The sequence below is a fragment of the Anser brachyrhynchus genome (assembly GCF_964034855.1).
Source record: "Anser brachyrhynchus genome assembly, chromosome: 5".
In the NCBI taxonomy this organism is placed as follows: Eukaryota; Metazoa; Chordata; class Aves; order Anseriformes; family Anatidae; genus Anser; species Anser brachyrhynchus.
The window spans coordinates 194,938-267,026 of record NC_137699.1 but is presented as its reverse complement, the minus strand read 5'-3'; the positions used below and the strand labels follow the sequence as shown (position 1 = coordinate 267,026).

The 72,089-nt window shown below is 58.7% G+C and overlaps 1 protein-coding gene across 1 annotated transcript; it reads left to right on the top strand.

Annotated features, from left to right (window-relative positions):
* Positions 1 to 13,907: 13,907 nt before the first annotated feature.
* Positions 13,908 to 70,739, top strand: LOC308196556 (uncharacterized protein; the record flags this gene model as incomplete). Its single annotated transcript, XM_080595692.1, has 3 exons — positions 13,908 to 13,926; positions 52,046 to 52,536; positions 70,707 to 70,739. Coding segments are annotated over exons 1-3 (525 nt in total). The 5' UTR covers positions 13,908 to 13,925.
* Positions 70,740 to 72,089: the final 1,350 nt, after the last annotated feature.

Below are 72,089 nucleotides of genomic sequence, written 5' to 3'. Positions count from 1 at the left end.
CTGCATCCCCAGTTGTGCCAGTGCACTCTCTGGACTCACTGAACTGCATCCCCAAGGTGCCAGTGCACTCTCTGGACTCACTGCACTGCATCCCCAGTGGTGCCAGTGCACTCTCTGGACTCACTGCACTGCATCCCCAGTGGTGCCAGTGCACTCTCTGGACTCACTGCACTGCATCCCCCGTGCTGCCAGTGCACTCTCTGGACTCACCGCACTGCATCAACAGTGGTGCCACTGCACTCTCTGAAAACACCGGGGTGCAACCGCAGCGGTGCCAGTGCACTCTCTGCACTCACGGCACTGCATCCCCAGTGGTGCCAGTGCACTCTCTAGACTCACTGCAGTGTATCCCCTGTGGTGCCAGTGCACTCTGTGGACTCAGTGCACTGCATCCCAGTGGTGCCAGTGCACTCTCTGGACTCACTGCAGTGCATCCCCAGTGGTGCCAGTGCACTCTCTGGACTCACTGCACTGCATCCCAGTGGTGCCAGTACACTCTCTGGACTCACTGCAGTGCATCCCCAGTGGTGCCAGTGCACTCTCTGGACTCACTGCAGTGCATCCCCAGTGGTGCCAGTGCACTCTCTGGACTCACTGCACTGCATCCCCAGTGGTGCCAGTGCACTCTCTGGACTCACTGCAGTCCATCCCCAGTGGTGCCAGTGCACTCTCTGGACTCACTGCACTGCATCCCCAGTGGTGCCAGTGCACTCTCTGGACTCACTGCAGTGCATCCCCTTTTGTGCCAGTGCACTCTCTGCACTCACTGCACTGCATCCCCAGTGGTGCCAGTGCACTCTCTGGACTCACTGCACTGCATCCCCAGTGGTGCCTGTGAAGTCTCTGTTCTCACTGCACTGCATCCCCAGTGGTGCCAGTGCACTCTCTGGACTCACTGCACTGCATCCCCATTGCTGACAGTGCCCTCTCTGGACTCAGTGCACTGCATCCCCAGTGGTGCCAGTTCACTCTCTGGACTAAATGCACTGCATCCCCAGTGGTGCCAGTGGCTCTCAGGACTCATTGCACTGCATCCCCAGTGGTGCCAGTGCACTCTCTGGACTCACTGCAGTGCATCCACAGTGGCGCCAGTGTACTATCTTAACTCACTGCACTGCATCACCAGTGGTGCCAGTGCACTCTCTGGACTCACTGCACTGCATCCCCAATGGTGCCACTGCACTCTCTGGACTCACTGCACTGCATCCCCAGTGGTGCCAGTGCACTCTCTGGACTCACTGCACTGCATCCCCAGTGGTGCCAGTGTAGTCTCTGGACTCACTGCACTGCATCCCCAGTGGTGCCAGTGCACTCTCTGGACTCACTGCACTGCATCCCCAGTGGTGACAGTGCACTCTCTGGACTCACTGCACTGCATCCCCCGTGGTGCCAGTGCACTCTCTGGACTCACTGCACTGCATCCCCAGTGGTGCCACTGCACTCTCTGAAAACACCGGGGTGCAACCGCAGCGGTGCCAGTGCACTCTCTGCACTCACTGCAGTGTATCCCCTGTGGTGCCAGTGCACTCTGTGGACTCAGTGCACTGCATCCCAGTGGTGCCAGTGCACTCTCTGGACTCACTGCAGTGTATCTCCAGTGGTGCCAGTGCACTCTCTGGATTCACTGCACTGCATCCCAGTGGTGCCAGTGCACTCTCTGGACTCACTGCTTGCAACCCCAGTGGTGCCAGTGCACTCTCTGGACTCACTGCAGTGCATCCCCAGTGGTGCCAGTGCACTCTCTGGACTCACTGCACTGCATCCCCAGTGGTGCCAGTGCACTCTCTGGACTCACTGCACTGCATCCCCAGTGGTGCCAGTGCACTCTCTGGACTAACTGTACTGCACCCCAATGGTGCCAGTGCACTCTCTGGACTCACTGCACTGCATCCCCAGTGGTGCCAGTGCACTCTCTGGACTCACTGCACTGCATCCCCAGTGGTGCCAGTGCACTCTCTGGACTCACTGCACTGCATCCCAATGGTGCCAGTGCACTCTCTGGACTCACTGCAGTGCATCCCCAGTGGTGCCAGTGCACTCTCTGGACTCACTGCACTGCATCCCCATTGCTGACAGTGCCCTCTCTGGACTCAGTGCACTGCATGCCCAGTGGTGCCAGTGCACTCTCTGGACTCACTGCAGTGCATCCCCAGTGGTGCCAGTGCACTGTCTGGACTCACTGCATTCCCATAGGTGCCAGGACACTCTCTGGACTCACTGCACTGCATCCCCAGTGGTGCCTGTGAAGTCTCTGGACTCACTGCAGTGCATCCCCAATGGTGCCAGTGCACTCTTTGGACTCACTGCACTGCATCCCCAGTGGTGCCACTGTACTCTCTGGACTCACTACACTGCATCCCCAGTGGTGCCAGTGCCCTCTGTGGACTCAGTGCACTACATCCCCAGTGGTGCCAGTGCACTCTCTGGACTCACTGCAGTGCATCCCCTTTTGTGCCAGTGCACTCTCTGCACTCACTGCACTGCATCCCCAGTGGTGCCAGTGCACTCTCTGGACTCACTGCACTGCATCCCCAGTGGTGCCTGTGCACTCTCTGGACTCACTGCACTGCATCCCCAGTGGTGCCAGTGCACTCTCTGGACTCAGTGCACTGCATCCCCATTGCTGACAGTGCCCTCTCTGGACTCAGTGCACTGCATCCCCAGTGGTGCCAGTTCACTCTCTGGACTAAATGCACTGCATCCCCAGTGGTGCCAGTGGCTCTCAGGACTCATTGCACTGCATCACCAGTGGTGCCAGTGCACTCTCTGGACTCACTGCAGTGCATCCACAGTGGCGCCAGTGTACTCTCTTAACTCACTGCACTGCATCACCAGTGGTGCCAGTGCACTCTCTGGACTCACTGCACTGCATCCCCAATGGTGCCACTGCACTCTCTGGACTCACTGCACTGCATCCCCAGTGGTGCCAGTGCACTCTCTGGACTCACTGCAGTGCATTTCCAGTGGTGCCAGTGTAGTCACTGGACTCACTGCACTGCATCCCCAGTTGTGCCAGTGCACTCTCTGGACTCACTGAACTGCATCCCCAAGGTGCCAGTGCACTCTCTGGACTCACTGCACTGCATCCCCAGTGGTGCCAGTGCACTCTCTGGACTCACTGCACTGCATCCCCAGTGGTGACAGTGCACTCTCTGGACTCACTGCACTGCATCCCCCGTGGTGCCAGTGCACTCTCTGGACTCACCGCACTGCATCCCCAGTGGTGCCACTGCACTCTCTGAAAACACCAGGGTGCAACCGCAGCGGTGCCAGTGCACTCTCTGCACTCACGGCACTGCATCCCCAGTGGTGCCAGTGCACTCTCTGGACTCACTGCAGTGTATCCCCTGTGGTGCCAGTGCACTCTGTGGACTCAGTGCACTGCATCCCAGTGGTGCCAGTGCACTCTCTGGACTCACTGCAGTGCATCCCCAGTGGTGCCAGTGCACTCTCTGGACTCACTGCACTGCATCCCAGTGGTGCCAGTACACTCTCTGGACTCACTGCAGTGCATCCCCAGTGGTGCCAGTGCACTCTCTGGACTCACTGCAGTGCATCCCCAGTGGTGCCAGTGCACTCTCTGGACTCACTGCATTGCATCCCCAGTGGTGCCAGTGCACTCTCTGGACTCACTGCAGTGCATCCCCAGTGGTGCCAGTGCACTCTCTGGACTCACTGCAGTGAATCCCCAGTGGTGCCAGTGCACTCTCTGGACTCACTGCAGTGCATCCCCTTTTGTGCCAGTGCACTCTCTGGACTCACTGCACTGCATCCCCAGTGGTGCCAGTGCACTCTCTGGACTCACTGCACTGCATCCCCAGTGGTGCCTGTGAAGTCTCTGGTCTCACTGCACTGCATCCCCAGTGGTGCCAGTGCACTCTCTGGACTCACTGCACTGCATCCCCATTGCTGACCGTGCCCTCTCTGGACTCAGTGCACTGCACCCCAGTGGTGCCAGTTCACTCTCTGGACTAAATGCACTGCATCCCCAGTGGTGCCAGTGGCTCTCAGGACTCATTGCACTGCATCCCCAGTGGTGCCAGTGCACTCTCTGGACTCACTGCAGTGCATCCACAGTGGCGCCAGTGTACTATCTTAACTCACTGCACTGCATCACCAGTGGTGCCAGTGCACTCTCTGGACTCACTGCACTGCATCCCCAATGGTGCCACTGCACTCTCTGGACTCACTGCACTGCATCCCCAGTGGTGTCAGTGCACTCTCTGGACTCACCGCAGTGCATTTCCAGTGGTGCCAGTGTAGTCTCTGGACTCACTGCACTGCATCCCCAGTTGTGCCAGTGCACTCTCTGGACTCACTGAACTGCATCCCCAAGGTGCCAGTGCACTCTCTGAAAACACCGGGGTGCAACCGCAGCGGTGCCAGTGCACTCTCTGCACTCACGGCACTGCATACCCTTTGGTGCCAGTGCACTCTCTGGACTCACTGCAGTGTATCCCCTGTGGTGCCAGTGCACTCTGTGGACTCAGTGCACTGCATCCCAGTGGTGCCAGTGCACTCTCTGGACTCACTGCAGTGTATCCCCAGTGGTGCCAGTGCACTCTCTGGACTCACTGCACTGCATCCCAGTGGTGCCAGTGCACTCTCTGGACTCAGTGCACTGCATCCCCAGTGGTGCCAGTGCACTCTCTGGACTCACTGCAGTGCATCCCCAGTGGTGCCAGTGCACTCTCTGGACTCACTGCACTGCATCCCCAGTGGTGCCAGTGCACTCTCTGGACTCACTGCAGTCCATCCCCAGTGGTGCCAGTGCACTCTCTGGACTCACTGTACTGCACCCCAATGGTGCCAGTGCACTCTCTGGACTCACTGCACTGCATCCCCAGTGGTGCCAGTGCACTCTCTGGACTCACTGCACTGCATCCCCAGTGGTGCCAGTGCACTCTCTGGACTCACTGCACTGCATCCCCAGTGGTGCCAGGGCACTCTCCGGACTCACTGCAGTGCATCCCCAGTGGTGCCAGTGCACTCTCTGGACTCACTGCACTGCATCCCCAGTGGTGCCAGTGCACTCTCTGGACTTGCCGGGGTGCATCCCCAGTGGTGCCAGTGTACTCTCTGGACTCACTGCAGTGCATCCCCAGTGGTGCCAGTGCACTCTCTGGACTCACTGCATTCCCAGTGGTGCCAGGGCACTCTCTGGACTCACTGCACTGCATCCCCAGTGGTGCCTGTGAAGTTTCTGGACTCACTGCACTGCATCCCCAGTGGTGCCAGTGCACTCTCTGGACTCACTGCAGTGTATCCCCTGTGGTGCCAGTGCACTCTGTGGACTCAGTGCACTGCATCCCAGTGGTGCCAGTGCACTCTCTGGACTCACTGCAGTGCATCCCCAGTGGTGCCAGTGCACTCTCTGGACTCACTGCAGTGCATCCCCTTTTGTGCCAGTGCACTCTCTGGACTCACTGCACTGCATCCCCAGTGGTGCCAGTGCACTCTCTGGACTCACTGCACTGCATCCCCAGTGGTGCCTGTGAAGTCTCTGGTCTCACTGCACTGCATCCCCAGTGGTGCCAGTGCACTCTCTGGACTCACTGCACTGCATCCCCATTGCTGACAGTGCCCTCTCTGGACTCAGTGCACTGCATCCCCAGTGGTGCCAGTTCACTCTCTGGACTAAATGCACTGCATCCCCAGTGGTGCCAGTGGCTCTCAGGACTCATTGCACTGCATCCCCAGTGGTGCCAGTGCACTCTCTGGACTCACTGCAGTGCATCCACAGTGGCGCCAGTGTACTATCTTAACTCACTGCACTGCATCACCAGTGGTGCCAGTGCACTCTCTGGACTCACTGCACTGCATCCCCAATGGTGCCACTGCACTCTCTGGACTCACTGCACTGCATCCCCAGTGGTGTCAGTGCACTCTCTGGACTCACCGCAGTGCATTTCCAGTGGTGCCAGTGTAGTCTCTGGACTCACTGCACTGCATCCCCAGTTGTGCCAGTGCACTCTCTGGACTCACTGAACTGCATCCCCAAGGTGCCAGTGCACTCTCTGGACTCACTGCACTGCATCCACAGTGTTGCCAGTGCACTCTCTGGACTCACTGCAGTGCAGCTCCAGTTGGTGCCAGTGCAGTCTCTGGACTCACTGCACTGCATCCCCCGTGGTGCCAGTGCACTCTCTGGACTCACTGAAGTGCATCCCCAGTGGTGCCACTGCACTCTCTGAAAACACCGGGGTGCAACCGCAGCGGTGCCAGTGCACTCTCTGCACTCACGGCACTGCATACCCTTTGGTGCCAGTGCACTCTCTGGACTCACTGCAGTGTATCCCCTGTGGTGCCAGTGCACTCTGTGGACTCAGTGCACTGCATCCCAGTGGTGCCAGTGCACTCTCTGGACTCACTGCAGTGTATCCCCAGTGGTGCCAGTGCACTCTCTGGACTCACTGCACTGCATCCCAGTGGTGCCAGTGCACTCTCTGGACTCAGTGCACTGCATCCCCAGTGGTGCCAGTGCACTCTCTGGACTCACTGCAGTGCATCCCCAGTGGTGCCAGTGCACTCTCTGGACTCACTGCACTGCATCCCCTGTGGTGCCAGTGCACTCTCTGGACTCACTGCAGTCCATCCCCAGTGGTGCCAGTGCACTCTCTGGACTCACTGTACTGCACCCCAATGGTGCCAGTGCACTCTCTGGACTCACTGCACTGCATCCCCAGTGGTGCCAGTGCACTCTCTGGACTCACTGCACTGCATCCCCAGTGGTGCCAGTGCACTCTCTGGACTCACTGCACTGCATCCCCAGTGGTGCCAGGGCACTCTCCGGACTCACTGCAGTGCATCCCCAGTGGTGCCAGTGCACTCTCTGGACTCACTGCACTGCATCCCCAGTGGTGCCAGTGCACTCTCTGGACTTGCCGGGGTGCATCCCCAGTGGTGCCAGTGTACTCTCTGGACTCACTGCACTGCATCCCCAGTGGTGCCAGTGCACTCTCTGGACTCACTGCATTCCCAGTGGTGCCAGGGCACTCTCTGGACTCACTGCACTGCATCCCCAGTGGTGCCTGTGAAGTTTCTGGACTCACTGCACTGCATCCCCAGTGGTGCCAGTGCACTCTCTGGACTCACTGCACTGCATCCCCAGTGGTGCCAGTGCACTCTCTGGACTCACTACACTGCATCCCCTGTGGTGCAGGTGCCCTCTGTGGACTCACTGCATTACATCCCCATTGGTGCCAGTGCACTCTCTGGACTCACTGCACTGCATCCCCAGTGGTGCCAGTGCACTCTCTGGACTCACTGCACTGCATCCCCAGTGGTGCCAGTGCACACTCTGGACTCACTGCAGTGCATCCCCAGGGGTGCTAGTGCACTCTCTGGACTCACTGCACTGCATCCCCTGTGGTGCGAGTGCACTCTCTCGACTCACTGCTCTGCGTTACCATTGGTGCCAGTGCAGTCTCTGGACTCATTGCAGTGCATCCCCAGTGGTGCCAATGCACTCTCTGGACTCACGGCACTGCATCCCCAGTGGTGCCAGTGCACTCTCTGGACTCACTGCACTGCATCCCCAGTGGTGCCTGTGAAGTCTCTGGACTCACTGCAGTGCATCCCCAGTGGTGCCAGTGCAATCTCAGGAATCAGTGCACTGCATCCCCAGTGGTGCCAGTTCACTCTCTGGACTAAATGCACTGCATCCCCAGTGGTGCCAGTGCACTCTCTGGACTCACTGCACTGCATCCCCAGTGGTGCCAGTGTACTCTCTGGACTCAGTGGACTGCATCCCCAGTGGTGCCACTGCACTCTCTGGACTCACTGCACTGCATCACCAGTGGTGCCAGTGCACTCTCTGGACTCACTGCACTGCATTCCCAGTGGTGCCAGTGCACTCTCTGGACTCACTGCAGTGCATTCCCTTTTGTGCCAGTGCACTCTCTGGACTCACTGCACTGCATCCCCAGTGGTGCCAGTGCACTCTCTGGACTCACTGCACTGCATCCCCAGTGGTGCCTGTGAAGTCTCTGGTCTCACTGCACTGCATCCCCAGTGGTGCCAGTGCACTCTCTGGACTCACTGCACTGCATCCCCATTGCTGACAGTGCCCTCTCTGGACTCAGTGCACTGCATCCCCAGTGGTGCCAGTTCACTCTCTGGACTAAATGCACTGCATCCCCAGTGGTGCCAGTGGCTCTCTGGACTCATTGCACTGCATCACCAGTGGTGCCAGTGCACTCTCTGGACTCACTGCAGTGCATCCACAGTGGCACCAGTGTACTCTCTTAACTCACTGCACTGCATCACCAGTGGTGCCAGTGCACTCTCTGGACTCACTGCACTGCATCCCCAATGGTGCCACTGCACTCTCTGGACTCACTGCACTGCATCCCCCGTGGTGCCAGTGCACTCTGTGGACTCACTGCACTGCATCCCCAGTGGTGCCAGTGCACTCTCTGGACTCACTGAACTGCATCCCCAAGGTGCCAGTGCACTCTCTGGACTCACTGCAGTGTATCCCCTGTGGTGCCAGTGCACTCTGTGGACTCAGTGCACTGCATCCCAGTGGTGCCAGTGCACTCTCTGGACTCACTGCAGTGCATCCCCAGTGGTGCCAGTGCACTCTCTGGACTCACTGCACTGCATCCCAGTGGTGCCAGTGCACTCTTTCGAGTCACTGCACTGCATCCCCATTAAAGCCAGTGCATTCTCTGGACTCACTGCAGTGCATCCCCAGTGGTGCCAGTGCACTCTCTGGACTCACTGCAGTGCATCCCCAGTGGTGCCAGTGGACTCTCTGGACTCACTGCACTGCATCCCCAGTGGTGCCAGTGCACTCTCTGGACTCACTGCAGTCCATCCCCAGTGGTGCCAGTGCACTCTCTGGACTCACTGTACTGCACCCCAATGGTGCCAGTGCACTCTCTGGACTCACTGTACTGCATCCCCAGTGGTGCCAGTGCACTCTCTGGACTCACTGCACTGCATCCCCAGTGGTGACAGTGCACTCTCTGGACTCACTGCACTGCATCCCCAGTGGTGCCAGGGCACTCTCCGGACTCACTGCAGTGCATCCCCAGTGGTGCCAGTGCACTCTCTGGACTCACTGCAGTGCATCCCCAGTGGTGCCAGTGCACTCTCTGGACTTGCCGGGGTGCATCCCCAGTGGTGCCAGTGTACTCTCTGGACTCACTGCAGTGCATCCCCAGTGGTGCCAGTGCACTCTCTGGACTCACTGCATTCCCAGTGGTGCCAGGGCACTCTCTGGACTCACTGCACTGCATCCCCAGTGGTGCCTGTGAAGTTTCTGGACTCACTGCACTGCATCCCCAGTGGTGCCAGTGCACTCTCTGGACTCACTACACTGCATCCCCTGTGGTGCAGGTGCCCTCTGTGGACTCACTGCATTACATCCCCATTGGTGCCAGTGCACTCTCTGGACTCACTGCACTGCATCCCCAGTGGTGCCAGTGCACTCTCTGGACTCACTGCACTGCATCCCCAGTGGTGCCAGTGCACACTCTGGACTCACTGCAGTGCATCCCCAGGGGTGCTAGTGCACTCTCTGGACTCACTGCAGTGCATCCCCTGTGGTGCGAGTGCACTCTCTCGACTCACTGCTCTGCGTTACCATTGGTGACAGTGCACTCTCTGGACTCATTGCAGTGCATCCCCAGTGGTGCCAATGCACTCTCTGGACTCACGGCACTGCATCCCCAGTGGTGCCAGTGCACTCTCTGGACTCACTGCACTGCATCCCCAGTGGTGCCTGTGAAGTCTCTGGACTCACTGCAGTGCATCCCCAGTGGTGCCAGTGCAATCTCAGGAATCACAGCAGTGCAGCTCCAGTTGGTGCCAGTGCACTTTCTGGACTCACTGCAGTGCATCCCCAGTGGTGCCAGTGCACTCTCTGGACTCACTGCACTGCATCCCCAGTGGTGCCAGTGTACTCTCTGGACTCAGTGGACTACATCCCCAGTGGTGCCACTGCACTCTCTGGACTCACTGCACTGCATCACCAGTGGTGCCAGTGCACTCTCTGGACTCACTGCACTGCATTCCCAGTGGTGCCAGTGCACTCTCTGGACTCACTGCAGTGCATTCCCTTTTGTGCCAGTGCACTCTCTGGAGTCACTGCACTGCATCCCCAGTGGTGCCAGTGCACTCTCTGGACTCACTGCACTGCATCCCCAGTGGTGCCTGTGAAGTCTCTGGTCTCACTGCACTGCATCCCCAGTGGTGCCAGTGCACTCTCTGGACTCACTGCACTGCATCCCCATTGCTGACAGTGCCCTCTCTGGACTCAGTGCACTGCATCCCCAGTGGTGCCAGTTCACTCTCTGGACTAAATGCACTGCATCCCCAGTGGTGCCAGTGGCTCTCTGGACTCATTGCACTGCATCACCAGTGGTGCCAGTGCACTCTCTGGACTCACTGCAGTGCATCCACAGTGGCGCCAGTGTACTCTCTTAACTCACTGCACTGCATCACCAGTGGTGCCAGTGCACTCTCTGGACTCACTGCACTGCATCCCCAATGGTGCCACTGCACTCTCTGGACTCACTGCACTGCATCCCCCGTGGTGCCAGTGCACTCTGTGGACTCACTGCACTGCATCCCCAGTGGTGCCAGTGCACTCTCTGGACTCACTGAACTGCATCCCCAAGGTGCCAGTGCACTCTCTGGACTCACTGCAGTGTATCCCCTGTGGTGCCAGTGCACTCTGTGGACTCAGTGCACTGCATCCCAGTGGTGCCAGTGCACTCTCTGGACTCACTGCAGTGCATCCCCAGTGGTGCCAGTGCACTCTCTGGACTCACTGCACTGCATCCCAGTGGTGCCAGTGCACTCTTTCGAGTCACTGCACTGCATCCCCATTAAAGCCAGTGCATTCTCTGGACTCATTGCAGTGCATCCCCAGTGGTGCCAGTGCACTCTCTGGACTCACTGCACTGCATCCCCAGTGGTGCCAGTGCACTCTCTGGACTCACTGCAGTCCATCCCTTTGGTGCCAGTGCACTCTCTGGACTCACTGCACTGCATCCACAGTGGTGCCAGTGCACTCTCTTTACTCACTGCACTGCATCCCCAGTGGTGCCAGTGCACTCTCTGGACTCACTGTACTGCATCCCCAGTGGTGCCAGTGCACTCTCTGGACTCACTGCACTGCATCCCCAGTGGTGCCAGTGCACTCTCTGGACTCACTGCACTGCATCCCCAGTGGTGCCAGTGCACTCTCTGCACTCACTGCAGTGCATCCCCAGTGGTGCCAGTGCACTCTCTGGACTCACTGCACTGCATCCCCAGTGGTGCCAGTGCACTCTCTGGACTTGCCGGGGTGCATCCCCAGTGGTGCCAGTGCACTCTCTGGACTCACTGCAGTGCATCCCCAGTGGTGCCAGTGAACTCTCTGGACTCACTGCATTCCCAGTGGTGCCAGGGCACTCTCTGGACTCACTGCAGTGCATCCCCAGTGGTGCCACTGTACTCTCTTTACTCACTGTACTGCATCCCCAGTGGTGCCAGTGCACTCTCTGGACTCACTGCACTGCATCCCCAGTGGTGCCAGTGCACTCTCTGGACTCACTGCACTGCATCCCCAGTGGTGCCAGAGCACTCTCTGGACTCACTGCACTGCATCCCCAGTGGTGCCAGTGCACTCTCTGCACTCACTGCAGTGCATCCCCAGTGGTGCCAGTGCACTCTCTGGACTCACTGCACTGCATCCCCAGTGGTGCCAGTGCACTCTCTGGACTTGCCGGGGTGCATCCCCAGTTGTGCCAGTGCACTCTCTGGACTCACTGCAGTGCATCCCCAGTGGTGCCAGTGCACTGTCTGGACTCACTGCATTCCCAGTGGTGCCAGGGCACTCTCTGGACTCACTGCACTGCATCCCCAGTGATGCCTGTGAAGTCTCTGGTCTCACTGCAGTGCATCCCCAATGGTGCCAGTGCAGTCTTTGGACTCACTGCACTGCATCCCCAGTGGTGACAGTGCACTCTCTGGACTCACTACACTGCATCCCCTGTGGTGGCAGTGCCCTCTGTGGACTCACTGCACTACATCCCCATTGGTGCCAGTGCACTCTCTGGACTCACTGCACTGCATCCCCAGTGGTGCCAGTGCACTCTCTGGACTCACTGCACTGCATCCCCAGTGGTGCCAGTGCACACTCTGGACTCACTGCAGTGCATCCCCAGTGGTGCTAGTGCACTCTCTGGACTCACTGCACTGCATCCCCAGTGGTGCCAGTGCACTCACTCGACTCACTGCTCTGCGTTGCCATTGGTGCCAGTGCACTCTCTGAACTCATTGCAGTGCATCCCCAGTGGTGCCAATGCACTCTCTGGACTCACGGCACTGCATCCCCAGTGGTGCCTGTGCACTCTCTGGACTCACTGCACTGCATCCCCAGTGGTGCCAGTGCACTCTCAGGAGTCACTGCGCTGCATCGCCAGTGGTTCCAGTGCACTCTCTGGACTCACTGCACTGCATCCCCAGTGGTGCCAGTGCACTCTCTGGAGTCACTGCACTGCATCACCAGTGGTGCCAGTGCACTCTTTGGACTCACTGCACTGCATCCCAGGTGGTGCCAGTGCACTCTCTGGACTCACTGCAGTGCATCGCCAGTGGTGCCAGTGCACTCTCTGGACTCACTGCACTGCATCCCCAGTGGTGCCAGTGCCCTCTCTGGACTCACTGCACTGCATCCCCAGTGGTGCCTGTGCAGTCTCTGTGTTAGTGTTGGGGAGAATCGAATGGATGTAATGTCTCTTACGTAATGGGACCTACAGTATAATTAAGCATTGCCAAATGTACTTACATTATCAATTAATCTATGTATACTGGATACTTAGGGAGTACATTGAACAATCAAAAGAATCATTGAAGGGGAACCTTGGGAGGGAACAGGTACAACCTGACCTTGGATAAGGGCCTGGAAATGATGAAATGAGTTGAAGCAGAACCAAGAAGCGGAGGGAGCATGCGTCGAGTAAGAAAGGTGAAAAGTTTAGCGGAGAGGAAGACTCCTTACTTCATCTGGACGACCACCTGGACGACCACCAGAGTGCGCCACGCATGTGCAAAGGGGAGGGGAGCTAATTAGAATGAAAAGCGAGGCTGCTGTTGCAACCTGTAAAGAATATGTATACCTGACGCAATATTGTATGTATAAATAACGGCTGGGAAGTAACGGGACTTGAAGCCAGATTTGGGCACCTGCCCCGGCTTCCAGCGCTGAATAAAGCACCTTCATATAATCACTTGGTGATTATGTGGTTGCTAGGCTAACATCTGGACTCACTGCAGTGCATCCCCAGTGGTGCCAGTGCACTCTCTGGAGTCACTGCAGTGCATCCCCAGTGGTGCCAATGCACTCTCTGGACTCACTGCAGTGCATCCCCAGTGGTGCCGGGGCACTCTCTGGACTCACTGCACTTCATCCCCAGTGGTGCCAGTGCCCTCTGTGGACTCACTGCACTGTGTCCCCAGTGGTGCCAGTGCACTCTCTGGACTCACTGCACTGCATCCCCAGTGGTGACAGTGCACTCTCTGGACTCACTGCGCTGCATCCCCAGTGGTGCCAGTGCACTCTCTGGACTCACCGGGGTGCATCCCCAGTGGTGCCAGTGCACTCTCTGGACTCACTGCAGTGCATCCCCAGTGGTGCCAGTGCCCTCTGTGGACTCACTGCACTGCATCCCCAGTGGTGCCAGTGCACTCTCTGGACACACCGCACTGCATCCCCAGTGGTGCCAGTGCACTCTCTGAGCTCACTGCACTGCATCCCCAGTGGTGCCAGTGCACTCTCTGGACTCACTGCACTGCATCCCCAGTGGTGCCAGTGCACTCTCTTTACTCACTGCACTGCATCCCCATTGGTGCCAGTGCACACTCTGGACTCACTGTACTGCATCCCCAGTGGTGCCAGTGCACTCTCTGACTCACTGCACTGCATCCCCAGTGGTGCCAGTGCACTCTCTGGATTCACGGCAGTGCATCCCCAGTGGTGCCAGTGCACTCTCTGGACTCACGGCAGTGCATCCCCAGAGGTGCCAGTGCACTCTCTGGACTCACTGCACTGCATCCCCAGTGGTGCCAGTGCACTCTCTGGACTTGCCGGGGTGCATCCCCAGTGGTGCCAGTGCAGTCTCTGTGTTAGTGTTGGGGAGAATCGAATGGATATTTTACTAATGTCTCTTAGGTAATGGGACCTACAGTATAATTAAGCATTGCCAAATGTACTTACATTATCAATTAATCTATGTATACTGGATACTTAGGGAGTTCATTGAACAATCAAAAGAATCATTGAAGGGGAACCTTGGGAGGGAACAGGTACAACCTGACCTTGGATAAGGGCCTGGAAATGATGAAATGAGTTGAAGCAGAACCAAGAAGCGGAGGGAGCATGCGTCGAGTAAGAAAGGTGAAAAGTTTAGCGGAGAGGAAGACTCCTTACTTCATCTGGACGACCACCTGGACGACCACCAGAGTGCGCCACGCATGTGCAAAGGGGAGGGGAGCTAATTAGAATGAAAAGCGAGGCTGCTGTTGCAACCTGTAAAGAATATGTATACCTGACGCAATATTGTATGTATAAATAACGGCTGGGAAGTAACGGGACTTGAAGCCAGATTTGGGCACCTGCCCCGGCTTCCAGCGCTGAATAAAGCACCTTCATATAATCACTTGGTGATTATGTGGTTGCTAGGCTAACATCTGGACTCACTGCAGTGCATCCCCAGTGGTGCCAGTGCACTCTCTGGAGTCACTGCAGTGCATCCCCAGTGGTGCCAATGCACTCTCTGGACTCACTGCAGTGCATCCCCAGTGGTGCCGGGGCACTCTCTGGACTCACTGCACTTCATCCCCAGTGGTGCCAGTGCCCTCTGTGGACTCACTGCACTGCGTCCCCAGTGGTGCCAGTGCACTCTCTGGACTCACTGCACTGCATCCCCAGTGGTGACAGTGCACTCTCTGGACTCACTGCGCTGCATCCCCAGTGGTGCCAGTGCACTCTCTGGACTCACCGGGGTGCATCCCCAGTGGTGCCAGTGCACTCTCTGGACTCACTGCAGTGCATCCCCAGTGGTGCCAGTGCCCTCTGTGGACTCACTGCACTGCATCCCCAGTGGTGCCAGTGCACTCTCTGGACACACCGCACTGCATCCCCAGTGGTGCCAGTGCACTCTCTGACTCACGGCAGTGCATCCCCAGAGGTGCCAGTGCACTCTCTGGACTCACTGCACTGCATCCCCAGTGGTGCCAGTGCACTCTCTGGACTTGCCGGGGTGCATCCCCAGTGGTGCCAGTGCAGTCTCTGTGTTAGTGTTGGGGAGAATCGAATGGATATTTTACTAATGTCTCTTAGGTAATGGGACCTACAGTATAATTAAGCATTGCCAAATGTACTTACATTATCAATTAATCTATGTATACTGGATACTTAGGGAGTTCATTGAACAATCAAAAGAATCATTGAAGGGGAACCTTGGGAGGGAACAGGTACAACCTGACCTTGGATAAGGGCCTGGAAATGATGAAATGAGTTGAAGCAGAACCAAGAAGCGGAGGGAGCATGCGTCGAGTAAGAAAGGTGAAAAGTTTAGCGGAGAGGAAGACTCCTTACTTCATCTGGACGACCACCAGAGTGCGCCACGCATGTGCAAAGGGGAGGGGAGCTAATTAGAATGTAAAGCGAGGCTGCTGTTGCAACCTGTAATGAATATGTATACCTGACGCAATATTGTATGTATAAATAACGGCTGGGAAGTAACGGGACTTGAAGCCAGATTTGGGCACCTGCCCCGGCTTCCAGCGCTGAATAAAGCACCTTCATATAATCACTTGGTGATTATGTGGTTGCTAGGCTAACATCTGGACTCACTGCAGTGCATCCCCAGTGGTGCCAGTGCACTCTCTGGACTCACTGCAGTGCATCCACAGTGGTGCCAGTGTACTCTCTTAACTCACTTCACTGCATCCCCAGTGGTGCCAGTGCACTCTCTGGACTCACTGCACTGCAACCCCAGTGGTGCCAGTGCACTCTCTGGACTCACTGCACTGCATCCCCAGTGGTGCCAGTGCACTCTCTGGACTCACTGCAGTGCATCCCCAGTGGTGCCAGTGCACTCTGTGGACTCACTGCACTGCATCCCCAGTGGTGCCAGTGCACTCTGTGGACTCACTGCACTGCATCCCCAAGGTGCCAGTGCACTCTCTGGACTCACTGCACTGCATCCCCAGTGGTGCCAGTGCACTGTCTGGACTCACTGCACTGCATCCCCAGTGCTGACAGTGCACTCTCTGGACTCAATGCACTGCATCCCCGGTGGTGCCACTGCACTCTCTGAAAACACCGGGGTGCAAACGCAGCGGTGCCAGTGCACTCTCTGCACTCACGGCAGTGCATCCCCAGTGGTGCCAGTGCACTCTCTGGACTCACTGCAGTGTAACCCCTGTGGTGCCAGTGCACTCTGTGGACTCAGTGCACTGCATCCCAGTGGTGCCAGGGCACTCTCTGGACTCACTGCAGTGCATCCCCAGTGGTGCCAGGGCACTCTCTGGACTCACTGCAGTGCATCCCCTGTGGTGCCAGTGCACTCTCTGGACTCTGCACTGCATCCCCAGTGGTGCCAGTGCACTCTGAGGACTCACTGCACTGCATCCCCAGTGGTGCCAGTGCACTCTCTGGACTCACTGCAGTGCAACCCCAATGGTGCCAGTGCATTCTCTTTACTCACCGCAGTGCATCCCCACTTGTGCCAGTGCACTCTCTGGACTCACTGCAGTGCATACCCAGTGGTGCCAGTGCACTCTCTGGACTCACTGCACTGCATCACCTGTGGTGCCAGTGCACTCTCTGGACTCACTGCACTTCATCCCCAGTGGTGCCAGGGCACTCTCTGCAGACAATGCAGTGCATCCCCAAAGGTGACAGTGCACTCTCTGGACTCACTGTATTGCTCGAGCCGCGGCATCCGCTCCAGCCGCGGTAGCCCCTCCAGCCTCGGCAGCCGCTCCAGCCGCGGCAGCCGCGGCAGCCGGTCCAGCCGCGGCAGCCGCTCCATCCGCTGCAGGCGCTCCAGCCGCGGCAGCCGCTCCAGTCGCTCCAGCCGCGGCAGCCGCTCCAACCGCGGCAGCCGCTCCAGCCGTGGCAGCCGCTCCACTCGGTAGCGGCTTTAGCGGCTGACGCGGCTGGAGCGGCTGCGGCGGCTGGAGCATCTAGAGCGTCTGCCGCGGCTGGAGGGGCTACCGCGGCTGGAGCGGCTGAGGTGGCTGGAGTGGATGCCGCGGCTGGAGCAGTGCAGTGAGCCCAGAGAGTCAACTGGCACCACTGGGGATGCAGTACAGTGAGTCCAGAGAGTGCACTGGCACCACTGGGGATGCACTGCAGTGAGTCCAGAGAGTGCACTGGCTCCACTAGGGATGCACTGCAGGGAGTAAAGAGACTGCACTGGCACCACTGGGGTTGCACTACAGTGAGTCCAGAGAGTGCACTGGCACCACTGGGGATGCACTGCAGTGAGTCCACAGAGAGCACTGCCACACTGGGATGCAGTGCAGTGAGTCCACAGAGTGCACTGGCACCACAGGGGATACACTGCAGTGAGTACAGATTGTGCACTGTCACCACTGGGGATGCAGCACAGTGACTACAGAGAGTGCACTGGCACCACTGGGTATGCACTGCTGTGAGTCCAGAGAGTGCACTGGCACTACTGGGGATCTCACTGCCGTGAGAATGTATCTGAATCCCCGGTAGTGCCAGTGCACTCTCTGGACTCACTGAACTGCATCCCCAGTGGTTCCAGTGCACTCTCTGGAGTAACTGCAGTGCATCTCCTGTGGTGCCAGTGCACTCTCTGGACTCACTGTACTGCATCCCCAGTGGTGCCAGTTGACTCTCTGGACTCACTGCACTGCCCCAGCCGCGGCATCCGCTCCAGCCGCCGCAGTCGCTCCAGGCGCGGCAGCCGCTCCAGCCTCGGAAGCCGCGACAGGCGCTCCAGCCGCGGCAGCCGCTAAAGCCGCTACCGAGTGGAGCGGCTGCCACGGCTGGAGCGGCTGCCGCGTCTGCCGCGGCTGGAGCGGCTGCCGCGGAAGGAGCGGCTGCCGCGGTTGGAGCGGCTGCCGCGGCTGGAGCGGCTGGAGCGTATGCCGCGTACGCCGCGGATGGAGCAGCTGCCGCGGCTGGACCGGCTGCCGCGGCTGCCGCGGCTGGAGCGGCTGGAGCGGCTGCCGAGGCTGGAGCGGCTGCCGCGGCTCGAGCAGTACAGTGAGTCCAGAGAGTGCACTGTCACCTTTGGGGATGCACTGCATTGTCTGCAGAGAGTGCCCTGGCACCACTGGGGTGCAGTGCAGTGAGTCCAGAGAATGCACTGGCACCACTGGGGATGCAGTGCAGTGACTCCAGAGAGTGCACTGGCACCACTGGGGATGCAGTGCAGTGAGTCCAGAGAGTGGACTGGCACCAGTGGGGATGGAGTGCTCTGAGTCCAGAGAGTGCACTGGCACCAGTGGGGATGCACTGCAGTGGGTCCAGAGAGTGCACTGGCACCACTGGGGATGCAGTGCAGTGAGTCCAGAGAGTGCACTGGCACCACTGGGGATGCAGTGCAGTGAGACCAGAGAGTGTACTGGCACCACTGGGGATGCAGTGCAGTGACTCAAGAGAGTGCACTGGCACCAACTGGAGCTGCACTGCTGTGAGTCCTGAAATTGCACTGGCACCACTGGGGATGCACTACAGTGAGTCCAGAGAGTTCTCTGGCACCACTGGGTATGCACTGCACTGAGTCCAGAGACTTCACAGGCACCACTGGGGATTCAGTTCAGTGAGTCCAGAGAGTGAACTGGCACCACCGGGGATTCAGTTCAGTGAGTCCACAGAGAGCACTGGCACACTGGGATGCAGTGCAGTGAGTCCACAGAGTGCAATGGCACCACAGGGGATACACTGCAGTGAGTCCAGAGTGTGCACTGTCACCACCGGAGATGCAGCACATTGACTACAGAGAGTGCACTGGCACCACTGGGGATGCACTGCAGTGAGTCCAGAGAGTGCACTGGCACCACTGGGCATGCAGTGCACTGAGTCCAGAGACTGCACTGGCACCACTGGGGTTTTAGTGCAGTGAGTCCAGAGAGTGCACTGGCACCAATGGGGATGCAGTGCTGTGAGTCCAGAGAGAGCCCTGGCACCACTGGGGATGCAGTGAGTCCAGACAGTGCAATAGCACCACTGGGGATGCACTGCAGTGAGACCAGAGTGTGCACTGGCACCACTGGGGATGCAGTTTAATGAGTCTAGAGAGTGCACTGGCACCACTGGGAATGCAGTGCAGTGAGTCCAGAGAGTGCACTGGCACCACTGGGAATGCACTGCAGTGAGTCCAGAGAGTGCTCTGGCACCACTGAGCTACACTGCAGTGAGTCCAGTAGTTGCACTGGCTCCAATGGGGATGCACTGCTGTGAGTCCAGAGACTACACTGGCACCACTGGGGATCCAATGCAGTGAGTCCAGAGAGTGCACTGGCACCACTGGGGATGCAGTACAGTGAGTCAAGAGAGTGCACTGTCAGCACTGGGGATGCACTGCAGTGAGTCCAGAGAGTGTACTGGCAGCACTGGGGATGCACTGCAGTGACTCGAGAGAGTGCACTGGCACCACTGGGGATGCACTGCAGTGAGTCCAGAGGGTGCACTGGCACCACTGGGGATGCAGTGCAGTGAGTCCGGAGAGTGCACTGGCACCACTGGGGATGTAATGCAGTGAGTCCAGAGAGTGCACTGGCACCACTGGGGATGCACCCCGGTGAGTCCAGAGAGTGCACTGGCACCATAGGGGATGCAGTGCAGTGAGTCCAGAGAGTGCACTGGCACCACTGAGTGATGCAGTGCAGTGAGTACAGAGAGTGCACTGGCACCACTGGGGATGCACTGCAGTGAGTCCAGAGAGTGCACTGGCACCACTGGGGATGCAGTGCAGTGAGTCCAGAGAGTGCACTGGCACCACTGGGGATGCACTGCAGTGAGTCCAGAGAGTGCACTGGCACCACTGGGGATGCACCCCGGTGAGTGCAGAGAGTGCACTGGCACCCCTGGGGATGCACCGCAGTGAGTCCAGAGAGTGCACTGGCACCATTGGGAATGCACTGCAGTTTGTCCAGAGAGTGCACTGGCACCACTGGGGATGCAGTGCAGTGAGTCCAGAGAGTGCACTGGCACCACTGGGGATGCAGTGCAGTGAGTCCAGAGAGTGCACTGGCACCACTGGGGATGCACCCCGTTGAGTCCAGAGAGTGCACTGGCACCACTGGGGATGCAGCGCAGTGAGTCCAGAGAGTGCACTGGCACCACTGTGGATGCACTGCAGTGAGTCCAGAGAGTGCACTGGCACCACTGGGGATGCACTGCAGTGAGTCCAGAGAGTGCACTGGCAGCACTGGGGATGCACTGCAGTGAGTCCAGAGAGTGCACTAGCACCACTGGGGATGCAATGCAGTGAGTCCAGAGAGTGCACTGTCACCACTGGGGATGCACTGCCGTGTGTCCAGAGAGTGCACTGGCACCCCTGGGTATGCAGTGCAATGAGTCGAGAGAGTGCACTGGCACTGCTGGAGATGCAGTGCAGTGAGTCCAGAGAGTGCCCTGGCACCACTGCGGATGCACTGCAGTGAGTCCAGAGAGTGCCCTGGCACCACGGGGATGCACCCCGGTGAGTCCGGAGAGTGCACTGGCACCACTGGGGATGCAGTGCAGTGAGTGCAGAGAGTGCACTAGCACCACTGGGGATGCAATGCAGTCAGTCCAGAGAGTGCACTGGCACCACTGGGGATGCACTGCCGTGAGTCCAGAGAGTGCACTGGCACCCCTGGGTATGCAGTGCAATGAGTCGAGAGAGTGCACTGGCACTGCTGGAGATGCAGTGCAGTGAGTCCAGAGAGTGCACTGGCAGCACTGGTGATGCAGTGCAGTGAGTCCAGAGAGTGCACTGGCACCACTGGGTATGTACTGCAGTGAGTCCAGAGAGTGTAATGGCACCAATGGGGTGCAGTGCAGTGAGTCCAGAGAGTGCTCTGGCACCACTAGGGATGCATCCCGGTGAGTCCGGGGAGTGCACTGGCACCACTGGGGATGCATCCCGGTGTGTCCGGAGAGTGCACTGGCACCACTGGGGATGCACTGCAGTGAGTCCAGAGAGTGCACTGGCACCACTGGGGATGCACTGCAGTGAGTCCAGAGATTGCACTGGCACCAATGGGGATGCAGTGCAGTGAGTCCAGAGAGTGTACAGGCAGCACTGGGGATGCACTGCAGTGACTCGAGAGAGTGCACTGGCACCACTGGGGATGCACTGCAGTGAGTCCAGAGGGTGCACTGGCACCACTGGGGATGCACTCCAGTGAGTCCGGAGAGTGCACTGGCACCACTGGGGATGTAATGCAGTGAGTCCAGAGAGTGCACTGGCACCACTGGGGATGCACTGCAGTGAGTCCATAGAGTGCACTGGCACCACTGGGGATGCACTGCAGTGAGTGCAGAGAGTGAACTGGCACCACTGGGGATGCACTGCAGTGAGGGCAGAGAGTGCACTGGGACCACAGGGGATGCAGTGCAGTGAGTCCAGAGAGTGCCCTGGCACCACTGGGGGATGCACTGCAGTGAGTCCAGAGAGTGCACTGGCACCACTGGGGATGCAGTGCAGTGAGTCCAGAGAATGCACTGGCACCAATGGGGATGCACTGCAGTGAGTCCAGAGAATGGAGTGGCACCACTGGGGATGCAGTGCAGTGACTCGAAAGAGTGCACTGGCACCACTGGGGATGCACTGCAGTGAGTCTGGAGAGTGCCCTGGCACCACTGGGGATGCACTGCAGTGACTCCAGAGACTGCACTGGCACCAATGGGGATGCACTGCAGTGAGTCCAGAGAATGCACTGGCACCACTGGGGATGCAGTGCAGTGACTCGAAAGAGTGCACTGGCACCACAGGGGATGCACTGCAGTGAGTCCGGAGAGTGCCCTGGCACCAATGGTGATGCAGTGCAGTGATCCAGAGAGTGCACTGTCACCACTGGGGATGCAGTGCAGTGAGTCCAGAGAGTGCACTGGCACCACTGGGGATGCACCCCGGTGAGCCCAGAGATTGCACTGGCACCACTGGGGATGCAATGCGGTGAGTCCAGAGAGTGCACTGGCACCACTGGGGATGCAGTGCAGTGAGTCCAGAGAGTGCACTGACACCACTGGGGATGCAGTGCGGTGAGTTCAGAGAGTGCACTGGCACCACTGGGGATGCAGTGCAGTGAGTCCAGAGAGTGCACTGGCTCCACATGTGATGCAGTGCTGTGAGTAAAGAGAGTGCACTGGCACCACAGGGGATGCACTGCAGTTATTCCAGGGAGTGCACTGGCACCACTGGGAATGCAGTGCAGTGAGTCCAGAGAGTGCACTGGCACCACTGGGGATGCACTGCAATGAGTCCAGAGAATGCACTGGCTTTAATGGGGATGCAGTGCAGTGACTCGAAAGAGTGCACTGGCACCACTGCGGATGCACTGCAGTGAGTCCGGAGAGTGCACTGGCACCAATGGTGATGCAGTGCAGTGAGTCCAGAGAGTGCAGTGGCACCACTGGGGATGCAGTGCAGTGAGTCCAGAGAGTGCACTGGCACCACTGGGGATGCACTGCAGTGAGTCCAGAGAGTGCACTGGCACCACTGGGGATGCAGTGCAGTGAGTCCAGAGAGTGCACTGGCACCACTGGGGATGCAGTGCAGTGAGTCCAGAGAGTGCACTGGCACCACTGGGGATGCACTGCAGTGATTCCAGAGAGTGCACTGGCACCACTGGGGATGCAGTGCAGTGAGTCCGGAGAGTGTCCTGGCACCAATGGTGATGCAGTGCAGTGAGTCCAGAGAGTGCACTGGCACCACTGGGGATGCACTGCAGTGACTCGAAAGAGTGCACTGGCACCAATGCGGATGCACTGCAGTGAGTCCAGAGAGTGCACTGGCACCACTGGGGATGAAGTGCAGTGAGTCCAGAGAGTGCATTGGCACCACTGGGGATGCAGTGCAGTGAGTCCAGAGAGTGCACTGGCACCACTGGGGATGCACTGCAGTGAGTCCAGAGAGTGCACTGGCACCAGTGGGGATGCACTGCAGTGAGTCCAGAGAGTGCACTGGCACCACTGGGGATGCAGTGCAGTGAGTCCAGAGAGTGCACTGGCACCACTGGGGATGCAATGCAGTGAGTCCAGAGAGTGCACTGTCACCACTGGGGATGCAGTGCAGTGAGTCCAGAGAGTGCACTGACACCACTGGGGATGCACTGCAGTGATTCCGGAGAATGCACTGGCACCACTGGGGATGCAGTGCAGTGAGTCCAGAGAGTGCACTGGCACCACTGGGGATGCACTGCAGTGAGTCCAGAGAGTGCACTGGCACCACTGGGGATGCACTGCAGTGAGTCCAGAGAGTGCACTGGCACCACTGGGGATGCACTGCAGTGAGTCCAGAGAGTGCACTGGCACCACTGGGGATGCAGTGCAGTGACTCCAGAGAGTGCAGAGGCACCACTGTTGATGCAGTGCTGTGACTCCAGAGAGTGCACTGGCACCACTGGGGATGCACTGCAGTGAGTCCAGAGAGTGCACTGGCACCACTGGGGATGCACTGCAGTGACTAGAAAGAGTGCACTGGCACCACTGCGGATGCAATGCAGTGAGTCCGGAGAGTGCCCTGGCACCAATGGTGATGCAGTGAAGTGAGTCCAGAGAGTGCAGTGGCACCACTGGGGATGCAGTGCAGTGAGTCCAGAGAGTGCACTGGCACCACTGGGGATGCAATGCAGTGAGTCCAGAGAGTGCACTGGCACCACTGGGGATGCAGTGCACTGAGTACAGAGAGTGCACTGGCACCACTGGTGATGCAGTGCAGTGAGTCCAGAGAGTGCACTGGCACCACTGGGGATGCAGTGCAGTGAGTCCAGAGAGTGCACTGGCACCCCTGGGGATGCACTGCAGTGAGTCCAGAGAGTGCACTGGCACCCCTGGGGATGCACTGCAGTGAGTCCAGAGAGTGCACTGGCACCACTGGGGATGCAGTGCAGTGAGTCCAGAGACTGCACTGGCACCAACTGGAGCTGCACTGCAGTGAGTCCTGAGATTGCACTGGCACCACTGGGGATGCACTACAGTGAGTCCAGAGACTACACTGGCACCACTGGGGATGCAGTGCAGTGAGTCCAGAGAGTGCACTGGCACCACTGTTCATGCAGTGCAGTGAGTCCAAAGAGTGCACTGGCACCACTGGGGATGCAGTGCATGAGTGCAGAGAGTCCACTGGCACCACTGGGGATGCAGTGCAGTGAGTCCAGAGAGTGGACTGGCACCAGTGGGGATGGAGTGCACTGAGTCCAGAGAGTGCACTGGCACCACTGGGGATGCACTGCAGTGAGTCCAGAGAGTGCACTGGCTCCACTGGGGATGAACTGTAGTGAGTCCAGAGACTGCACAGGCACCACTGGGGATGCAGTGCAGTGAGTCCAGAGAGTGCCCTGGCACCACTGGGGATGCAGTGCAGTGAGTCCAGAGAGTGCACTGGCACCACTGGGGATGCAATGCAGTGAGTCCAGAGAGTGCTCTGGCACCTTGGGGATGCACTGCAGTGAGTCCAGAGAGTGCACTGACACCACTGGGGATGCAGTGCAGTGATTCCGGAGAGTGCACTGGCACCACTGGGGATGCAGTGCAGTGAGTCCAGAGAGTGCACTGGCTCCACATGTGATGCAGTGCAGTGAGTACAGAGAGTGCACTGGCACCACAGGGGATGCACTGCAGTGATTCCAGAGAGTGCACTGGCACCACTGGGGATGCAGTGCAGTGAGTCCAGAGAGTGCACTGGCACCACTGGGGATGCACTGCAATGAGTCCAGAGAATGCACTGGCTTTAATGGGGATGCAGTGCAGTGACTCGAAAGAGTGCACTGGCACCACTGCGGATGCACTGCAGTGAGTCCGGAGAGTGCACTGGCACCAATGGTGATGCAGTGCAGTGAGTCCAGAGAGTGCAGTGGCACCACTGGGGATGCAGTGCAGTGAGTCCAGAGAGTGCACTGGCACCACTGGGGATGCACTGCAGTGAGTCCATAGAGTGCACTGGCACCACTGGGGATGCAGTGCAGTGAGTCCAGAGAGTGCACTGGCACCACTGGGGATGCAGTGCAGTGAGTCCAGAGAGTGCACTGGCACCACTGGGGATGCACTGCAGTGATTCCAGAGAGTGCACTGGCACCACTGGGGATGCAGTGCAGTGAGTCCGGAGAGTGCACTGGCACCAATGGTGATGCAGTGCAGTGAGTCCAGAGAGTGCAGTGGCACCACTGGGGATGCAATGCAGTGAGTCCAGAGAGTGCACTGGCACCACTGGGGATGCACTGCAGTGATTCCAGAGAGTGCACTGGCACCACTGGGGATGCAGTGCAGTGAGTCCAGAGAGTGCACTGGCACCACTGGGGATGCACTGCAGTGACTCGAAAGAGTGCACTGGCACCACTGCGGATGCACTGCAGTGAGTCCGGAGAGTGCCCTGGCACCAACGGTGATGCAGTGCAGTGAGTCCAGGGAGTGCAGTGGCACCACTGGGGATGCAGTGCAGTGAGTCCCCAGAGTGCACTGGCACCACTGGGGATGCAATGCAGTGAGTCCAGAGAGTGCACTGGCACCACTGGGGATGAAGTGCAGTGAGTCCAGAGAGTGCACTGGCACCACTGGGGATGCAGTGCAGTGAGTCCAGAGAGTGGACTGGCACCAGTGGGGATGGAGTGCACTGAGTCCAGAGAGTGCACTGGCACCAGTGGGGATGCACTGCAGTGGGTCCAGAGAGTGCACTGGCAGCACTGGGGATGCAGTGCAGTGACTCCAGAGAGTGCAGAGTCACCACTGTTGATGCAGTGCTGCGACTCCAGAGAGTGCACAGGAACCACTGGGGATGCAGTGCAGTGAGTGCAGAGAGTGCACTGGCACCACTGGTGATGCAGTGCAGTGAGTCCAGAGAGTGCACTGGCACCACTGGGGATGCAGTGCAGTGAGTCCAGAGAGTGCACTGGCAGCATTGGGGATGCACTGCAGTGAGTCCAGAGAGTGCTCAGGCACCACTGGGGATGCAGTTCAGTGAGTCCAGAGAGTGCACTGGCACCACTGGGGATACACTGCAGTGACTCCAGAGAGTGCACTGGCACCACTGGGGATGCACTGCAGTGAGTCCAGAGAGTGCACTGGCACCACTGGGGATGCAGTGCAGTGAGTCCAGAGACTGCACTGGCACCAACTGGAGCTGCACTGCAGTGAGTCCTGAGATTGCACTGGCACCACTGGGGATGCACTACAGTGAGTCCAGAGACTACACTGGCACCACTGGGGATGCAGTGCAGTGAGTCCAGAGAGTGCACTGGCACCACTGTTCATGCAGTGCAGTGAGTCCAAAGAGTGCACTGGCACCACTGGGGATGCAGTGCATGAGTGCAGAGAGTCCACTGGCACCACTGGGGATGCAGTGCAGTGAGTCCAGAGAGTGGACTGGCACCAGTGGGGATGGAGTGCACTGAGTCCAGAGAGTGCACTGGCACCACTGGGGATGCAGTGCAGTGAGTCCAGAGAGTGCACTGGCTCCACTGGGGATGAACTGTAGTGAGTCCAGAGACTGCACAGGCACCACTGGGGATGCAGTGCAGTGACTCCAGAGAGTGCACTGGCACCACTGGGGATGCAGTGCAGTGAGTCCAGAGAGTGCACTGGCACCTTGGGGATGCAGTGCAGTGAGTCCAGAGAGTGCACGGGCACCACTGGGGATGCACTGCAGTGAGTCCAGAGAGTGCACTGGCACCACTGGGGATGCAATGCAGTGAGTCCAGAGAGTGCACTGGCACCTTGGGGATGCAGTGCAGTGAGTCCAGAGAGTGCACGGGCACCACTGGGGATGCACTGCAGTGAGTCCAGAGAGTGCACTGACACCACTGGGGATGCAGTGCAGTGAGTCCAGATATTGCACTGGCACCACTGGGGATGCACTGCAGTGAGTCCAGAGAGTGCACTGGCAGCACTGGGGATGCACTGCAGTGAGTCCAGAGAGTGCACTGGCACCACTGGGGATGCACTGCAGTGACTCAAAAGAGTGCACTGGCACCACTGCGGATGCACTGCAGTGAGTCCGGAGAGTGCCCTGGCACCACTGGGGATGCAGTGCAGTGAGTGCAGAGAGTGCACTGGCACCACTGGGGATGCAGTGCAGTGAGTCCAGAGAGTGCACTGGCACCACTGGGGATGCAGCGCAGTGAGTCCAGAGAGTGCACTGGCACTACTGGGGATGCACTGCAGTGAGTCCAGAGAGTGCACTGGCACCACTGGGGATGCACTGCAGTGAGTCCAGAGAGTGCACTGGCACCACTGGGGATGCACTGCAGTGAGTGCAGAGAGTGCACTTGCACCACTGGGGATGCACTGCAGTGAGGGCAGAGAGTGCACTGGGACCACAGGGGATGCAGTGCAGTGAGTCCAGAGAGTGCCCTGGCACCACTGGGGATGCAGTGCAGTGAGTCCAGAGAGTGCACTGGCACCACTGAGGATGCAGTGCAGTGAGTCCAGAGAGTGCACTGGCACCAGTGGGGATGCAATGCGGTGAGTCCAGAGAGTGCACTGGCACCACTGGGGATGCAGTGCAGTGAGTCCAGAGAGTGCACTGACACCACTGGGGATGCAGTGCGGTGAGTTCAGAGAGTGCACTGGCACCACTGGGGATGCAGTGCAGTGAGTCCAGAGAGTGCACTGGCACCACATGTGATGCAGTGCAGTGACTCCAGAGAGTGCACTGGCACCACAGGGGATGCACTGCAGTGATTCCAGAGAGTGCAGTGGCACCACTGGGAATGCAGTGCAGTGAGTCCAGAGAGTGCACTGGCACCACTGGGGATGCACTGCAGTGAGTCCAGAGAGTGCACTGGCACCACTGGGGATGCAGTGCAGTGAGTCCAGAGAGTGCACTGGCACCACTGGGGATGCAGTGCAGTGACTCCAGAGAGTGCACTGGCACCACTGGGGATGCAGTGCAGTGAGTCCAGAGAGTGGACTGGCACCAGTGGGGATGGAGTGCTCTGAGTCCAGAGAGTGCACTGGCACCAGTGGGGATGCACTGCAGTGGGTCCAGAGAGTGCACTGGCACCACTGGGGATGCAGTGCAGTGAGTCCAGAGAGTGCACTGGCACCACTGGGGATGCAGTGCAGTGAGTCCAGAGAGTGCACTGGCACCACTGGCGATGCAGTGCAGTGAGTCCAGAGAGTGCACTGGCACCACTGGGGATGCAGTGCAGTGAGTCCAGAGAGTGCACTGGCACCACTGTGGATGCAGTGCAGTGAGTCCAGAGAGTGCACTGGCACCACTGGGGATGCAGTGCAGTGAGTCCAGAGAGTGCACTGGCACCACTGGTGATGCAGTACAGTGAGTCCAGTGAGTGCACTGGCACCACTGGCGATGCAGTGCAGTGAGTCCAGAGAGTGCACTGGCACCACTGGGGATGCAGTGCAGTGAGTCCAGAGAGTGCACTGGCACCACTGGGGATGCAGTGCAGTGAGTCCAGAGAGTGCAATGGCACCACTGGGGATGCACGTCAGTGAGTCCAGAGAGTGCATTCTCTGGACTTGCCGGGGTGCATCCCCAGTGGTGCCAGTGCACTGGGGATGCACGTCAGTGAGTCCAGAGAGTGCACTCTCTGGACTTGCCGGTGTGCATCCGCAGTGGTGCCAGTGCACTCTCTGGACTCAGGGGGTTGCATCCCCAGTGGTGCCAGTGCACTCTCTGGACTCACTGCACTGCATCCCCTGTGGTGCCAGTGCACTCTCTGGACTCACCCGAGTGCATCCCCAGTAGTACCAGTGCACTCTCTGGACTCACCCGAGTGCATCCCCAGTGGTGCCAGTGCACTCTCAGGACTCACCGGGGTGCATCCCCAGTGGTGCCAGTACACTCTCTGGACTCACTGCGCTGCATCCCCAGTGGTGCCAGTGCACTCTCTGGACTCACTGCGCTGCATCCTATTGGTGCCAGTGCACTCTCAGGACTCACTGCATTGCATCCCCAGTGGTGCCAGTGCACTCTCTGGACTCACTGCACTGCATCCCCAATCGTACCAGTGCCCTCTCTGGACTCGCTGCACTCCATTCCCAGTGGTGCCACTGCAATCTGTGGTCTCACTGCACTGCATCCCCAGTGGTGCCAGTGCACTCTCTCACTCATTGCACTGCATCCCCAGTAGTGCCAGTGCACTCTCTGGACTCACTGCAGTGCATCTCCAGTGGTGCCAGTGCACTCTCTGGGCTCACCGGGGTGCATCCCCAGTGGTACCAGTGCACTCTCTGGACTCACTGCACTGCATCCCCAGTGGTGCCAGTGCACTCTCTGGACTCACTGCACTGCATCCCCAGTGGTGACAGTGCACTCTCTGGACTTGCCGGGGTGCATCCCCAGTGGTGCCAGTGCACTCTCTGGACTCACCGGGGTGCATCCCCAGTGGTGCCAGTGACCTCTCTTGATTCACTGCACTGCATCCCCAGTGGTGCCAGTGCACTCTGGACTCACCGCACTGCATCCCCAGTGATGCCAGTGCACTCTCTGGACTCACTGCACTGCATCCCCAGTGGTGCCAGTGACCTCTCTGGACTCACTGCACTGCATCCCCAGTGGTGCCAGTACACTCTCTGGACTCACTGCACTGCATCCCCAGTGGTGCCAGTGCACTCTCTGGACTCACTGCACTGCATCCCCAGTTGGGCCACTGCACTCTCTGGACTCACTGCACTGCATCCCCAGTGGTGCCAGTGCACTCTCTGGACTCACTGCAGTGCATCCCCAATGGTGCCAGTGCACTCTTTGGACTCACTGCACTGCATCCCCAGTGGTGCCACTGCACTCTCTGGACTCACTGCACTGCATCCCCAGTGGTGCCGGGGCACTCTCTGGACTCACGGCAGTGCATCCCCAGTGGTGCCAGTGCACTCTCTGGACTCACTGCACTGCATCCCCAGTGGGGCCAGTGCACTCTCTGGACTCACTGCACTGCAACCCCAGTGGTGACAGTGCACTCTATGGACTTGCCGGGGTGCATCCCCAGTGGTGCCAGTGCACTCTCTGGACTCACCGGGGTGCATCCCCAGTGGTGCCAGTGCACTCTCTGCACTCACTGCAGTGCATCCCCAGTGGTGCCAGTGCACTCTCTGGACTCACTGCACTGCATCCCCAGTGGTGCCAGTGCACTCTCTTTACTCACTGCACTGCATCCCCAGTGTTGCCAGTGCACTCTCTGCACTCACTGCACTGCATCAACAGTGGTGCCAGTGCACTCTCTGGACTCACTGCACTGCATCCCCAGTGGTGCCAGTGCACACTCTGGACTCACTGCACTGCATCCCCATTGGTGCCAGTGCACTCTCTGGACTCACTGCAGTGCATCCCCAGTGGTGCCAGTGCACTCTCTGGACTCACGGCAGTGCATCCCCAGTGGTGCCAGTGCACTCTCTGGACTCACTGCACTGCATCCCCAGTGGTGCCAGTGCACTCTCTGGACTCACTGCACTGCATCCCCAGTGGTGCCAGTGCACTCTCTGGACTTGCCGGGGTGCATCCCCAGTGGTGCCAGTGCAGTCTCTGTGTTAGTGTTGGGGAGAATCGAATGGATGTTTTACTAATGTCTCTTAGGTAATGGGACCTACAGTATAATTAAGCATTGCCAAATGTACTTACATTATCAATTAATCTATGTATACTGGATACTTAGGGAGTACATTGAACAATCAAAAGAATCATTGAAGGGGAACCTTGGGAGGGAACAGGTACAACCTGACCTTGGATAAGGGCCTGGAAATGATGAAATGAGTTGAAGCAGAACCAAGAAGCGGAGGGAGCATGCGTCGAGTAAGAAAGGTGAAAAGTTTAGCGGAGAGGAAGACTCCTTACTTCATCTGCACGACCACCTGGACGACCACCAGAGTGCGCCACGCATGTGCAAAGGGGAGGGGAGCTAATTAGAATGAAAAGCGAGGCTGCTGTTGCAACCTGTAATGAATATGTATACCTGACGCAATATTGTATGTATAAATAATGGCTGGGAAGTAACGGGACTTGAAGCCAGATTTGGGCACCTGCCCCGGCTTCCAGCGCTGAATAAAGCACCTTCATATAATCACTTGGTGATTATGTGGTTGCTAGGCTAACATCTGGACTCACTGCAGTGCATCCCCAGTGGTGCCAGTGCACTCTCTGGAGTCACTGCAGTGCATCCCCAGTGGTGCCAGTGCACTCCCTGGACTCACTGCAGTGCATCCCCAGTGGTGCCAGTGCACTCTCTGGACTCACTGCATTGCATCCCCAGTGGTGCCAGTGCCCTCTGTGGACTCACTGCACTGTGTCCCCAGTGGTGCCAGTGCACTCTCTGGACTCACTGCAGTGCATCCCCAATCGTACCAATGCACTCTCTGGACTCACTGCACTGCATCCCCAGTGGTGCCAGTGCACTCTCTGGACTCACTGCACTGCATCCCCAGTGGTGCCTGTGAAGTCTCTGGACTCACTGCAGTGCATCCCCAGTGGTGCCAGTGCAATCTCAGGATTCACAGCAGTGCAGCTACAGTTGGTGCCAGTGCACTCTCTGGACTCACTGCACTGCATCCCCAGTGGTGCCAGTGTACTCTCTGGACTCAGTGGACTGCATCCCCAGTGGTGCCACTGCACGCTCTGGACTCACTGCAGTGCATCCCCAGTGGTGCCAGTGCACTCTCTGGACTCACTGCACTGCATCCCCAGTGGTGCCAGTGCACTCTCTGGACTCACTGCAGTGCATTCCCTTTTGTGCCAGTGCACTCTCTGCACTCACTGCACTGCATCCCCAGTGGTGCCAGTGCACTCTCTGGACTCACTGCACTGCATCCCCAGTGCTGCCTGTGAAGTCTCTGGTCTCACTGCACTGCATCCCCAGTGGTGCCAGTGCACTCTCTGGACTCACTGCAGTGCATCCCCAGTGGTGCCAGTGCCCTCTCTGGACTCAGTGCACTGCATCCCCAGTGGTGCCAGTTCACTCTCTGGACTAAATGCACTGCATCCCCAGTGGTGCCAGTGGCTCTCTGGACTCATTGCACTGCATCACCAGTGGTGCCAGTGCACTCTCTGGACTCACTGCAGTGCATCCACAGTGGCGCCAGTGTACCCTCTGGACTCACTGCAGTGCATCCCCAGTGGTGCCAGTGCACTCTCTGCACTCACGGCACTGCATCCCCTGTGGTGCCAGTGCACTCTCTGGACTCACTGCACTGCATCCCCAGTGGTGCCAGTGCACTCTCTGGACTCACTGCACTGCACCACCAGTGGTGCCAGTGTACTCTGTGGACTCACTGCACTGCATCCCCAGTGGTGCCAGTGCACTCTCTGGACTCACTGAACTGCATCCCCAGTGGTGCCAGTGCACTCTGTGGACTCACTGCACTGCATCCCCAGTGGTGCCAGTGCACTCTCTGGACTCACTGCACTGCATCCCCAGTGGTGACAGTGCACTCTCTGGACTCACTGCACTGCATCCCCAGTGGTGCCAGTGCACTCTCTGGACTCACTGAACTGCATCCCCAAGGTGCCAGTGGACTCTCTGGACTCACTGCACTGCATCCCCATTGGTGCCAGTACACTCTCTGGACTCACTGCAGTGCATCCCCAGTGGTGCCAGTGCACTCTCTGGACTCACGGCAGTGCATCCCCAGTGGTGCCAGTGCACTCTCTGGACTCACTGCACTGCATCCCCAGTGGTGCCAGTGCACTCTCTGGACTCACTGCACTGCATCCCCAGTGGTGCCAGTGCACTCTCTGGACTTGCCGGGGTGCATCCCCAGTGGTGCCAGTGCAGTCTCTGTGTTAGTGTTGGGGAGAATCGAATGGATGTTTTACTAATGTCTCTTAGGTAATGGGACCTACAGTATAATTAAGCATTGCCAAATGTACTTACATTATCAATTAATCTATGTATACTGGATACTTAGGGAGTACATTGAACAATCAAAAGAATCATTGAAGGGGAACCTTGGGAGGGAACAGGTACAACCTGACCTTGGATAAGGGCCTGGAAATGATGAAATGAGTTGAAGCAGAACCAAGAAGCGGAGGGAGCATTCGTCGAGTAAGAAAGGTGAAAAGTTTAGCGGAGAGGAAGACTCCTTACTTCATCTGCACGACCACCTGGACGACCACCAGAGTGCGCCACGCATGTGCAAAGGGGAGGGGAGCTAATTAGAATGAAAAGCGAGGCTGCTGTTGCAACCTGTAATGAATATGTATACCTGACGCAATATTGTATGTATAAATAATGGCTGGGAAGTAACGGGACTTGAAGCCAGATTTGGGCACCTGCCCCGGCTTCCAGCGCTGAATAAAGCACCTTCATATAATCACTTGGTGATTATGTGGTTGCTAGGCTAACATCTGGACTCACTGCAGTGCATCCCCAGTGGTGCCAGTGCACTCTCTGGAGTCACTGCAGTGCATCCCAAGTGGTGCCAGTGCACTCCCTGGACTCACTGCAGTGCATCCCCAGTGGTGCCAGTGCACTCTCTGGACTCACTGCATTGCATCCCCAGTGGTGCCAGTGTACTCTCTGGACTCACTGCAGTGCATACCCAGTGGTGCCAGTGCACTCTCTGGACTCACTGCAGTGCATCCCCAATCGTACCAATGCACTCACTGGACTCACTGCACTGCATCCCCAGTGGTGCCAGTGCACTCTCTGGACTCACTGCACTGCATCCCCAGTGGTGCCTGTGAAGTCTCTGGACTCACTGCAGTGCATCCCCAGTGGTGCCAGTGCAATCTCAGGACTCACAGCAGTGCAGCTACAGTTGGTGCCAGTGCACTCTCTGGACTCACTGCAGTGCATCCCCAGTGCTGACAGTGCACTCTCTGGACTCACTGCACTGCATCCCCAGTGGTGCCAGTGTACTCTCTGGACTCAGTGGACTGCATCCCCAGTGGTGCCACTGCACGCTCTGGACTCACTGCAGTGCATCCCCAGTGGTGCCAGTGCACTCTCTGGACTCACTGCACTGCATCGCCAGTGGTGCCAGTGCACTCTCTGGACTCACTGCAGTGCATTCCCTTTTGTGCCAGTGCACTCTCTGCACTCACTGCACTGCATCCCCAGTGGTGCCAGTGCACTCTCTGGACTCACTGCACTGCATCCCCACTGGTGCCTGTGAAGTCTCTGGTCTCACTGCACTGCATCCCCAGTGGTGCCAGTGCACTCTCTGGACTCACTGCACTGCATCCCCATTGCTGACAGTGCCCTCTCTGGACTCAGTGCACTGCATGCCCATTGGTGCCAGTTCACTCTCTGGACTAAATGCACTGCATCCCCAGTGGTGCCAGTGGCTCTCTGGACTCATTGCACTGCATCCCCAGTGGTGCCAGTGCACTCTCTGGACTCACTGCAGTGCATCCACAGTGGCGCCAGTGTACCCTCTGGACTCACTGCAGTGCATCCCCAGTGGTGCCAGTGCACTCTCTGCACTCACGGCACTGCATCCCCTGTGGTGCCAGTGCACTCTCTGGACTCACTGCACTGCATCCCCAGTGGTGCCAGTGCACTCTCTGGACTCACTGCACTGCACCACCAGTGGTGCCAGTGTACTCTGTGGACTCACTGCACTGCATCCCCAGTGGTGCCAGTTCACTCTCTGGACTCACTGAACTGCATCCCCAAGGTGCCAGTGGACTCTCTGGACTCACTGCACTGCATCCCCAGTGGTGCCAGTGCACTCTCTGGACTCACTGCACTGCATCCCCAGTGGTGACAGTGCACTCTCTGGACTCACTGCACTGCATCCCCAGTGGTGCCAGTGCACTCTCTGGACTCACTGCAGTGTATCCCCTGTGGTGCCAGTGCACTCTGTGGACTCAGTGCACTGCATCCCAGTGGTGCCAGTGCACTCTCTGGACTCACTGCACTGCATCCCCAGTGGTGCCAGTGCACTCTCTGGACTCACTGCACTGCATCCCAATGGTGCCAGTGCACTCTCTGGACTCACTGCAGTGCATCCCCAGTGGTGCCAGTGCACTCTCTGGACTCACTGCACTGCATCCCCAGTGGTGCCAGTGCACTCTCTGGACTCACTGCACTGCATGCCCAGTGGTGACAGTGCACTCTCTGCACTCACTGCAGTGCATCCCCAGTGGTGCCAGTGCACTCTCTGGACTCACTGCACTGCATTCCCAGTGGTGCCAGTGCACTCTCTGGAGTTGCCGGGGTGCATCCCCAGTGGTGCCAGTGCACTCTCTGGACTCACTGCAGTGCATCCCCAGTGGTGCCAGTGCACTGTCTGGACTCACTGCATTCCCATAGGTGCCAGGGCACTCTCTGGACTCACTGCACTGCATCCCCAGTGGTGCCTGTGAAGTCTCTGGACTCACTGCAGGGCATCCCCAATGGTGCCTGTGCACTCTTTGGACTCACTGCACTGCATCCCCAGTGGTGCCACTGTACTCTCTGGACTCACTACACTGCATCCCCAGTGGTGCCAGTGCACTCTCTGGACTCACTGCACTGCATCCCCAGTGGTGCCAGTGCACTCTCTGGACTCACTGCAGTGCATCCCCTTTTGTGCCAGTGCACTCTCTGCACTCACTGCACTGCATCCCCAGTGGTGCCAGTGCACTCTCTGGACTCACTGCACTGCATCCCCAGTGGTGCCTGTGCACTCTCTGGACTCACTGCACTGCATCCCCAGTGGTGCCAGTGCACTCTCTGGACTCACTGCACTGCATCCCCATTGCTGACAGTGCCCTCTCTGGACTCAGTGCACTGCATCCCCAGTGGTGCCAGTGGCTCTCAGGACTCATTGCACTGCATCACCAGTGGTGCCAGTGCACTCTCTGGACTCACTGCAGTGCATCCACAGTGGCTCCAGTGTACTCACTTAACTCACTGCACTGCATCACCAGTGGTGCCAGTGCACTCTCTGGACTCACTGCACTGCATCCCCAATGGTGCCAGTGCACTCTCTGGACTCACTGCACTGCATCCCCAGTGGTGCCAGTGCACTCTCTGGACTCACTGCAGTGCATCCCCAGTGGTGCCAGTGCACTCTCTGGACTCACTGCACTGCATCCCCAGAGGTGCCAGTGCACTCTCTGGACTCACCGCACTGCATCAACAGTGGTGCCACTGCACTCTCTGAAAACACCGGGGTGCAACCGCAGCGGTGCCAGTGCACTCTCTGCACTCACGGCACTGCATCCCCAGTGGTGCCAGTGCACTCTCTAGACTCACTGCAGTGTATCCCCTGTGGTGCCAGTGCACTCTGTGGACTCAGTGCACTGCATCCCAGTGGTGCCAGTGCACTCTCTGGACTCACTGCAGTGCATCCCCAGTGCTGACAGTGCACTCTCTGGACTCACTGCACTGCATCCCAGTGGTGCCAGTACACTCTCTGGACTCACTGCAGTGCATCCCCAGTGGTGCCAGTGCACTCTCTGGACTCACTGCAGTGCATCCCCAGTGGTGCCAGTGCACTCTCTGGACTCACTGCACTGCATCCCCAGTGGTGCCAGTGCACTCTCTGGACTCACTGCAGTCCATCCCCAGTGGTGCCAGTGCACTCTCTGGACTCACTGCACTGCATCCCCAGTGGTGCCAGTGCACTCTCTGGACTCACTGCAGTGCATCCCCTTTTGTGCCAGTGCACTCTCTGGACTCACTGCACTGCATCCCCAGTGGTGCCAGTGCACTCTCTGGACTCACTGCACTGCATCTCCAGTGGTGCCTGTGAAGTCTCTGTTCTCACTGCACTGCATCCCCAGTGGTGCCAGTGCACTCTCTGGACTCACTGCACTGCATCCCCATTGCTGACAGTGCCCTCTCTGGACTCAGTGCACTGCATCCCCAGTGGTGCCAGTTCACTCTCTGGACTAAATGCACTGCATCCCCAGTGGTGCCAGTGGCTCTCAGGACTCATTGCACTGCATCCCCAGTGGTGCCAGTGCACTCTCTGGACTCACTGCAGTGCATCCACAGTGGCGCCAGCGTACTATCTTAACTCACTGCACTGCATCACCAGTGGTGCCAGTGCACTCTCTGGACTCACTGCACTGCATCCCCAATGGTGCCACTGCACTCTCTGGACTCACTGCACTGCATCCCCAGTGGTGTCAGTGCACTCTCTGGACTCACTGCAGTGCATTTCCAGTGGTGCCAGTGTAGTCTCTGGACTCACTGCACTGCATCCCCAGTTGTGCCAGTGCACTCTCTGGACTCACTGCACTGCATCCCCAGTGGTGCCAGTGCACTCTCTGGACTCACTGCACTGCATCCCCAGTGGTGACAGTGCACTCTCTGGACTCACTGCACTGCATCCCCAGTGGTGCCAGTGCACTCTCTGGACTCACTGCACTGCATCACAATGGTGCCAGTGCACTCTCTGGACTCACTGCAGTGCATCCCCAGTGGTGCCAGTGCACTCTCTGGACTCACTGCACTGCATCCCCAGTGGTGCCAGTGCACTCTCTGGACTCACTGCACTGCATCCCCAGTGGTGACAGTGCACTCTCTGGATTCACTGCACTGCATCCCAGTGGTGCCAGTGCACTCTCTGGACTCACTGCTTGCAACCCCAGTGGTGCCAGTGCACTCTCTGGACTCACTGCAGTGCATCCCCAGTGGTGCCAGTGCACTCTCTGGACTCACTGCACTGCATCCCCAGTGGTGCCAGTGCACTCTCTGGACTCACTGCAGTCCATCCCCAGTGGTGCCAGTGCACTCTCTGGACTAACTGTACTGCACCCCAATGGTGCCAGTGCACTCTCTGGACTCACTGCACTGCATCCCCAGTGGTGCCAGTGCACTCTCTGGACTCACTGCACTGCATCCCCAGTGGTGCCAGTGCACTCTCTGGACTCACTGCACTGCATCACAATGGTGCCAGTGCACTCTCTGGACTCACTGCAGTGCATCCCCAGTGGTGCCAGTGCACTCTCTGGACTCACTGCACTGCATCCCCAGTGGTGCCAGTGCACTCTCTGGACTCACTGCACTGCATCCCCAGTGGTGACAGTGCACTCTCTGCACTCACTGCAGTGCATCCCCAGTGGTGCCAGTGCACTCTCTGGACTCACTGCACTGCATTCCCAGTGGTGCCAGTGCACTCTCTGGAGTTGCCGGGGTGCATCCCCAGTGGTGCCAGTGCACTCTCTGGACTCACTGCAGTGCATCCCCAGTGGTGCCAGTGCACTGTCTGGACTCACTGCATTCCCATAGGTGCCAGGACACTCTCTGGACTCACTGCACTGCATCCCCAGTGGTGCCTGTGAAGTCTCTGGACTCACTGCAGTGCATCCCCAATGGTGCCAGTGCACTCTTTGGACTCACTGCACTGCATCCCCAGTGGTGCCACTGTACTCTCTGGACTCACTACACTGCATCCCCAGTGGTGCCATTGCCCTCTGTGGACTCAGTGCACTACATCCCCAGTGGTGCCAGTGCACTCTCTGGACTCACTGCAGTGCATCCCCTTTTGTGCCAGTGCACTCTCTGCACTCACTGCACTGCATCCCCAGTGGTGCCAGTGCACTCTCTGGACTCACTGCACTGCATCCCCAGTGGTGCCTGTGCACTCTCTGGACTCACTGCACTGCATCCCCAGTGGTGCCAGTGCACTCTCTGGACTCACTGCACTGCATCCCCATTGCTGACAGTGCCCTCTCTGGACTCACTGCAGTGCATTTCCAGTGGTGCCAGTGTAGTCTCTGGACTCACTGCACTGCATCCCCAGTTGTGCCAGTGCACTCTCTGGACTCACTGAACTGCATCCCCAAGGTGCCAGTGCACTCTCTGGACTCACTGCACTGCATCCCCAGTGGTGCCAGTGCACTCTCTGGACTCACTGCACTGCATCCCCAGTGGTGCCAGTGCACTCTCTGGACTCACTGCACTGCATCCCCCGTGCTGCCAGTGCACTCTCTGGACTCACCGCACTGCATCCCCAGTGGTGCCACTGCACTCTCTGAAAACACCGGGGTGCAACCGCAGCGGTGCCAGTGCACTCTCTGCACTCACGGCACTGCATCCCCAGTGGTGCCAGTGCACTCTCTAGACTCACTGCAGTGTATCCCCTGTGGTGCCAGTGCACTCTGTGGACTCAGTGCACTGCATCCCAGTGGTGCCAGTGCACTCTCTGGACTCACTGCAGTGCATCCCCAGTGGTGCCAGTGCACTCTCTGGACTCACTGCACTGCATCCCAGTGGTGCCAGTACACTCTCTGGACTCACTGCAGTGCATCCCCAGTGGTGCCAGTGCACTCTCTGGACTCACTGCAGTGCATCCCCAGTGGTGCCAGTGCACTCTCTGGACTCACTGCACTGCATCCCCAGTGGTGCCAGTGCACTCTCTGGACTCACTGCAGTCCATCCCCAGTGGTGCCAGTGCACTCTCTGGACTCACTGCACTGCATCCCCAGTGGTGCCAGTGCACTCTCTGGACTCACTGCAGTGCATCCCCTTTTGTGCCAGTGCACTCTCTGGACTCACTGCACTGCATCCCCAGTGGTGCCAGTGCACTCTCTGGACTCACTGCACTGCATCTCCAGTGGTGCCTGTGAAGTCTCTGTTCTCACTGCACTGCATCCCCAGTGGTGCCAGTGCACTCTCTGGACTCACTGCACTGCATCCCCATTGCTGACAGTGCCCTCTCTGGACTCAGTGCACTGCATCCCCAGTGGTGCCAGTTCACTCTCTGGACTAAATGCACTGCATCCCCAGTGGTGCCAGTGGCTCTCAGGACTCATTGCACTGCATCCCCAGTGGTGCCAGTGCACTCTCTGGACTCACTGCAGTGCATCCACAGTGGCGCCAGTGTACTATCTTAACTCACTGCACTGCATCACCAGTGGTGCCAGTGCACTCTCTGGACTCACTGCACTGCATACCCAATGGTGCCACTGCACTCTCTGGACTCACTGCACTGCATCCCCAGTGGTGTCAGTGCACTCTCTGGACTCACTGCAGTGCATTTCCAGTGGTGCCAGTGTAGTCTCTGGACTCACTGCACTGCATCCCCAGTTGTGCCAGTGCACTCTCTGGACTCACTGCACTGCATCCCCAGTGGTGCCAGTGCACTCTCTGGACTCACTGCACTGCATCCCCAGTGGTGACAGTGCACTCTCTGGACTCACTGCACTGCATCCCCCGTGGTGCCAGTGCACTCTCTGGACTCACTGCACTGCATCCCCAGTGGTGCCACTGCACTCTCTGAAAACACCGGGGTGCAACCGCAGCGGTGCCAGTGCACTCTCTGCACTCACGGCACTGCATACCCTTTGGTGCCAGTGCACTCTCTGGACTCACTGCAGTGTATCCCCTGTGGTGCCAGTGCACTCTGTGGACTCAGTGCACTGCATCCCAGTGGTGCCAGTGCACTCTCTGGACTCACTGCAGTGTATCCCCAGTGGTGCCAGTGCACTCTCTGGACTCACTGCACTGCATCCCAGTGGTGCCAGTGCACTCTCTGGACTCACTGCTTGCATCCCCAGTGGTGCCAGTGCACTCTCTGGACTCACTGCAGTGCATCCCCAGTGGTGCCAGTGCACTCTCTGGACTCACTGCACTGCATCCCCAGTGGTGCCAGTGCACTCTCTGGACTCACTGCAGTCCATCCCCAGTGGTGCCAGTGCACTCTCTGGACTCACTGTACTGCACCCCAATGGTGCCAGTGCACTCTCTGGACTCACTGCACTGCATCCCCAGTGGTGCCAGTGCACTCTCTGGACTCACTGCACTGCATCCCCAGTGGTGCCAGTGTAGTCTCTGGACTCACTGCACTGCATCCCCAGTTGTGCCAGTGCACTCTCTGGACTCACTGAACTGTATCCCCAAGGTGCCAGTGCACTCTCTGGACTCACTGCACTGCATCCCCAGTGGTGCCAGTGCACTCTCTGGACTCACTGCACTGCATCCCCAGTGGTGACAGTGCACTCTCTGGACTCACTGCACTGCATCCCCCGTGGTGCCAGTGCACTCTCTGGACTCACTGCAGTGCATCCCCAGTGGTGCCACTGCACTCTCTGAAAACACCGGGGTGCAACCGCAGCGGTGCCAGTGCACTCTCTGCACTCACTGCAGTGTATCCCCTGTGGTGCCAGTGCACTCTGTGGACTCAGTGCACTGCATCCCAGTGGTGCCAGTGCACTCTCTGGACTCACTGCAGTGTATCCCCAGTGGTGCCAGTGCACTCTCTGGATTCACTGCACTGCATCCCAGTGGTGCCAGTGCACTCTCTGGACTCACTGCTTGCAACCCCAGTGGTGCCAGTGCACTCTCTGGACTCACTGCAGTGCATCCCCAGTGGTGCCAGTGCACTCTCTGGACTCACTGCACTGCATCCCCAGTGGTGCCAGTGCACTCTCTGGACTCACTGCAGTCCATCCCCAGTGGTGCCAGTGCACTCTCTGGACTAACTGTACTGCACCCCAATGGTGCCAGTGCACTCTCTGGACTCACTGCACTGCATCCCCAGTGGTGCCAGTGCACTCTCTGGACTCACTGCACTGCATCCCCAGTGGTGCCAGTGCACTCTCTGGACTCACTGCACTGCATCCCAATGGTGCCAGTGCACTCTCTGGACTCACTGCAGTGCATCCCCAGTGGTGCCAGTGCACTCTCTGGACTCACTGCACTGCATCCCCAGTGGTGCCAGTGCACTCTCTGGACTCACTGCACTGCATCCCCAGTGGTGACAGTGCACTCTCTGCACTCACTGCAGTGCATCCCCAGTGGTGCCAGTGCACTCTCTGGACTCACTGCACTGCATTCCCAGTGGTGCCAGTGCACTCTCTGGAGTTGCCGGGGTGCATCCCCAGTGGTGCCAGTGCACTCTCTGGACTCACTGCAGTGCATCCCCAGTGGTGCCAGTGCACTGTCTGGACTCACTGCATTCCCATAGGTGCCAGGACACTCTCTGGACTCACTGCACTGCATCCCCAGTGGTGCCTGTGAAGTCTCTGGACTCACTGCACTGCATCCCCAATGGTGCCAGTGCACTCTTTGGACTCACTGCACTGCATCCCCAGTGGTGCCACTGTACTCTCTGGACTCACTACACTGCATCCCCAGTGGTGCCAGTGCACTCTCTGGACTCAGTGCACTACATCCCCAGTGGTGCCAGTGCACTCTCTGGACTCACTGCAGTGCATCCCCTTTTGTGCCAGTGCACTCTCTGCACTCACTGCACTGCATCCCCAGTGGTGCCAGTGCACTCTCTGGACTCACTGCACTGCATCCCCAGTGGTGCCTGTGCACTCTCTGGACTCACTGCACTGCATCCCCAGTGGTGCCAGTGCACTCTCTGGACTCACTGCACTGCATCCCCATTGCTGACAGTGCCCTCTCTGGACTCAGTGCACTGCATCCCCAGTGGTGCCAGTTCACTCTCTGGACTAAATGCACTGCATCCCCAGTGGTGCCAGTGGCTCTCAGGACTCATTGCACTGCATCACCAGTGGTGCCAGTGCACTCTCTGGACTCACTGCAGTGCATCCACAGTGGCGCCAGTGTACTCTCTTAACTCACTGCACTGCATCACCAGTGGTGCCAGTGCACTCTCTGGACTCACTGCACTGCATCCCCAACGGTGCCACTGCACTCTCTGGACTCACTGCACTGCATCCCCAGTGGTGCCAGTGCACTCTCTGGACTCACTGCAGTGCATTTCCAGTGGTGCCAGTGTAGTCTCTGGACTCACTGCACTGCATCCCCAGTTGTGCCAGTGCACTCTCTGGACTCACTGAACTGCATCCCCAAGGTGCCAGTGCACTCTCTGGACTCACTGCACTGCATCCCCAGTGGTGCCAGTGCACTCTCTGGACTCACTGCACTGCATCCCCAGTGGTGACAGTGCACTCTCTGGACTCACTGCACTGCATCCCCCGTGGTGCCAGTGCACTCTCTGGACTCACCGCACTGCATCCCCAGTGGTGCCACTGCACTCTCTGAAAACACCAGGGTGCAACCGCAGCGGTGCCAGTGCACTCTCTGCACTCACGGCACTGCATCCCCAGTGGTGCCAGTGCACTCTCTGGACTCACTGCAGTGTATCCCCTGTGGTGCCAGTGCACTCTGTGGACTCAGTGCACTGCATCCCAGTGGTGCCAGTGCACTCTCTGGACTCACTGCAGTGCATCCCCAGTGGTGCCAGTGCACTCTCTGGACTCACTGCACTGCATCCCAGTGGTGCCAGTACACTCTCTGGACTCACTGCAGTGCATCCCCAGTGGTGCCAGTGCACTCTCTGGACTCACTGCAGTGCATCCCCAGTGGTGCCAGTGCACTCTCTGGACTCACTGCATTGCATCCCCAGTGGTGCCAGTGCACTCTCTGGACTCACTGCAGTGCATCCCCAGTGGTGCCAGTGCACTCTCTGGACTCACTGCAGTGAATCCCCAGTGGTGCCAGTGCACTCTCTGGACTCACTGCAGTGCATCCCCTTTTGTGCCAGTGCACTCTCTGGACTCACTGCACTGCATCCCCAGTGGTGCCAGTGCACTCTCTGGACTCACTGCACTGCATCCCCAGTGGTGCCTGTGAAGTCTCTGGTCTCACTGCACTGCATCCCCAGTGGTGCCAGTGCACTCTCTGGACTCACTGCACTGCATCCCCATTGCTGACAGTGCCCTCTCTGGACTCAGTGCACTGCATCCCCAGTGGTGCCAGTTCACTCTCTGGACTAAATGCACTGCATCCCCAGTGGTGCCAGTGGCTCTCAGGACTCATTGCACTGCATCCCCAGTGGTGCCAGTGCACTCTCTGGACTCACTGCAGTGCATCCACAGTGGCGCCAGTGTACTATCTTAACTCACTGCACTGAATCACCAGTGGTGCCAGTGCACTCTCTGGACTCACTGCACTGCATCCCCAATGGTGCCACTGCACTCTCTGGACTCACTGCACTGCATCCCCAGTGGTGTCAGTGCACTCTCTGGACTCACCGCAGTGCATTTCCAGTGGTGCCAGTGTAGTCTCTGGACTCACTGCACTGCATCCCCAGTTGTGCCAGTGCACTCTCTGGACTCACTGAACTGCATCCCCAAGGTGCCAGTGCACTCTCTGGACTCACTGCACTGCATCCACAGTGTTGCCAGTGCACTCTCTGGACTCACTGCACTGCATCCCCAGTGGTGCCAGTGCACTCTCTGGACTCACTGCACTGCATCCCCCGTGGTGCCAGTGCACTCTCTGGACTCACTGAAGTGCATCCCCAGTGGTGCCACTGCACTCTCTGAAAACACCGGGGTGCAACCGCAGCGGTGCCAGTGCACTCTCTGCACTCACGGCACTGCATACCCTTTGGTGCCAGTGCACTCTCTGGACTCACTGCAGTGTATCCCCTGTGGTGCCAGTGCACTCTGTGGACTCAGTGCACTGCATCCCAGTGGTGCCAGTGCACTCTCTGGACTCACTGCAGTGCATCCCCAGTGGTGCCAGTGCACTCTCTGGACTCACTGCACTGCATCCCCAGTGGTGCCAGTGCACTCTCTGGACTCACTGCAGTCCATCCCCAGTGGTGCCAGTGCACTCTCTGGACTCACTGTACTGCACCCCAATGGTGCCAGTGCACTCTCTGGACTCACTGCACTGCATTCCCAATGGTGCCAGTGCACTCTCTGGACTCACTGCACTGCATCCCCAGTGGTGCCAGGGCACTCTCCGGACTCACTGCAGTGCATCCCCAGTGGTGCCAGTGCACTCTCTGGACTCACTGCACTGCATCCCCAGTGGTGCCAGTGCACTCTCTGGACTTGCCGGGGTGCATCCCCAGTGGTGCCAGTGTACTCTCTGGACTCACTGCAGTGCATCCCCAGTGGTGCCAGTGCACTCTCTGGACTCACTGCATTCCCAGTGGTGCCAGGGCACTCTCTGGACTCACTGCACTGCATCCCCAGTGGTGCCTGTGAAGTTTCTGGACTCACTGCACTGCATCCCCAGTGGTGCCAGTGCACTCTCTGGACTCACTGCACTGCATCCCCAGTGGTGCCAGTGCACTCTCTGGACTCACTACACTGCATCCCCTGTGGTGCAGGTGCCCTCTGTGGACTCACTGCATTACATCCCCATTGGTGCCAGTGCACTCTCTGGACTCACTGCACTGCATCCCCAGTGGTGCCAGTGCACTCTCTGGACTCACTGCACTGCATCCCCACTGGTGCCAGTGCACACTCTGGACTCACTGCAGTGCATCCCCAGGGGTGCTAGTGCACTCTCTGGACTCACTGCACTGCATCCCCTGTGGTGCGAGTGCACTCTCTCGACTCACTGCTCTGCGTTACCATTGGTGCCAGTGCACTCTCTGGACTCATTGCAGTGCATCCCCAGTGGTGCCAATGCACTCTCTGGACTCACGGCACTGCATCCCCAGTGGTGCCAGTGCACTCTCTGGACTCACTGCACTGCATCCCCAGTGGTGCCTGTGAAGTCTCTGGACTCACTGCAGTGCATCCCCAGTGGTGCCAGTGCAATCTCAGGAATCACAGCAGTGCAGCTTTAGTTGGTGCCAGTGCACTTTCTGGACTCACTGCAGTGCATCCCCAGTGGTGCCAGTGCACTCTCTGGACTCACTGCACTGCATCCCCAGTGGTGCCAGTGTACTCTCTGGACTCAGTGGACTGCATCCCCAGTGGTGCCACTGCACTCTCTGGACTCACTGCACTGCATCCCCAGTGGTGCCAGTGCACTCTATGGACTCACTGCACTGCATTCCCAGTGGTGCCAGTGCACTCTCTGGACTCACTGCAGTGCATTCCCTTTTGTGCCAGTGCACTCTCTGGAGTCACTGCACTGCATCCCCAGTGGTGCCAGTGCACTCTCTGGACTCACTGCACTGCATCCCCAGTGGTGCCTGTGAAGTCTCTGGTCTCACTGCACTGCATCCCCAGTGGTGCCAGTGCACTCTCTGGACTCACTGCACTGCATCCCCATTGCTGACAGTGCCCTCTCTGGACTCAGTGCACTGCATCCCCAGTGGTGCCAGTTCACTCTCTGGACTAAATGCACTGCATCCCCAGTGGTGCCAGTGGCTCTCTGGACTCATTGCACTGCATCACCAGTGGTGCCAGTGCACTCTCTGGACTCACTGCAGTGCATCCACAGTGGCGCCAGTGTACTCTCTTAACTCACTGCACTGCATCACCAGTGGTGCCAGTGCACTCTCTGGACTCACTGCACTGCATCCCCAATGGTGCCACTGCACTCTCTGGACTCACTGCACTGCATCCCCCGTGGTGCCAGTGCACTCTGTGGACTCACTGCACTGCATCCCCAGTGGTGCCAGTGCACTCTCTGGACTCACTGAACTGCATCCCCAAGGTGCCAGTGCACTCTCTGGACTCACTGCAGTGTATCCCCTGTGGTGCCAGTGCACTCTCTGGACTCACTGCACTGCATCCCAGTGGTGCCAGTGCACTCTCTGGACTCACTGCAGTGCATCCCCAGTGGTGCCAGTGCACTCTCTGGACTCACTGCACTGCATCCCAGTGGTGCCAGTGCACTCTTTCGAGTCACTGCACTGCATCCCCATTAAAGCCAGTGCATTCTCTGGACTCATTGCAGTGCATCCCCAGTGGTGCCAGTGCACTCTCTGGACTCACTGCACTGCATCCCCAGTGGTGCCAGTGCACTCTCTGGACTCACTGCAGTCCATCCCTTTGGTGCCAGTGCACTCTCTGGACTCACTGCACTGCATCCCCAGTGGTGCCAGTGCACTCTCTGGACTCACTGCAGTGCATCCCCAGTGGTGCCAGTGCACTCTCTGCACTCACTGCAGTGCATCCCCAGTGGTGCCAGTGCACTCTCTGGACTCACTGCACTGCATCCCCAGTGGTGCCAGTGCACTCTCTGGACTTGCCGGGGTGCATCCCCAGTGGTGCCAGTGCACTCTCTGGACTCACTGCAGTGCATCCCCAGTGGTGCCAGTGAACTCTCTGGACTCACTGCATTCCCAGTGGTGCCAGGGCACTCTCTGGACTCACTGCAGTGCATCCCCAGTGGTGCCACTGTACTCTCTTTACTCACTGTACTGCATCCCCAGTGGTGCCAGTGCACTCTCTGGACTCACTGCAGTGCATCCCCAGTGGTGCCAGTGCACTCTCTGGACTCACTGCACTGCATCCCCAGTGGTGCCAGAGCACTCTCTGGACTCACTGCACTGCATCCCCAGTGGTGCCAGTGCACTCTCTGCACTCACTGCAGTGCATCCCCAGTGGTGCCAGTGCACTCTCTGGACTCACTGCACTGCATCCCCAGTGGTGCCAGTGCACTCTCTGGACTTGCCGGGGTGCATCCCCAGTGGTGCCAGTGCACTCTCTGGACTCACTGCAGTGCATCCCCAGTGGTGCCAGTGCACTGTCTGGACTCACTGCATTCCCAGTGGTGCCAGGGCACTCTCTGGACTCACTGCACTGCATCCCCAGTGATGCCTGTGAAGTCTCTGGACTCACTGCAGTGCATCCCCAATGGTGCCAGTGCAGTCTTTGGACTCACTGCACTGCATCCCCAGTGGTGACAGTGCACTCTCTGGACTCACTACACTGCATCCCCTGTGGTGGCAGTGCCCTCTGTGGACTCACTGCACTACATCCCCATTGGTGCCAGTGCACTCTCTGGACTCACTGCACTGCATCCCCAGTGGTGCCAGTGCACTCTCTGGACTCACTGCACTGCATCCCCAGTGGTGCCAGTGCACACTCTGGACTCACTGCAGTGCATCCCCAGTGGTGCCAGTGCACTCACTCGACTCACTGCTCTGCGTTGCCATTGGTGCCAGTGCACTCTCTGAACTCATTGCAGTGCATCCCCAGTGGTGCCAATGCACTCTCTGGACTCACGGCACTGCATCCCCAGTGGTGCCTGTGCACTCTCTGGACTCACTGCACTGCATCCCCAGTGGTGCCAGTGCACTCTCAGGAGTCACTGCGCTGCATCGCCAGTGGTTCCAGTGCACTCTCTGGACTCACTGCACTGCATCCCCAGTGGTGCAAGTGCACTCTCTGGACTCACTGCACTGCATCCCCAGTGGTGCCAGTGCACTCTCTGGACTCACTGCACTGCATCCCCAGTGGTGCCTGTGAAGTCTCTGGACTCACTGCAGTGCATCCCCAGTGGTGCCAGTGCAATCTCAGGAATCACAGCAGTGCAGCTCCAGTTGGTGCCAGTGCACTTTCTGGACTCACTGCAGTGCATCCCCAGTGGTGCCAGTGCACTCTCTGGACTCACTGCACTGCATCCCCAGTGGTGCCAGTGTACTCTCTGGACTCAGTGGACTGCATCCCCAGTGGTGCCACTGCACTCTCTGGACTCACTGCACTGCATCACCAGTGGTGCCAGTGCACTCTCTGGACTCACTGCACTGCATCCCCAGTGGTGCCTGTGAAGTCTCTGGTCTCACTGCACTGCATCCCCAGTGGTGCCAGTGCACTCTCTGGACTCACTGCACTGCATCCCCATTGCTGACTGTGCCCTCTCTGGACTCAGTGCACTGCATCCCCAGTGGTGCCAGTTCACTCTCTGGACTAAATGCACTGCATCCCCAGTGGTGCCAGTGGCTCTCTGGACTCATTGCACTGCATCACCAGTGGTGCCAGTGCACTCTCTGGACTCACTGCAGTGCATCCACAGTGGCGCCAGTGTACTCTCTTAACTCACTGCACTGCATCACCAGTGGTGCCAGTGCACTCTCTGGACTCACTGCACTGCATCCCCAATGGTGCCACTGCACTCTCTGGACTCACTGCACTGCATCCCCCGTGGTGCCAGTGCACTCTGTGGACTCACTGCACTGCATCCCCAGTGGTGCCAGTGCACTCTCTGGACTCACTGAACTGCATCCCCAAGGTGCCAGTGCACTCTCTGGACTCACTGCAGTGTATCCCCTGTGGTGCCAGTGCACTCTCTGGACTCACTGCACTGCATCCCAGTGGTGCCAGTGCACTCTCTGGACTCACTGCAGTGCATCCCCAGTGGTGCCAGTGCACTCTCTGGACTCACTGCACTGCATCCCAGTGGTGCCAGTGCACTCTTTCGAGTCACTGCACTGCATCCCCATTAAAGCCAGTGCATTCTCTGGACTCATTGCAGTGCATCCCCAGTGGTGCCAGTGCACTCTCTGGACTCACTGCACTGCATCCCCAGTGGTGCCAGTGCACTCTCTGGACTCACTGCAGTCCATCCCTTTGGTGCCAGTGCACTCTCTGGACTCACTGCACTGCATCCCCAGTGGTGCCAGTGCACTCTCTGGACTCACTGCAGTGCATCCCCAGTGGTGCCAGTGCACTCTCTGCACTCACTGCAGTGCATCCCCAGTGGTGCCAGTGCACTCTCTGGACTCACTGCACTGCATCCCCAGTGGTGCCAGTGCACTCTCTGGACTTGCCGGGGTGCATCCCCAGTGGTGCCAGTGCACTCTCTGGACTCACTGCAGTGCATCCCCTGTGGTGCCAGTGCACTCTCTGGACTCTGCACTGCATCCCCAGTGGTGCCAGTGCACTCTGAGGACTCACTGCACTGCATCCCCAGTGGTGCCAGTGCACTCTCTGGACTCACTGCAGTGCAACCCCAATGGTGCCAGTGCATTCTCTTTACTCACCGCAGTGCATCCCCACTTGTGCCAGTGCACTCTCTGGACTCACTGCAGTGCATACCCAGTGGTGCCAGTGCACTCTCTGGACTCACTGCACTGCATCACCTGTGGTGCCAGTGCACTCTCTGGACTCACTGCACTTCATCCCCAGTGGTGCCAGGGCACTCTCTGCAGACAATGCAGTGCATCCCCAAAGGTGACAGTGCACTCTCTGGACTCACTGTATTGCTCGAGCCGCAGCATCCGCTCCAGCCGCGGTAGCCCCTCCAGCCTCGGCAGCCGCTCCAGCCGCGGCAGCCGCGGCAGCCGGTCCAGCCGCGGCAGCCGCTCCATCCGCTGCAGGCGCTCCAGCCGCGGCAGCCGCTCCAGTCGCTCCAGCCGCGGCAGCCGCTCCAACCGCGGCAGCCGCTCCAGCCGTGGCAGCCGCTCCACTCGGTAGCGGCTTTAGCGGCTGACGCGGCTGGAGCGGCTGCGGCGGCTGGAGCATCTAGAGCGTCTGCCGCGGCTGGAGGGGCTACCGCGGCTGGAGCGGCTGAGGTGGCTGGAGTGGATGCCGCGGCTGGAGCAGTGCAGTGAGCCCAGAGAGTCAACTGGCACCACTGGGGATGCAGTACAGTGAGTCCAGAGAGTGCACTGGCACCACTGGGGATGCACTGCAGGGAGTAAAGAGACTGCACTGGCACCACTGGGGTTGCACTACAGTGAGTCCAGAGAGTGCACTGGCACCACTGGGGATGCACTGCAGTGAGTCCACAGAGAGCACTGCCACACTGGGATGCAGTGCAGTGAGTCCACAGAGTGCACTGGCACCACAGGGGATACACTGCAGTGAGTACAGATTGTGCACTGTCACCACTGGGGATGCAGCACAGTGACTACAGAGAGTGCACTGGCACCACTGGGTATGCACTGCTGTGAGTCCAGAGAGTGCACTGGCACTACTGGGGATCTCACTGCCGTGAGAATGTATCTGAATCCCCGGTAGTGCCAGTGCACTCTCTGGACTCACTGAACTGCATCCCCAGTGGTTCCAGTGCACTCTCTGGAGTAACTGCAGTGCATCTCCTGTGGTGCCAGTGCACTCTCTGGACTCACTGTACTGCATCCCCAGTGGTGCCAGTTGACTCTCTGGACTCACTGCACTGCCCCAGCCGCGGCATCCGCTCCAGCCGCCGCAGTCGCTCCAGGCGCGGCAGCCGCTCCAGCCTCGGAAGCCGCGACAGGCGCTCCAGCCGCGGCAGCCGCTAAAGCCGCTACCGAGTGGAGCGGCTGCCACGGCTGGAGCGGCTGCCGCGTCTGCCGCGGCTGGAGCGGCTGCCGCGGAAGGAGCGGCTGCCGCGGTTGGAGCGGCTGCCGCGGCTGGAGCGGCTGGAGCGTATGCCGCGTACGCCGCGGATGGAGCAGCTGCCGCGGCTGGACCGGCTGCCGCGGCTGCCGCGGCTGGAGCGGCTGGAGCGGCTGCCGAGGCTGGAGCGGCTGCCGCGGCTCGAGCAGTACAGTGAGTCCAGAGAGTGCACTGTCACCTTTGGGGATGCACTGCATTGTCTGCAGAGAGTGCCCTGGCACCACTGGGGTGCAGTGCAGTGAGTCCAGAGAATGCACTGGCACCACTGGGGATGCAGTGCAGTGAGTCCAGAGAGTGCACTGGCGCTACTGGGGATGCACTGCAGTGAGTCCAGAGAGTGCACTGGCACCACTGGGATGCAGTGCAGTGAGTCCAGAGAGTGCACTGGCAACACTGGGGATGCACTGCAGTGAGTGCAGAGAGTGAACTGACACAGCTGAGGTTGCAGCCCGGTGTTTTCAGAGAGTGCAGTGGCACCACTGGGGATGCAGTGCCGTGAGTCCAGAGAGTGCACTGTCACCACTGGGGATGCACTGCAGTGAGTCCAGAGAGTGCACTGTCACCACTGGGGATGCAGTGCAGTGAGTCCAGAGAGTGCACTGGCACCTTGCGGATTCAGTGCAGTGAGTCCAGAGAGTGCACTGGCACCACTGGGGATGCAGTGCAGTGAGTCCACAGAGAGCACTGGCTCCACTGGGGATGCAGTGCAGTGAGTCCAGAGAGTGCACTGGCACCACTGGGGATGCAGTGCAGTGAGTCCAGACAGTGCACTGGCACCACAGGTGATGCAGTGCAATGAGTCCAGAGAGCCACTGGCACTTCTGGGAATGCAGTGCAGTGAGTCCGGAGAGTGAACTGGCACCACTGGGAATGCAGTGCACTGAGTCCAGAGAGGGCACTGTCAGCAATGGGGATGCAGTGCAGTGAGTCCAGAGAGTGCACTGGCACTACTGGGGATCTCACTGAAGTGAGAATGTATCTGAATCTCCGGTGGTGCCAGTGCACTCTCTGGACTCACTGTACTACATCCTCAGTGGTGCCAGTTGACTCTCTGGACTCACTGCACTGCTCCAGCCGCGGCATCCGCTCCAGCCGCCTCAGCCGCTCCAGCCGCGGTAGCCCCTCCAGCCGCGGCAACCGCGGCAGCCGCTCCAGCCGCGGCAGCCGCGAAAGCCTCTACCGAGTGGAGCGGCTGCCACGGCTGGAGCGGCTGCCGCGGTTGGAGCGGCTGCCGCGGATGCCGCGGCTGGAGCGCCTGCCGCGGTTGGAGCGGCTGCCGCGGCTGGAGCGGCTGGAGAGGCTGCCGCGTATGCCGCGGATGGAGCGGCTGCAGCGGCTGGAGCGGCTGCCGCGGCTGCCGCGGCTGGAGCGGCTGGAGCGGCTGCCGAGGCTGGAGGGGCTAACGCGGCTGGAGCGGCTGCCGCGGCTCGAGCAGTACAGTGAGTCCAGAGAGTGCACTGTCACCTTTGGGGATGCACTGCATTGTCTGCAGAGAGTGCCCTGGCACCAAAGGGGATGCACTGCAGTGAGTCCAGAGAGTGCACTGGCACCACTGGGAATGCAGTGCAGTGAGTCCAGAGAGGGCACTGTCAGCAATGGGGATGCAGTGCAGTGAGACCAGAGAGTGTACTGGCACCACTGGGGATGCAGTGCAGTGACTCAAGAGAGTGCACTGGCACCAACTGGAGCTGCACTGCTGTGAGTCCTGAAATTGCACTGGCACCACTGGGGATGCACTACAGTGAGTCCAGAGAGTTCTCTGGCACCACTGGGTATGCACTGCACTGAGTCCAGAGACTTCACAGGCACCACTGGGGATTCAGTTCAGTGAGTCCAGAGAGTGAACTGGCACCACCGGGTATTCAGTTCAGTGAGTCCACAGAGAGCACTGGCACACTGGGATGCAGTGCAGTGAGTCCACAGAGTGCACTGGCACCACAGGGGATACACTGCAGTGAGTCCAGAGTGTGCACTGTCACCACCGGAGATGCAGCACATTGACTACAGAGAGTGCACTGGCACCACTGGGGATGCACTGCAGTGAGTCCAGAGAGTGCACTGGCACCACTGGGGATGCAGTGCACTGAGTCCAGAGACTGCACTGGCACCACTGGGGTTTTAGTGCAGTGAGTCCAGAGAGTGCACTGGCACCAATGGGGATGCAGTGCTGTGAGTCCAGAGAGAGCCCTGGCACCACTGGGGATGCAGTGAGTCCAGACAGTGCAATAGCACCACTGGGGATGCACTGCAGTGAGACCAGAGAGTGCACTGGCACCACTGGGGATGCAGTTTAATGAGTCTAGAGAGTGCACTGGCACCACAGGGAATGCAGTGCAGTGAGTCCAGAGAGTGCACTGGCACCACTGGGAATGCACTGCAGTGAGTCCAGAGAGTGCTCTGGCACCAATGAGCTACACTGCAGTGAGTCCAGTAGTTGCACTGGCTCCAATGGGGATGCACTGCTGTGAGTCCAGAGACTACACTGGCACCACTGGGGATCCAATGCAGTGAGTCCAGAGAGTGCACTGGCACCACTGGGGATGCAGTACAGTGAGTCAAGAGAGTGCACTGTCAGCACTGGGGATGCAGTGCAGTGAGTCCAGAGAGTGTACTGGCAGCACTGGGGATGCACTGCAGTGACTCGAGAGAGTGCACTGGCACCAATGGGGATGCACTGCAGTGAGTCCAGAGGGTGCACTGGCACCACTGGGGATGCAGTGCAGTGAGTCCGGAGAGTGCACTGGCACCACTGGGGATGTAATGCAGTGAGTCCAGAGAGTGCACTGGCACCACTGGGGATGCACCCTGGTGAGTCCAGAGAGTGCACTGGCACCATAGGGGATGCAGTGCAGTGAGTCCAGAGAGTGCACTGGCACCACTGAGGATGCAGTGCAGTGAGTACAGAGAGTGCACTGGCACCACTGGGGATGCACTGCAGTGAGTCCAGAGAGTGCACTGGCACCACTGGGGATGCAGTGCAGTGAGTCCAGAGAGTGCACTGGCACCACTGGGGATGCACTGCAGTGAGTCCAGAGAGTGCACTGGCACCACTGGGGATGCACCCCGGTGAGTGCAGAGAGTGCACTGGCACCCCTGGGGATGCACCGCAGTGAGTCCAGAGAGTGCACTGGCACCATTGGGAATGCACTGCAGTTTGTCCAGAGAGTGCACTGGCACCACTGGGGATGCAGTGCAGTGAGTCCAGAGAGTGCACTGGCACCACTGGGGATGCAGTGCAGTGAGTCCAGAGAGTGCACTGGCACCACTGGGGATGCACCCCGTTGAGTCCAGAGAGTGCACTGGCACCACTGGGGATGCAGCGCAGTGAGTCCAGAGAGTGCACTGGCACCACTGTGGATGCACTGCAGTGAGTCCAGAGAGTGCACTGGCACCACTGGGGATGCACTGCAGTGAGTCCAGAGAGTGCACTGGCAGCACTGGGGATGCACTGCAGTGAGTCCAGAGAGTGCACTAGCACCACTGGGGATGCAATGCAGTGAGTCCAGAGAGTGCACTGTCACCACTGGGGATGCACTGCCGTGAGTCCAGAGAGTGCACTGGCACCCCTGGGTATGCAGTGCAATGAGTCGAGAGAGTGCACTGGCACTGCTGGAGATGCAGTGCAGTGAGTCCAGAGAGTGCCCTGGCACCACTGCGGATGCACTGCAGTGAGTCCAGAGAGTGCCCTGGCACCACGGGGATGCACCCCGGTGAGTCCGGAGAGTGCACTGGCACCACTGGGGATGCAGTGCAGTGAGTGCAGAGAGTGCACTAGCACCACTGGGGATGCAATGCAGTCAGTCCAGAGAGTGCACTGGCACCACTGGGGATGCACTGCCGTGAGTCCAGAGAGTGCACTGGCACCCCTGGGTATGCAGTGCAATGAGTCGAGAGAGTGCACTGGCACTGCTGGAGATGCAGTGCAGTGAGTCCAGAGAGTGCACTGGCAGCACTGGTGATGCAGTGCAGTGAGTCCAGAGAGTGCACTGGCACCACTGGGTATGTACTGCAGTGAGTCCAGAGAGTGTAATGGCACCACTGGGGATGCAGTGCAGTGAGTCCAGAGAGTGCTCTGGCACCACTAGGGATGCATCCCGGTGAGTCCGGGGAGTGCACTGGCACCACTGGGGATGCATCCCGGTGTGTCCGGAGAGTGCACTGGCACCACTGGGGATGCACTGCAGTGAGTCCAGAGAGTGCACTGGCACCACTGGGGATGCACTGCAGTGAGTCCAGAGATTGCACTGGCACCAATGGGGATGCAGTGCAGTGAGTCCAGAGAGTGTACAGGCAGCACTGGGGATGCACTGCAGTGACTCGAGAGAGTGCACTGGCACCACTGGGGATGCACTGCAGTGAGTCCAGAGGGTGCACTGGCACCACTGGGGATGCACTCCAGTGAGTCCGGAGAGTGCACTGGCACCACTGGGGATGTAATGCAGTGAGTCCAGAGAGTGCACTGGCACCACTGGGGATGCACTGCAGTGAGTCCATAGAGTGCACTGGCACCACTGGGGATGCACTGCAGTGAGTGCAGAGAGTGAACTGGCACCACTGGGGATGCACTGCAGTGAGGGCAGAGAGTGCACTGGGACCACAGGGGATGCAGTGCAGTGAGTCCAGAGAGTGCCCTGGCACCACTGGGGATGCACTGCAGTGAGTCCAGAGAGTGCACTGGCACCACTGAGGATGCAGTGCAGTGACTCCAGAGAGTGCACTGGCACCACTGGGGATGCAGTGCAGTGAGTCCAGAGAATGCACTGGCACCAATGGGGATGCACTGCAGTGAGTCCAGAGAATGCAGTGGCACCACTGGGGATGCAGTGCAGTGACTCGAAAGAGTGCACTGGCACCACTGGGGATGCACTGCAGTGAGTCCAGAGAGTGCCCTGGCACCACTGGGGATGCACTGCAGTGACTCCAGAGACTGCACTGGCACCAATGGGGATGCACTGCAGTGAGTCCAGAGAATGCACTGGCACCACTGGGGATGCAGTGCAGTGACTCGAAAGAGTGCACTGGCACCACTGGGGATGCACTGCAGTGAGTCCGGAGAGTGCCCTGGCACCAATGGTGATGCAGTGCAGTGATCCAGAGAGTGCACTGTTACCACTGGGGATGCAGTGCAGTGAGTCCAGAGAGTGCACTGGCACCACTGGGGATGCACCCCGGTGAGCCCAGAGATTGCACTGGCACCACTGGGGATGCACTGCAGTGAGTCCAGAGAGTGAACTGGCACCACTGGGGATGCACTGCAGTGAGGGCAGAGAGTGCACTGGGACCACAGGGGATGCAGTGCAGTGAGTCCAGAGAGTGCCCTGGCACCACTGGGGGATGCACTGCAGTGAGTCCAGAGAGTGCACTGGCACCACTGGGGATGCAGTGCAGTGAGTCCAGAGAATGCACTGGCACCAATGGGGATGCACTGCAGTGAGTCCAGAGAATGCAGTGGCACCACTGGGGATGCAGTGCAGTGACTCGAAAGAGTGCACTGGCACCACTGGGGATGCACTGCAGTGAGTCTGGAGAGTGCCCTGGCACCACTGGGGATGCACTGCAGTGACTCCAGAGACTGCACTGGCACCAATGGGGATGCACTGCAGTGAGTCCAGAGAATGCACTGGCACCACTGGGGATGCAGTGCAGTGACTCGAAAGAGTGCACTGGCACCACAGGGGATGCACTGCAGTGAGTCCGGAGAGTGCCCTGGCACCAATGGTGATGCAGTGCAGTGATCCAGAGAGTGCACTGTCACCACTGGGGATGCAGTGCAGTGAGTCCAGAGAGTGCACTGGCACCACTGGGGATGCACCCCGGTGAGCCCAGAGATTGCACTGGCACCACTGGGGATGCACTGCAGTGAGTGCAGAGAGTGAACTGGCACCACTGGGGATGCAGTGCAGTGACTCCAGAGAGTGCACTGGCACCACTGGGGATGCAGTGCAGTGAGTCCAGAGAGTGCACTGGCACCACTGGGGATGCAATGCGGTGAGTCCAGAGAGTGCACTGGCACCACTGGGGATGCAGTGCAGTGAGTCCAGAGAGTGCACTGACACCACTGGGGATGCAGTGCGGTGAGTTCAGAGAGTGCACTGGCACCACTGGGGATGCAGTGCAGTGAGTCCAGAGAGTGCACTGGCTCCACATGTGATGCAGTGCTGTGAGTAAAGAGAGTGCACTGGCACCACAGGGGATGCACTGCAGTTATTCCAGGGAGTGCACTGGCACCACTGGGAATGCAGTGCAGTGAGTCCAGAGAGTGCACTGGCACCACTGGGGATGCACTGCAATGAGTCCAGAGAATGCACTGGCTTTAATGGGGATGCAGTGCAGTGACTCGAAAGAGTGCACTGGCACCACTGCGGATGCACTGCAGTGAGTCCGGAGAGTGCACTGGCACCAATGGTGATGCAGTGCAGTGAGTCCAGAGAGTGCAGTGGCACCACTGGGGATGCAGTGCAGTGAGTCCAGAGAGTGCACTGGCACCACTGGGGATGCACTGCAGTGAGTCCAGAGAGTGCACTGGCACCACTGGGGATGCAGTGCAGTGAGTCCAGAGAGTGCACTGGCACCACTGGGGATGCAGTGCAGTGAGTCCAGAGAGTGCACTGGCACCACTGGGGATGCACTGCAGTGATTCCAGAGAGTGCACTGGCACCACTGGGGATGCAGTGCAGTGAGTCCGGAGAGTGTCCTGGCACCAATGGTGATGCAGTGCAGTGAGTCCAGAGAGTGCACTGGCACCACTGGGGATGCACTGCAGTGACTCGAAAGAGTGCACTGGCACCACTGCGGATGCACTGCAGTGAGTCCAGAGAGTGCACTGGCACCACTGGGGATGAAGTGCAGTGAGTCCAGAGAGTGCATTGGCACCACTGGGGATGCAGTGCAGTGAGTCCAGAGAGTGCACTGGCACCACTGGGGATGCACTGCAGTGAGTCCAGAGAGTGCACTGGCACCAGTGGGGATGCACTGCAGTGAGTCCAGAGAGTGCACTGGCACCACTGGGGATGCAGTGCAGTGAGTCCAGAGAGTGCACTGGCACCACTGGGGATGCAATGCAGTGAGTCCAGAGAGTGCACTGTCACCACTGGGGATGCAGTGCAGTGAGTCCAGAGAGTGCACTGACACCACTGGGGATGCACTGCAGTGATTCCGGAGAATGCACTGGCACCACTGGGGATGCAGTGCAGTGAGTCCAGAGAGTGCACTGGCACCACTGGGGATGCACTGCAGTGAGTCCAGAGAGTGCACTGGCACCACTGGGGATGCACTGCAGTGAGTCCAGAGAGTGCACTGGCACCACTGGGGATGCACTGCAGTGAGTCCAGAGAGTGCACTGGCACCACTGGGGATGCAGTGCAGTGACTCCAGAGAGTGCAGAGGCACCACTGTTGATGCAGTGCTGTGACTCCAGAGAGTGCACTGGCACCACTGGGGATGCACTGCAGTGAGTCCAGAGAGTGCACTGGCACCACTGGGGATGCACTGCAGTGACTAGAAAGAGTGCACTGGCACCACTGCGGATGCAATGCAGTGAGTCCGGAGAGTGCCCTGGCACCAATGGTGATGCAGTGCAGTGAGTCCAGAGAGTGCAGTGGCAGCACTGGGGATGCAGTGCAGTGAGTCCAGAGAGTGCACTGGCACCACTGGGGATGCAATGCAGTGAGTCCAGAGAGTGCACTGGCACCACTGGGGATGCAGTGCACTGAGTACAGAGAGTGCACTGGCACCACTGGTGATGCAGTGCAGTGAGTCCAGAGAGTGCACTGGCACCACTGGGGATGCAGTGCAGTGAGTCCAGAGAGTGCACTGGCACCCCTGGGGATGCACTGCAGTGAGTCCAGAGAGTGCACTGGCACCCCTGGGGATGCACTGCAGTGAGTCCAGAGAGTGCACTGGCACCACTGGGGATGCAGTGCAGTGAGTCCAGAGACTGCACTGGCACCAACTGGAGCTGCACTGCAGTGAGTCCTGAGATTGCACTGGCACCACTGGGGATGCACTACAGTGAGTCCAGAGACTACACTGGCACCACTGGGGATGCAGTGCAGTGAGTCCAGAGAGTGCACTGGCACCACTGTTCATGCAGTGCAGTGAGTCCAAAGAGTGCACTGGCACCACTGGGGATGCAGTGCATGAGTGCAGAGAGTCCACTGGCACCACTGGGGATGCAGTGCAGTGAGTCCAGAGAGTGGACTGGCACCAGTGGGGATGGAGTGCACTGAGTCCAGAGAGTGCACTGGCACCACTGGGGATGCAGTGCAGTGAGTCCAGAGAGTGCACTGGCTCCACTGGGGATGAACTGTAGTGAGTCCAGAGACTGCACAGGCACCACTGGGGATGCAGTGCAGTGAGTCCAGAGAGTGCCCTGGCACCACTGGGGATGCAGTGCAGTGAGTCCAGAGAGTGCACTGGCACCACTGGGGATGCAATGCAGTGAGTCCAGAGAGTGCTCTGGCACCTTGGGGATGCACTGCAGTGAGTCCAGAGAGTGCACTGACACCACTGGGGATGCAGTGCAGTGATTCCGGAGAGTGCACTGGCACCACTGGGGATGCAGTGCAGTGAGTCCAGAGAGTGCACTGGCTCCACATGTGATGCAGTGCAGTGAGTACAGAGAGTGCACTGGCACCACTGGGGATGCATCCCGGTGTGTCCGGAGAGTGCACTGGCACCACTGGGAATGCAGTGCAGTGAGTCCAGAGAGTGCACTGGCACCACTGGGGATGCACTGCAATGAGTCCAGAGAATGCACTGGCTTTAATGGGGATGCAGTGCAGTGACTCGAAAGAGTGCACTGGCACCACTGCGGATGCACTGCAGTGAGTCCGGAGAGTGCACTGGCACCAATGGTGATGCAGTGCAGTGAGTCCAGAGAGTGCAGTGGCACCACTGGGGATGCAGTGCAGTGAGTCCAGAGAGTGCACTGGCACCACTGGGGATGCACTGCAGTGAGTCCATAGAGTGCACTGGCACCACTGGGGATGCAGTGCAGTGAGTCCAGAGAGTGCACTGGCACCACTGGGGATGCAGTGCAGTGAGTCCAGAGAGTGCACTGGCACCACTGGGGATGCACTGCAGTGATTCCAGAGAGTGCACTGGCACCACTGGGGATGCAGTGCAGTGAGTCCGGAGAGTGCCCTTGCACCAATGGTGATGCAGTGCAGTGAGTCCAGAGAGTGCAGTGGCACCACTGGGGATGCAATGCAGTGAGTCCAGAGAGTGCACTGGCACCACTGGGGATGCACTGCAGTGATTCCAGAGAGTGCACTGGCACCACTGGGGATGCAGTGCAGTGAGTCCAGAGAGTGCACTGGCACCACTGGGGATGCACTGCAGTGACTCGAAAGAGTGCACTGGCACCACTGCGGATGCACTGCAGTGAGTCCGGAGAGTGCCCTGGCACCAACGGTGATGCAGTGCAGTGAGTCCAGGGAGTGCAGTGGCACCACTGGGGATGCAGTGCAGTGAGTCCCCAGAGTGCACTGGCACCACTGGGGATGCAATGCAGTGAGTCCAGAGAGTGCACTGGCACCACTGGGGATGAAGTGCAGTGAGTCCAGAGAGTGCACTGGCACCACTGGGGATGCAGTGCAGTGAGTCCAGAGAGTGGACTGGCACCAGTGGGGATGGAGTGCACTGAGTCCAGAGAGTGCACTGGCACCAGTGGGGATGCACTGCAGTGGGTCCAGAGAGTGCACTGGCAGCACTGGGGATGCAGTGCAGTGACTCCAGAGAGTGCAGAGGCACCACTGTTGATGCAGTGCTGCGACTCCAGAGAGTGCACTGGAACCACTGGGGATGCAGTGCAGTGAGTGCAGAGAGTGCACTGGCACCACTGGTGATGCAGTGCAGTGAGTCCAGAGAGTGCACTGGCACCACTGGGGATGCAGTGCAGTGAGTCCAGAGAGTGCACTGGCAGCATTGGGGATGCACTGCAGTGAGTCCAGAGAGTGCTCAGGCACCACTGGGGATGCAGTTCAGTGAGTCCAGAGAGTGCACTGGCACCACTGGGGATACACTGCAGTGACTCCAGAGAGTGCACTGGCACCACTGGGGATGCACTGCAGTGAGTCCAGAGAGTGCACTGGCACCACTGGGGATGCAGTGCAGTGAGTCCAGAGACTGCACTGGCACCAACTGGAGCTGCACTGCAGTGAGTCCTGAGATTGCACTGGCACCACTGGGGATGCACTACAGTGAGTCCAGAGACTACACTGGCACCACTGGGGATGCAGTGCAGTGAGTCCAGAGAGTGCACTGGCACCACTGTTCATGCAGTGCAGTGAGTCCAAAGAGTGCACTGGCACCACTGGGGATGCAGTGCATGAGTGCAGAGAGTCCACTGGCACCACTGGGGATGCAGTGCAGTGAGTCCAGAGAGTGGACTGGCACCAGTGGGGATGGAGTGCACTGAGTCCAGAGAGTGCACTGGCACCACTGGGGATGCAGTGCAGTGAGTCCAGAGAGTGCACTGGCTCCACTGGGGATGAACTGTAGTGAGTCCAGAGAATGCACAGGCACCACTGGGGATGCAGTGCAGTGACTCCAGAGAGTGCACTGGCACCACTGGGGATGCAGTGCAGTGAGTCCAGAGAGTGCACTGGCACCACTGGGGATGCAATGCAGTGAGTCCAGAGAGTGCACTGGCACCTTGGGGATGCAGTGCAGTGAGTCCAGAGAGTGCACGGGCACCACTGGGGATGCACTGCAGTGAGTCCAGAGAGTGCACTGACACCACTGGGGATGCAGTGCAGTGAGTCCAGATATTGCACTGGCACCACTGGGGATGCACTGCAGTGAGTCCAGAGAGTGCACTGGCAGCACTGGGGATGCACTGCAGTGAGTCCAGAGAGTGCACTGGCACCACTGGGGATGCACTGCAGTGACTCAAAAGAGTGCACTGGCACCACTGCGGATGCACTGCAGTGAGTCCGGAGAGTGCCCTGGCACCACTGGGGATGCAGTGCAGTGAGTGCAGAGAGTGCACTGGCACCACTGGGGATGCAGTGCAGTGAGTCCAGAGAGTGCACTGGCACCACTGGGGATGCAGCGCAGTGAGTCCAGAGAGTGCACTGGCACTACTGGGGATGCACTGCAGTGAGTCCAGAGAGTGCACTGGCACCACTGGGGATGCACTGCAGTGAGTCCAGAGAGTGCACTGGCACCACTGGGGATGCACTGCAGTGAGTGCAGAGAGTGCACTTGCACCACTGGGGATGCACTGCAGTGACTCCAGAGAGTGCACTGGGACCACAGGGGATGCAGTGCAGTGAGTCCAGAGAGTGCCCTGGCACCACTGGGGAAACAGTGCAGTGAGTCCAGAGAGTCCACTGGCACCACTGAGGATGCAGTGCAGTGAGTCCAGAGAGTGCACTGGCACCAGTGGGGATGCAATGCGGTGAGTCCAGAGAGTGCACTGGCACCACTGGGGATGCAGTGCAGTGAGTCCAGAGAGTGCACTGACACCACTGGGGATGCAGTGCGGTGAGTTCAGAGAGTGCACTGGCACCACTGGGGATGCAGTGCAGTGAGTCCAGAGAGTGCACTGGCACCACATGTGATGCAGTGCAGTGAGTACAGAGAGTGCACTGGCACCACAGGGGATGCACTGCAGTGATTCCAGAGAGTGCAGTGGCACCACTGGGAATGCAGTGCAGTGAGTCCAGAGAGTGCACTGGCACCACTGGGGATGCACTGCAGTGAGTCCAGAGAGTGCACTGGCACCACTGGGGATGCAGTGCAGTGAGTCCAGAGAGTGCACTGGCACCACTGGGGATGCAGTGCAGTGACTCCAGAGAGTGCACTGGCACCACTGGGGATTCAGTGCAGTGAGTCCAGAGAGTGGACTGGCACCAGTGGGGATGGAGTGCTCTGAGTCCAGAGAGTGCACTGGCACCAGTGGGGATGCACTGCAGTGGGTCCAGAGAGTGCACTGGCACCACTGGGGATGCAGTGCAGTGAGTCCAGAGAGTGCACTGGCACCACTGGGGATGCAGTGCAGTGAGTCCAGAGAGTGCACTGGCACCACTGGCGATGCAGTGCAGTGAGTCCAGAGAGTGCACTGGCACCACTGGGGATGCAGTGCAGTGAGTCCAGAGAGTGCACTGGCACCACTGTGGATGCAGTGCAGTGAGTCCAGAGAGTGCACTGGCACCACTGGGGATGCAGTGCAGTGAGTCCAGAGAGTGCACTGGCACCACTGGTGATGCAGTACAGTGAGTCCAATGAGTGCACTGGCACCACTGGCGATGCAGTGCAGTGAGTCCAGAGAGTGCACTGGCACCACTGGGGATGCAGTGCAGTGAGTCCAGAGAGTGCACTGGCACCACTGGGGATGCAGTGCAGTGAGTCCAGAGAGTGCAATGGCACAACTGGGGATGCACGTCAGTGAGTCCAGAGAGTGCATTCTCTGGACTTGCCGGGGTGCATCCCCAGTGGTGCCAGTGCACTGGGGATGCACGTCAGTGAGTCCAGAGAGTGCACTCTCTGGACTTGCCGGTGTGCATCCGCAGTGGTGCCAGTGCACTCTCTGGACTCAGGGGGTTGCATCCCCAGTGGTGCCAGTGCACTCTCTGGACTCACTGCACTGCATCCCCTGTGGTGCCAGTGCACTCTCTGGACTCACCCGAGTGCATCCCCAGTAGTACCAGTGCACTCTCTGGACTCACCCGAGTGCATCCCCAGTGGTGCCAGTGCACTCTCAGGACTCACCGGGGTGCATCCCCAGTGGTGCCAGTACACTCTCTGGACTCACTGCGCTGCATCCCCAGTGGTGCCAGTGCACTCTCTGGACTCACTGCGCTGCATCCTATTGGTGCCAGTGCACTCTCAGGACTCACTGCATTGCATCCCCAGTGGTGCCAGTGCACTCTCTGGACTCACTGCACTGCATCCCCAATCGTACCAGTGCCCTCTCTGGACTCGCTGCACTCCATTCCCAGTGGTGCCACTGCAATCTGTGGTCTCACTGCACTGCATCCCCAGTGGTGCCAGTGCACTCTCTGGACTCATTGCACTGCATCCCCAGTAGTGCCAGTGCACTCTCTGGACTCACTGCAGTGCATCTCCAGTGGTGCCAGTGCACTCTCTGGGCTCACCGGGGTGCATCCCCAGTGGTACCAGTGCACTCTCTGGACTCACTGCACTGCATCCCCAGTGGTGCCAGTGCACTCTCTGGACTCACTGCACTGCATCCCCAGTGGTGACAGTGCACTCTCTGGACTTGCCGGGGTGCATCCCCAGTGGTGCCAGTGCACTCTCTGGACTCACCGGGGTGCATCCCCAGTGGTGCCAGTGACCTCTCTTGATTCACTGCACTGCATCCCCAGTGGTGCCAGTGCACTCTGGACTCACCGCACTGCATCCCCAGTGATGCCAGTGCACTCTCTGGACTCACTGCACTGCATCCCCAGTGGTGCCAGTGACCTCTCTGGACTCACTGCACTGCATCCCCAGTGGTGCCAGTACACTCTCTGGACTCACTGCACTGCATCCCCAGTGGTGCCAGTGCACTCTCTGGACTCACTGCACTGCATCCCCAGTTGGGCCACTGCACTCTCTGGACTCACTGCACTGCATCCCCAGTGGTGCCAGTGCACTCTCTGGACTCACTGCAGTGCATCCCCAATGGTGCCAGTGCACTCTTTGGACTCACTGCACTGCATCCCCAGTGGTGCCACTGCACTCTCTGGACTCACTGCACTGCATCCCCAGTGGTGCCGGGGCACTCTCTGGACTCACGGCAGTGCATCCCCAGTGGTGCCAGTGCACTCTCTGGACTCACTGCACTGCATCCCCAGTGGGGCCAGTGCACTCTCTGGACTCACTGCACTGCAACCCCAGTGGTGACAGTGCACTCTATGGACTTGCCGGGGTGCATCCCCAGTGGTGCCAGTGCACTCTCTGGACTCACCGGGGTGCATCCCCAGTGGTGCCAGTGCACTCTCTGCACTCACTGCAGTGCATCCCCAGTGGTGCCAGTGCACTCTCTGGACTCACTGCACTGCATCCCCAGTGGTGCCAGTGCACTCTCTTTACTCACTGCACTGCATCCCCAGTGTTGCCAGTGCACTCTCTGCACTCACTGCACTGCATCAACAGTGGTGCCAGTGCACTCTCTGGACTCACTGCACTGCATCCCCAGTGGTGCCAGTGCACACTCTGGACTCACTGCACTGCATCCCCATTGGTGCCAGTGCACTCTCTGGACTCACTGCAGTGCATCCCCAGTGGTGCCAGTGCACTCTCTGGACTCACGGCAGTGCATCCCCAGTGGTGCCAGTGCACTCTCTGGACTCACTGCACTGCATCCCCAGTGGTGCCAGTGCACTCTCTGGACTCACTGCACTGCATCCCCAGTGGTGCCAGTGCACTCTCTGGACTTGCCGGGGTGCATCCCCAGTGGTGCCAGTGCAGTCTCTGTGTTAGTGTTGGGGAGAATCGAATGGATGTTTTACTAATGTCTCTTAGGTAATGGGACCTACAGTATAATTAAGCATTGCCAAATGTACTTACATTATCAATTAATCTATGTATACTGGATACTTAGGGAGTACATTGAACAATCAAAAGAATCATTGAAGGGGAACCTTGGGAGGGAACAGGTACAACCTGACCTTGGATAAGGGCCTGGAAATGATGAAATGAGTTGAAGCAGAACCAAGAAGCGGAGGGAGCATGCGTCGAGTAAGAAAGGTGAAAAGTTTAGCGGAGAGGAAGACTCCTTACTTCATCTGCACGACCACCTGGACGACCACCAGAGTGCGCCACGCATGTGCAAAGGGGAGGGGAGCTAATTAGAATGAAAAGCGAGGCTGCTGTTGCAACCTGTAATGAATATGTATACCTGACGCAATATTGTATGTATAAATAATGGCTGGGAAGTAACGGGACTTGAAGCCAGATTTGGGCACCTGCCCCGGCTTCCAGCGCTGAATAAAGCACCTTCATATAATCACTTGGTGATTATGTGGTTGCTAGGCTAACATCTGGACTCACTGCAGTGCATCCCCAGTGGTGCCAGTGCACTCTCTGGAGTCACTGCAGTGCATCCCCAGTGGTGCCAGTGCACTCCCTGGACTCACTGCAGTGCATCCCCAGTGGTGCCAGTGCACTCTCTGGACTCACTGCATTGCATCCCCAGTGGTGCCAGTGCCCTCTGTGGACTCACTGCACTGTGTCCCCAGTGGTGCCAGTGCACTCTCTGGACTCACTGCAGTGCATCCCCAATCGTACCAATGCACTCTCTGGACTCACTGCACTGCATCCCCAGTGGTGCCAGTGCACTCTCTGGACTCACTGCACTGCATCCCCAGTGGTGCCTGTGAAGTCTCTGGACTCACTGCAGTGCATCCCCAGTGGTGCCAGTGCAATCTCAGGATTCACAGCAGTGCAGCTACAGTTGGTGCCAGTGCACTCTCTGGACTCACTGCACTGCATCCCCAGTGGTGCCAGTGTACTCTCTGGACTCAGTGGACTGCATCCCCAGTGGTGCCACTGCACGCTCTGGACTCACTGCAGTGCATCCCCAGTGGTGCCAGTGCACTCTCTGGACTCACTGCACTGCATCCCCAGTGGTGCCAGTGCACTCTCTGGACTCACTGCAGTGCATTCCCTTTTGTGCCAGTGCACTCTCTGCACTCACTGCACTGCATCCCCAGTGGTGCCAGTGCACTCTCTGGACTCACTGCACTGCATCCCCAGTGCTGCCTGTGAAGTCTCTGGTCTCACTGCACTGCATCCCCAGTGGTGCCAGTGCACTCTCTGGACTCACTGCAGTGCATCCCCAGTGGTGCCAGTGCCCTCTCTGGACTCAGTGCACTGCATCCCCAGTGGTGCCAGTTCACTCTCTGGACTAAATGCACTGCATCCCCAGTGGTGCCAGTGGCTCTCTGGACTCATTGCACTGCATCACCAGTGGTGCCAGTGCACTCTCTGGACTCACTGCAGTGCATCCACAGTGGCGCCAGTGTACCCTCTGGACTCACTGCAGTGCATCCCCAGTGGTGCCAGTGCACTCTCTGCACTCACGGCACTGCATCCCCTGTGGTGCCAGTGCACTCTCTGGACTCACTGCACTGCATCCCCAGTGGTGCCAGTGCACTCTCTGGACTCACTGCACTGCACCACCAGTGGTGCCAGTGTACTCTGTGGACTCACTGCACTGCATCCCCAGTGGTGCCAGTGCACTCTCTGGACTCACTGAACTGCATCCCCAGTGGTGCCAGTGCACTCTGTGGACTCACTGCACTGCATCCCCAGTGGTGCCAGTGCACTCTCTGGACTCACTGCACTGCATCCCCAGTGGTGACAGTGCACTCTCTGGACTCACTGCACTGCATCCCCAGTGGTGCCAGTGCACTCTCTGGACTCACTGAACTGCATCCCCAAGGTGCCAGTGGACTCTCTGGACTCACTGCACTGCATCCCCATTGGTGCCAGTACACTCTCTGGACTCACTGCAGTGCATCCCCAGTGGTGCCAGTGCACTCTCTGGACTCACGGCAGTGCATCCCCAGTGGTGCCAGTGCACTCTCTGGACTCACTGCACTGCATCCCCAGTGGTGCCAGTGCACTCTCTGGACTCACTGCACTGCATCCCCAGTGGTGCCAGTGCACTCTCTGGACTTGCCGGGGTGCATCCCCAGTGGTGCCAGTGCAGTCTCTGTGTTAGTGTTGGGGAGAATCGAATGGATGTTTTACTAATGTCTCTTAGGTAATGGGACCTACAGTATAATTAAGCATTGCCAAATGTACTTACATTATCAATTAATCTATGTATACTGGATACTTAGGGAGTACATTGAACAATCAAAAGAATCATTGAAGGGGAACCTTGGGAGGGAACAGGTACAACCTGACCTTGGATAAGGGCCTGGAAATGATGAAATGAGTTGAAGCAGAACCAAGAAGCGGAGGGAGCATTCGTCGAGTAAGAAAGGTGAAAAGTTTAGCGGAGAGGAAGACTCCTTACTTCATCTGCACGACCACCTGGACGACCACCAGAGTGCGCCACGCATGTGCAAAGGGGAGGGGAGCTAATTAGAATGAAAAGCGAGGCTGCTGTTGCAACCTGTAATGAATATGTATACCTGACGCAATATTGTATGTATAAATAATGGCTGGGAAGTAACGGGACTTGAAGCCAGATTTGGGCACCTGCCCCGGCTTCCAGCGCTGAATAAAGCACCTTCATATAATCACTTGGTGATTATGTGGTTGCTAGGCTAACATCTGGACTCACTGCAGTGCATCCCCAGTGGTGCCAGTGCACTCTCTGGAGTCACTGCAGTGCATCCCAAGTGGTGCCAGTGCACTCCCTGGACTCACTGCAGTGCATCCCCAGTGGTGCCAGTGCACTCTCTGGACTCACTGCATTGCATCCCCAGTGGTGCCAGTGTACTCTCTGGACTCACTGCAGTGCATACCCAGTGGTGCCAGTGCACTCTCTGGACTCACTGCAGTGCATCCCCAATCGTACCAATGCACTCTCTGGACTCACTGCACTGCATCCCCAGTGGTGCCAGTGCACTCTCTGGACTCACTGCACTGCATCCCCAGTGGTGCCTGTGAAGTCTCTGGACTCACTGCAGTGCATCCCCAGTGGTGCCAGTGCAATCTCAGGACTCACAGCAGTGCAGCTACAGTTGGTGCCAGTGCACTCTCTGGACTCACTGCAGTGCATCCCCAGTGCTGACAGTGCACTCTCTGGACTCACTGCACTGCATCCCCAGTGGTGCCAGTGTACTCTCTGGACTCAGTGGACTGCATCCCCAGTGGTGCCACTGCACGCTCTGGACTCACTGCAGTGCATCCCCAGTGGTGCCAGTGCACTCTCTGGACTCACTGCACTGCATCCCCAGTGGTGCCAGTGCACTCTCTGGACTCACTGCAGTGCATTCCCTTTTGTGCCAGTGCACTCTCTGCACTCACTGCACTGCATCCCCAGTGGTGCCAGTGCACTCTCTGGACTCACTGCACTGCATCCCCACTGGTGCCTGTGAAGTCTCTGGTCTCACTGCACTGCATCCCCAGTGGTGCCAGTGCACTCTCTGGACTCACTGCACTGCATCCCCATTGCTGACAGTGCCCTCTCTGGACTCAGTGCACTGCATGCCCATTGGTGCCAGTTCACTCTCTGGACTAAATGCACTGCATCCCCAGTGGTGCCAGTGGCTCTCTGGACTCATTGCACTGCATCACCAGTGGTGCCAGTGCACTCTCTGGACTCACTGCAGTGCATCCACAGTGGCGCCAGTGTACCCTCTGGACTCACTGCAGTGCATCCCCAGTGGTGCCAGTGCACTCTCTGCACTCACGGCACTGCATCCCCTGTGGTGCCAGTGCACTCTCTGGACTCACTGCACTGCATCCCCAGTGGTGCCAGTGCACTCTCTGGACTCACTGCACTGCACCACCAGTGGTGCCAGTGTACTCTGTGGACTCACTGCACTGCATCCCCAGTGGTGCCAGTGCACTCTCTGGACTCACTGAACTGCATCCCCAAGGTGCCAGTGGACTCTCTGGACTCACTGCACTGCATCCCCAGTGGTGCCAGTGCACTCTCTGGACTCACTGCACTGCATCCCCAGTGGTGACAGTGCACTCTCTGGACTCACTGCACTGCATCCCCAGTGGTGCCAGTGCACTCTCTGGACTCACTGCAGTGTATCCCCTGTGGTGCCAGTGCACTCTGTGGACTCAGTGCACTGCATCCCAGTGGTGCCAGTGCACTCTCTGGACTCACTGCACTGCATCCCCAGTGGTGCCAGTGCACTCTCTGGACTCACTGCACTGCATCCCAATGGTGCCAGTGCACTCTCTGGACTCACTGCAGTGCATCCCCAGTGGTGCCAGTGCACTCTCTGGACTCACTGCACTGCATCCCCAGTGGTGCCAGTGCACTCTCTGGTCTCACTGCACTGCATGCCCAGTGGTGACAGTGCACTCTCTGCACTCACTGCAGTGCATCCCCAGTGGTGCCAGTGCACTCTCTGGACTCACTGCACTGCATTCCCAGTGGTGCCAGTGCACTCTCTGGAGTTGCCGGGGTGCATCCCCAGTGGTGCCAGTGCACTCTCTGGACTCACTGCAGTGCATCCCCAGTGGTGCCAGTGCACTGTCTGGACTCACTGCATTCCCATAGGTGCCAGGGCACTCTCTGGACTCACTGCACTGCATCCCCAGTGGTGCCTGTGAAGTCTCTGGACTCACTGCAGTGCATCCCCAATGGTGCCTGTGCACTCTTTGGACTCACTGCACTGCATCCCCAGTGGTGCCACTGTACTCTCTGGACTCACTACACTGCATCCCCAGTGGTGCCAGTGCACTCTCTGGACTCACTGCACTGCATCCCCAGTGGTGCCAGTGCACTCTCTGGACTCACTGCAGTGCATCCCCTTTTGTGCCAGTGCACTCTCTGCACTCACTGCACTGCATCCCCAGTGGTGCCAGTGCACTCTCTGGACTCACTGCACTGCATCCCCAGTGGTGCCTGTGCACTCTCTGGACTCACTGCACTGCATCCCCAGTGGTGCCAGTGCACTCTCTGGACTCACTGCACTGCATCCCCATTGCTGACAGTGCCCTCTCTGGACTCAGTGCAGTGCATCCCCAGTGGTGCCAGTGGCTCTCAGGACTCATTGCACTGCATCACCAGTGGTGCCAGTGCACTCTCTGGACTCACTGCAGTGCATCCACAGTGGCTCCAGTGTACTCACTTAACTCACTGCACTGCATCACCAGTGGTGCCAGTGCACTCTCTGGACTCACTGCACTGCATCCCCAATGGTGCCACTGCACTCTCTGGACTCACTGCACTGCATCCCCAGTGGTGCCAGTGCACTCTCTGGACTCACTGCAGTGCATTTCCAGTGGTGCCAGTGTAGTCTCTGGACTCACTGCACTGCATCCCCAGTTGTGCCAGTGCACTCTCTGGACTCACTGAACTGCATCCCCAAGGTGCCAGTGCACTCTCTGGACTCACTGCACTGCATCCCCAGTGGTGCCAGTGCACTCTCTGGACTCACTGCACTGCATCCCCAGTGGTGCCAGTGCACTCTCTGGACTCACTGCACTGCATCCCCCGTGCTGCCAGTGCACTCTCTGGACTCACCGCACTGCATCAACAGTGGTGCCACTGCACTCTCTGAAAACACCGGGGTGCAACCGCAGCGGTGCCAGTGCACTCTCTGCACTCACGGCACTGCACCCCCAGTGGTGCCAGTGCACTCTCTAGACTCACTGCAGTGTATCCCCTGTGGTGCCAGTGCACTCTGTGGACTCAGTGCACTGCATCCCAGTGGTGCCAGTGCACTCTCTGGACTCACTGCAGTGCATCCCCAGTGCTGACAGTGCACTCTCTGGACTCACTGCACTGCATCCCAGTGGTGCCAGTACACTCTCTGGACTCACTGCAGTGCATCCCCAGTGGTGCCAGTGCACTCTCTGGACTCACTGCAGTGCATCCCCAGTGGTGCCAGTGCACTCTCTGGACTCACTGCACTGCATCCCCAGTGGTGCCAGTGCACTCTCTGGACTCACTGCAGTGCATCCCCTTTTGTGCCAGTGCACTCTCTGGACTCACTGCACTGCATCCCCAGTGGTGCCAGTGCACTCTCTGGACTCACTGCACTGCATCTCCAGTGGTGCCTGTGAAGTCTCTGTTCTCACTGCACTGCATCCCCAGTGGTGCCAGTGCACTCTCTGGACTCACTGCACTGCATCCCCATTGCTGACAGTGCCCTCTCTGGACTCAGTGCACTGCATCCCCAGTGGTGCCAGTTCACTCTCTGGACTAAATGCACTGCATCCCCAGTGGTGCCAGTGGCTCTCAGGACTCATTGCACTGCATCCCCAGTGGTGCCAGTGCACTCTCTGGACTCACTGCAGTGCATCCACAGTGGCGCCAGTGTACTATCTTAACTCACTGCACTGCATCCCCAGTGGTGCCAGTGCACTCTCTGGACTCACTGCACTGCATCCCCAATGGTGCCACTGCACTCTCTGGACTCACTGCACTGCATCCCCAGTGGTGTCAGTGCACTCTCTGGACTCACTGCAGTGCATTTCCAG